Source organism: Mus musculus, chromosome 1 (assembly GCF_000001635.26).
Source record: "Mus musculus strain C57BL/6J chromosome 1, GRCm38.p6 C57BL/6J".
NCBI lineage: Eukaryota > Metazoa > Chordata > Mammalia > Rodentia > Muridae > Mus > Mus musculus.
Genome location: NC_000067.6, coordinates 15,798,842 through 15,853,204, shown reverse-complemented (window position 1 = coordinate 15,853,204; position 54,363 = coordinate 15,798,842). Strand labels below are relative to the sequence as shown.

At 40.0% G+C, this 54,363-nt stretch overlaps 1 protein-coding gene across 4 annotated transcripts; it reads right to left on the bottom strand.

Moving 5' to 3' along the window:
- Window positions 1-9,152: 9,152 nt before the first annotated feature.
- Window positions 9,153-47,659, bottom strand: Terf1 (telomeric repeat binding factor 1). 4 transcript variants are annotated; one of them, NM_009352.3, is made up of 10 exons: window positions 47,248-47,559; window positions 45,469-45,564; window positions 40,043-40,164; window positions 37,233-37,319; window positions 34,122-34,271; window positions 33,442-33,554; window positions 21,639-21,698; window positions 19,716-19,804; window positions 14,917-15,023; window positions 9,153-10,284 (listed from the first exon to the last, which is right to left on the bottom strand). In NM_009352.3, exons 1-10 carry the CDS (start codon window positions 47,525-47,527, stop codon window positions 10,123-10,125), a joined length of 1,266 nt encoding a protein of 421 aa, NP_033378.1. In that variant the 5' UTR covers window positions 47,528-47,559; the 3' UTR covers window positions 9,153-10,122. The 4 variants fall into 4 exon arrangements, 3 of the variants coding, with proteins under 3 accessions (NP_033378.1, NP_001273557.1, XP_030108826.1); NR_152944.1 differs by lacking the exon at window positions 19,716-19,804; NM_001286628.1 differs by lacking the exon at window positions 37,233-37,319.
- Between the last annotated feature and the right edge of the window lie 6,704 nt (window positions 47,660-54,363).

The following is a 54,363-nucleotide window of genomic DNA, read 5'->3' as shown; positions in this document are numbered from 1 at the left end:
GTTTTCTTCAAGGAAATCATTACAGCAGACATATAACTGACGAAGTCCAGAATATCAAAACAAAGAAGAATACAAAATATTCTTGACAGAAAAAAACTGGTTCATATGTAATTAGAACGGTGCATGATAATTTAGAATGCAATATCTGGAGCTAAAAGACAACAGCAATACCTTTGGAATTCAAAAAGGAAATGCTTTTCAAACTAAAATTCTATATCTAATGACATTACTCACCACATACAAGAATAAGGCAAAGATGTGGTTTACACATGTAAAGTGTAGAAATCTCTACTCCATGCTCCCTTTCTGGGAGGGCATCAGGGTAGTGCTCACTAAGCAGGAAAGGAGTGTCAACCAGCCAAAACAAGCCAGAGAATAGGGAACACAAGGAGAGACAAATGGGGATTGCCAGGGTAGAGACAAGCCCAGACCAACCTAGCCCCAGGGGATGAGCCAGATTACCTGGGGGTGGAAGGAGGCTGGACAAGGTGGCGATGTAGTGACACAATACCCATCACCTGCTAACAGGCTTGGGGAGTTTCACTGTGCTTAGAGGAACTGGAGATGTGTAAATTACAGATACACAGAACCTACAAAGTCCAGGTGTAAATGACAGCCACATAACTATAATGATAGAAAGGTTACTTCTTTGAAAAATGTAAAAAGAATCTTGAATATTGTTTTAACATAACGATGACAAATTCTGAATTCTGGAGAGACTAGGTATGAAGAGTGGAGCTCTGTTAACTCAGTGTGTGTGTGTACAGACGAGTGTGGCATGCAAGAGGCCAATAAAACACAACAAAGGAGCATGAGCATATTTTTCAAGAGTAAATATTGAACTACCTGAGAAAAAGTGAAAGCTTCTGAGAAGATACCCCTCGCCCAGAGGGAACCCTGAAAGCTTGTGGATCTTCACTGTCAGGCACAGTGAGCAATTCTAATTTTAAAATTATGAAGATGTACTGCCAAGCTCCAGAAAGAAACTGCAAATAAAAATACTTAAATATGACATAGGCTCAAAAAGGCATGGTTTTGAGCTACCAAGAATGGGGTGACCATAGACAGAGAATGGGCAGTTTATCTTGCCAGTTGTATAGGTCATGTTTTCTATTCTGTCATAATACTGAAGACAACTGGTTAACAGAGGATTTTTGACTCCGAGCTTTGGAGCTCTCAGGCCCTTGAGTCTGTTGATCCTGGGCCTTTGGTAAGGCAGAGCATCATGCCAATGACAGCTTGTTTTGAGACAGGGTTTCTCTGTGTAGCCCTGGCTGTCCTTGAACTCCTCTGTAGACCAAGCTGGCCTCGAACTCAGAAATTCACTGGTCTCTGCCTCCCAAGTGCTGGGATTAAAGGTGTGCACCACCACTGCCTGGCCCCAATGACAGCTTGTGCCACAGGCTGCTCAACTCATGGACAAGGAGTAGAGAGGGAAGGAGGGACTAGGAATTAGCTATAACCTTTGCAGGCTTAGTCCCAAGAGCCTGCTTCCTCCAGTTATGCCCCACTTCCTAACATCATCACCACCTCCCTAACAGCCCTGTCTGCTGAAAACCTAATGTTGGGGACTGACTCTAATGCTTTTGAGTCAATCTGGGTCTCTGAAACCCAGAATCTTCGTGTCCAAACACCAAAGGTCCTTGTTCCTAATGGGTTTTTGATTGATCAATAAAGAGCCAACAGCCAATGGCTGGGCAGGTAGACTGAAATGGGACCTTTAGGTTTGTGAGGGCTAGGAACTGGGAGAAAGGAGGAGAATCACCATGATTTGGAGGGATCAGATTTATAGCTACAGAAGGAAAATCATCTGAAATGTAGGTGAGAAGGAATGTGGCCCCTAGAGATGTCTTGGCAGCAACGATAAAACATAGGTTTATAAAGTGTTGAGCCAGGAGTACTAGAGGAAAATGTATGATGGGCCGAGAATTGGAACTGCCAGCCTTTGAATGAATCAAGGCATATTAAAATTTACTGGCATGTGTGTATCTTTCATTTGTGAATCTAGATAGCTCCTGAGTGGGTGCTCTTTTGTGCAATGGTATAGCCAACTACCACTACACCTAAATTACTAGAACGTGAGCCTGTGGGATAAAGTCTTTAGTCAAAATATATTACTCTTCACTGTAACCAAATGCATTCCTGGAAGCAGGTTTAAGCGAGGAAAGGTTTATTTTGGCTATGGAGTATGAAGGGATGCCATCTGTGATGGTGTGGATGTGTGTGTGGTTTAAGCCAGGCTATAAAAACCTCAAAGCCTGCTTTTAGTGTCTCACTTCCTTTAGTGAGACTCCACCTCCTCACTGTTTCATAACCTCCCAAAACCATTGCCACCAAGTGAAGGCTCAAACACAAGAGTCTCCAGGGGCATTTCTCAAGGAAGCCACAGCAACATAATAATACTTTTTTTCTTTTTTAATTTTATCAATTTTGTGACATGGGCTGGGCATGGTGGCAGAGACCTGTAATTCCAGCTACTGGGAAATCTGAGGCAGAAGGCTCACAGGTTCAAGGCCTGTCTTGACTACAGATTCTTGTGTCCTTTATCCTGCATTACAGAATTACCTTTTTTTTTTTTTTAAAAGATTCATTTAATTATTTTATGTATGTCGGTATACTGTGGCTGTCTTCAGACACACCAGAAGAAGGCATCGGATGCCCATTACAGATGGTTGTGAGCCACCATGTGGTTGCTGGGAAATGAACTCAGGACCTCTGGAAGAGCAGTTAGTGCTCTTCACTTCGGAGCTGTCTCCAGCCCCACTGCATTACATTTTTATGACTTAACCATAACCCCAGGATCTACTGCAATTCACAATCGCAATGTGTTGGTTTTCTTTTTAAATGTTTTTTATTTTCAATTATGTGTCTGAGTTTATGTGTGTTGGTATGTGCATTTGAGTGCAGGTGCCAGCAGAAGCCAAAATCAACAGATCCCTTACAGTTGGAGTTACAGGACGTGGTAAACCACTGGAAGTTAGAAATTGAACTCAGGTCTTCTGCAAGGACCGTTATGTTCTTAACCACCGAGTCAGCTCTCCAGTCCTAGCTTTTAATTTTAAAAAATTATTCTATATGTATAGTTATTTTGCTTGCATGTTTGTCTTTACCATGTGCACACAGTGGCCACAAACGTCAGAAGATGGTCAGATACTCTAGAACTGAAGTTATAGACGGTTGTTAGACACCACGTGGATCCTGGGAATCAAGTATGGGTCCTCTGGGGGGAAACAAAGCTAGAGCTTTTAACTTCTGAGTCATCTCTCTATCACTGTTCTGAGACAGGCCTTACACTGCAGCACAAGCTGGCTCCCTTGCTTCAGATCTGGTTATAAGGAGAGAGCCACCATTTTGGTTTCTGGCTAGTTTTATTTTGTTCAGCATCAACCTATATGTAAAGAATCAAAAATACTCAAAAGATTGTTAGACTGAATGGTAAACTAAAACCAACTCAGTCAACCAATAAACTGTCAATGTCAACGAACCAATTAAAGGGACGGGCCTGCCTAGTGTGCTACTTACATTTGTAACCCTGGTACTCCAGAGTCTGAAGTTTGAGGCTAACTGGCCTGCAGAATAAACAAATACAGCAAGAATTAAATGGAATAAAGTCGAGGAGGAGAGGGAGTGAGGAGTCATGCAGGAGTAGGAGAGTTGTGATCACTTCAGCCAAGGTTAAGTGGCCACAGAATGGAGAAGACATAAGTAGGCTATTCAGAAGGAGGTGAGGAAGAAGGAAGACTCCCCAAACAGGTACCTAACAGCTGCGGAGTAAAACCTTGATGGAGGATGGCTGAGGAACACGGAATGAGCCCTTCATTAAGTGCCATTCAGGAGTCTTAAAAAAAATAATAAATAATTCATGTGAGGAATGATCTGGGAATACACAATGGGGCCAGTTCATGTTACACAGCCAGGCTAGCCATGAATTCATGGCGGTCCTCCTACTTCAGCTTCCCAAGAGCTGGGATTATAGACATGAAGCCGTGGGAGTTTTAAGAGGCTTGGGGACGTTGACCTACAACCTTACTTTTGATCTCCTGCTGTGCCTGCACACACACAGTATGTGATCTATAACAGTCTTAAGAGTTCAGTTCCCTGAGATTAAAGTGTTAAACATACTTGTAACCTCCTTCCTATTCAGAATTTCAAGTTCACAACACCTAAGTTCTCCACAAAACTATTCATCACAGGATTGCTATTCCCTATCGGCTTTTCAGAATACCTGGTAGCGGGAGAAAGGCTGACAACAGCCACTTGATGTCACTGCTCACTGGGATCTGAGAAGGGAAGAGGTGCTCCACATTGTGAAATAGACATCTGCAAAGAACACTGCACCAAGGGTGCCTCCCTGACTTCGTGCCGTAGCCAGACTCCCACTGGCACTGAGACCCTGAACTATGCTACTGACTTTGACATGCTGGAATAAAGGCAAGAGAGAGAACCTGCATGAATAATGAATTTTGTATTGTGGAATATCATTCTTTGATGTGCTTCCACAATTTCGGGGGAGTTAAATTAACTGTAGTTTGTGTTCACCTCTCCGGCATGCAACAGTTAATGCTGTCCTGTCCTGCCTACTTATCATAGATTTGCAAGAAATGAGATATTCCAGCCAGATATTGTGTATAGTACACACCTGTCTGCCTCAAAGACTCCAGAGGAAAGGGAAAAAAAAATTACCTTTAAGAGTAAATGTAAATAGCTAAGAAGAAAACACTATAATGTTCTTATCATTTGAGAAGTATAGATCATTTGAGCCATATTGTGTCACAATGTCTTCTATAATTCTTGGTCTTTTAACACATAATGACACACTGAAAGAAAAGATTCATCTCAACAGTTAAGTACCATGATGTACTTATGTATATGCATATGTATAGCGTGCAGACTACATGGGGAAAAAGGAGAGCGTTTTATGTACCAGTTATCATCTACTGGCTTTCAGTTCCAAGTTTACCCTTCTTTGCCAGACCTCGCGATCTCTAGAGCCTGAGATCAGACTCTACACTCTGTTAATCATCTCTTGACTTCTTATCTGTTAAGCTAAAATTGTGATTGTCTTCTGGTATTTTGATCTAGCATGGGTGATGTCATGAGGTGGAGATGTGTTCCATTTATTCCATATGGTCCACAAAAATGGATTGCCATCACACACTGGTACCACCTACACTCTGCAGGCAGTTTTATCACCACTTGTAGGCTGCTTTCTAGCCTTGGATAGCTCATCTTAGGGTTTGCTTAGTGTTGGAGGAAAGAAGGCCCCTCTCTACTGTCTTCTCTTCTTCAGCGAGAATGTCAGTCAAAATCCAATCCCAGTTTAGTGGGCCCAAGAAGCTGTGTCTAGTTAGCATCCTGTAGATTAGAAGCCCAAATTCTCATCAGATGGCTGCTCTTGGATATACAGTTTTCAGATTCAGAAATACCTTGTGGTCCTTAATCATCAGGGAAATGCAAATCAAAACAACCCTGAGATTCCACCTCACAGCAGTCAGAATGGCTAAGACCAAAAATTCAGGTGACAACAGATGTTGGTGAGGATGTGGAGAAAGATGAACACTCTTCCATTGTTGGTAGGATTGCAGGCTTGTACAACCACTCTGGAAATCAGTCTGGTGGTTTCTCAGAAAACTGGACATAGTACTACCGGAGGATCCCACAATACCTCTCCTGGGCGTATATCCAGAAGATGTTCTAACTGGTAATAAGAACACATGCTCCACTATGTTCATAGCACCCTTATTTATAATAGCCAGAAGCTGGAAAGAACCCAGATGTCCCTCATCAGAGGAATGGATACAGAAAATGTGGTACATTTACACAATGGAGTACTACTCAGCTATTAAAAACAATGAATTTATGAAATTTATGAAATCAAACGGATAGATCTGGAGGATATCGTCCTGAGTGAGGTAACCCAATCACAAAAGAACTCACATGATATGTACTCACTGATAAGTGGATATTAGCCCAGAAACTTAGAATACCCAAGATATAAGATACAATTTGCGAAACACATGAAACTCAAGAAGAACGAAGACCAACATGTGGACACTTTGCCCCTTCTTAGAATTGGGAACAAAACACCTGTAGAAGGAGTTACAGAGACAAAGTTTGGAGCTGAGACGAAACGATGGACCATCCAGAGACTGCCCCACCCAGGGATCCATCCCAAAATCAGCCACCAAACACAGACACTATTGCATACACCAGCAAGATTTTGCTGAAAGGACCCTGATATAGCTATCTCTTGTGAGGCTATGCCAGTGCCTGGCAAACACAGAAGTGGATGCTCACAATCATCTATAGGATGGAACACAGGGCCCCCAATGGAGGAGCTAGATAAAGTACCCAAGAGCTGAAGGGGTCTGCAACCCTATAGGTGGAACAACAATATGAACTAACCAGTACCCCCAGAGCTGTCTCTAGCTGCATATGTAGCAGAAGATGGCCTAGTCGGCCATCACTGGGAAGAGTGGCCCCTTGGTCTTGCAAACTTTATATGCCACATTACAGGGGAACACCAGGGCCAAGAAGTGGGAGTGGGTAGGTAGGGGAGCGGGGGGCTGGGGGAAGTGTAGAGGGGACTTTTGGGATAGCATTTGAAATGTAAATGAAGAAAATACCTAATAAAAAATTGGAAAAAAAAATACCTTGTGGCCAGAACAAAGTCAACACATCTGTAATGAAGAAAGTAAACCTAGAACTCAACATCAGGGGCAGGAGAGGGCAGGCTACAGGCGTGAATGCCACTCCTTCCTGTGAACAGTGTTAGGCTGCAGCCGTACCTATTCACCTGTGTGCTGTCTGTCTGGCTAGTTCTACTCGGGTGCATAGAGTTTAGGGCCTGGATGCCTACAGTATTTGCTGTCTGGACCTTTTAGACCCTGGTCTTCTAGAGCTGAGATCATTTAATATTGTTAATGAATAGTGCTCAATTACAGTTGCCCTTTTGCTGTTTTGTTTCTGCTTTTTAGCTTTTTGTTAAAGAATAAATACTTTTGAGTATGACATTTTAGTGCCTATGATTACAACTGCACTCTTTCAATGGCTGCTCTAGAAATTATATTTAGCTCTAACCTCTTTCATGGTTCAAGAGTTATTCTTCCTAAGGATGGCTCAGATGATAGTGTTTGCTATGCATGTCAAGGACCCCTGTTGGATCCTCATCATGTACCTAAAACAAAACCAAACAAACCCAGGTGAGGCAGCACTCACTTGTAATCCTAGTGCCAAGGAGATAAAGAACAGAGGGTCCCTGGGACTCAATGGCTAACAGGAGGACTAAATTGGATAGGCCAAGGTTCAGTGAGATACTTGGTTTCAAAAAGGAAACAAACAAAAACAAAAACAAAATGAAAAACCAAGAATGACTGAAGAAGACACTTGGCACCAAACTCTGGTTTCCCTCCACAGTATACCTGCAGAGGAGACAAACAGAAAGGCAGACAGATGCGCATGCACACTTATGCTAATATTATGTTTCCAGTGAAATACAGCAGCCAGACTGGAAGCAACTCCAACTGACTGACTATTTGGGCAGAATCTATATGACAAGATAAAGTCTGACCACACTTCTTTGGCAACCAATCCTAGAAGCCAAACTTCTGTAATCACCTGCTTAGAATGGCTGGGGCCTGTCAATGTTCTAATGCCCTGCTTCCACATTTAAACAAAAAAAAAGCCAAAGTTATACCCAAATGCTGCCTGGTCACCTTCCAGTTTCTTACTTAAGTTTTTGTTTTTCTTCTTTTTTTCTCTTCTAATTGAAAGGTGATCTAATTTATGCCAGTTCTTGCCAAACAGCAATCACACCTGACTGCCTTGTAGCAAGCTTCAAACATACTATTCGTTCTCATTTTTGGACGTTTTTATTTTCACAGCTCAAATGCACGTTAAGAGCATAATAAATGTAACAAGCATATAATGGATTATAATTTAAAAAAAATTAGATATAGATACAATTTGGATCCTGCAGATATCTCAAGTGATAGAGATACAAGCAAAAAGTACTTGGGAATATTTAATTTTCTTAATCATCACCATCACCACAAACAAGTCCAGGGGAATAAAACCAAAAACTCTCATATGTTTTGAGGTTGGATCAGGGCTAGGGCTTTTCAACACCTGCCCAAAGTACCGATGTCTAACCCCTAATTGTTCCACAGAACCTGAAGACCAGTCAGAAGTGCAGGTTGAATCCTCCTGAGTCTTCAGAAAACAGATATAGCAGGGCGTGGTGGCACATGCCTTTAATCCCAGCACTTGGGAGGCAGAGGCAGGCGGATTTCTGAGTTCGAGGCCAGCCTGGTCTACAAAGTGAGCTCCAGGACAGCCAGGGATACACAGAGAAACCCTGTCTCGAAAAACCAAAAAAAAAAAAAAAAAAACAAAAAAACAGAAAACAGATATATTACTTGGCCTGGTATAAAGGGATCTCTAACCCTCGTTCCACTCCATCTTCTAACTTCCCTTCCCAAGCCTTTTGCTCTGTTTGCTGCTTGTTCAAGTGCTTTATAAAAATATATTTCCATGTTAGCATAAAAGTGACCTTCACGTGGCATTTCTATACATGTTGCAATAATTTTGTTCTGTTCAATCCGTCTTCCAACCACTCAGAATGATCCCCATCCTCTAACTCATACCTTTATTTCAATGAAAAGTCCCAATAACCATTTCCCCTCACAGGATCCCTTTCTGTCTTATGTATGTATGTATGTATGTATGTGTGTGTGTGCATGTATGTATGTGTGTATGTGTGTGTGTGTGTGTGTGTACACACACACACACATACATACACATGGATATATGCAAACCTTAATCTAGATTCTGCCTATATAGCCATGTTTTTCTGAGTCTTGGTTGTTTTGCTTCACTGGAACTCCAGCTCTATCTTCTTGAACAAACCTGAAACTGCCCATTTGAAGTTGTTCCAGTCTAGATGAGGTAAAACAAAGACACATCTGAGATGAAACTCAAGAAACAAACACACTGAAACACACAGCCACATTTTTGTGAAGACCTGCACTGCATTGCATTGTTTGACACCAAGTTGGCCCCTGTTATAGAGCAACTACAGACAGAGGTGGGCAGTTGTGGACAGAGTGAGCTTGACAAAGATCCTATTCTGATTCAAGATGCCAGCTTTGGTCTACAGCAACCACTAATGCTTCTGTTTATTATATATATAAGGCAGCAAATTCAAGAGAACAGGAAAGCAATGCACAACACTTTGAAGGAAATACACAATGCTGACTTTCTCATAAATATTTCAATAGGTTGAGACTTTTTTTTTTTTTGGTTTTTGAGACAAGGTTTCTCTGTGTAGCCCTGGCTGTCCTGGAACTCACTCTGAAGACCAGGCTGGCCTCAAACTCAGAAATCTACCTGCCTCTGCCTCCCGAGTGCTGGGATTAAAGGCCTGCGCCACCACACCCGGCCGAGACTTATTTTTTACTTGTTAAATATGGCACATAAAACTCAAATGCTAATTATTAATTAGTCTTTGATTAAATATTGCAATGAATACATTTTTGGTGAAAACTCAACTTCCTTTAAATGAAACTTTTGAGAGAAGCCAAGCTAGGCTTGTTAGAACTCATGAGTTGTTTTGAATACCTCTCTAGTAATAGATCTTTAGTAAGTAGTACATTAGCCATAGATCCAGCAGTAAAGTCACATCAAGGATTATTCCAATTAAGTTCTTCAGAAAACTCAATGCTAGGTGGCATTTTGTGAGGTTAGTTTATAGACATGGAATAGAACAAACCGTAAATAGTCATATATTCATTTAATCTTATTAGACTCTTTTGTATTAAAACAGAATATGGGATGGGGTACTGAATTTGGTAGGGTTCAACATATCTATATTTTACAAAAATAAAGATTCAGAAAATAATGATGACATAGATTTAAAGCACAAATCTCCTCTAAAAAACAAACAAACAAACAAACAAACAAAAACCAAAAAAACAAAAACTCTCTTTCTCTTCCCCCTCCTCACTGCCCCACCACCACCATAATGCTTTATCATTACTGACCAGGAAATTGTAAACAAAGTGTAGTGATCCAAGTATTTATCCTTGTATTAAGCTGAATCAAACCCATCCAGCCTCCAGTGTCTCAGCTAATCAGTTTCAGTCTCTTCATTGTTCTCCATCTATCTTTTAACATGACACTTGTTCGGTTGTTGAACTTATAATGGGATAGTATTTTAGCCCAATTTCCCTCTCCATATTTCTTTACACCACACTTCAAAATTCTGTCTTCTTCCCAAAGCCATGTCTGTTGAAAGAACATAAAAGTTATTCAAAGAAACATTCTTTAAAGAAAGTACATCTTTTAAAAATCAGAGCAATGATTATTAGTTTCTTAAAATTGAAATGATTTTTTAAAATATATTTTTGTATATATGAACACATACACATATATATGGTTTTGCAAGATCATATTTACCATTACCATGTATATATTTTAGGGTAGTTTTACAGAATCTCAGCCATCTACAATGGGATATCTATAAAGTCACAGCCTGACTTTAGGCTCATTACAATATCTTAAGAAGCTTTCAGGTAACTCTTAACAGATCATATTTCTAAATAGAACTCATAACTGTACACTCCCTCACTCATGAACTCAGTGAAAATGCTGTGTACCTGTGATGGGTGAGGTGTACACACGCACAGAAGTTCTGTAAGACAGACTTTCATGAAAAACAACTATTATTAATTAAAATGTACAATTAAGTTGGGAGAAAATGCTGAAAAAAAAAAACAAACCTTAAATGAAATCTCATGCTTTGCACAGAGAAAGTATTAACATTTCTATTTGGTATAGGTGACCAACTATAGGGGTTTGAGTGTAACACACTACTTATCCTCTAGCACTCCCAGCTGTATTATCCACAGCACTAAAGTGAGAAAAGAAGTCTGGCACCCATCAATCAATGAATGAATTTGCAGCATATAGTATATAGAAAATATTATTTATCCTTAAAGGGGAAATTCTGACAACATACTTAAGAATACTACGCTAAGTGAAATGACAGATTTGAAAGGACAAGACAAGAACTGGGGCCAGGGTGGTTACAAGCACTTGTTGCCCTTCCAGAAGACCTGGGTTCAGCTCCCAGCATCCTCATGGTAATTTACAACTATCTGTAACTCAAGTTCTAGGGGATCCAATGCTCTCTTTTGATCTTTTGGGCACCAGGTACGTTTGTAGTAAACACTCACTAAATAAATAAATCAGATAAAAAAATAACATAAGAACTGTATAATTTCATCAATGAGGTTCCTAGAATTGTCAAATTCTGAGACAGGCAGTAAAAATGGCAGTTACCAAGCACGGAAGAGAAAAGGGAAAGGAAGGATTATTTTAATGGGTCTTGAGTTTGTTTTGAAAAATGTGGACAAACAGTGGTGATGATATGAAAATACGAATATATTTAATGCTACTACACGGTACACTTAAAAACGATGGAAAGAAAGTTCATCAGCTAAGAGCACATTCTGCTCTTGCAAAGGAAAAGGATCCGAGTTTGGTTCCCAGAACTGTGAAGGCTGGCTCACAAATGCCTGTAACTCCAGCTCCCAGGAACCCAACACTTTGAGCACCTTACTCACATAGCCCCAAATCCAGAAGTAGATATCCAAATAGGAAGTCTTAAAAATCTCAAGAAGATAAAGTTCACTGTGGGGCACTGGGCTATGCACAAACAGCCTGGTTTCCAGTTTAGGCTAGATGTTAAACCCTGGGACCCGATGATGATAATTCACCTACATGGGGCTGAAGGAGTTCTCTCATGGCTCCTGGAACTCTGGCTCCGGTCGAAGTTACCACTCCCACAGCCCCCCACAGGAGAAGCATGGCTTTTAATCTCATAGGCAATGTACCAAGCTTCTGACCTTCAGGCTAGACTCCTCCCAGTTACCTAGCAACGGTAAAGATAACAGCACACCAGAAGAAGGGCTGCTTGGCCCCTCCTCACTCTCTTATTCCTCTTACTCCCCTTACTCTCTTCTCTCCTCTCCTCTCCCTTTCTCTCCCTCTTACTCTCTAGCCTTTCTCCTCTCTCTCTCTCTCTTCAACCTTTCTTCTCTCTCTCCTTTCCTCCTTCTCTCCTCTTGGCCATGGCTGGCCTCTCTTTCTCTTTCTACCTTTTCTCTTTCCCCCTGCCTTTCTATAATAAAGCTCTAAAACCATAGACTGTCATCAAGGCCCACTGGGCTTACTCTCACCTGCATGGGAACCTCTCTCCCATAACCCTGGGGCTATAGGGTGTCGCCTCAGGGGTCCTGGGCAAGGGCTGCCCGTTGTCCACCCCCCCCCCCATCAAGTGGACATGGGGTCAGTGGCTTAGATGCCCACCCAGAGGCCAAGTGGAAAGCGTCTGGCAGCCCTCCCATATCTGCCTGCCCAGAGCATAGGAGGAACTCTGGCTGGATGTGGGCTATCCTCCCTTCCCCACCCCTTTTAGTTCCCACAGTTCACATTATGTATATTTTAATACAATTGAAAAAAAAAGTAAGACTCATGTTAGAAAATCCTAGTGTTAAAAAAGAACTCAGAGCAGCATGAAGATAAATAGGATATTGTTTTACAGATGACTAAATGCCAGAGAAACCAGCATTGACCATAGCTGCAATCTTTGGAGGTTTGTATGAGCTATCATTAGCCTGTTTCTTCTGCTTTATACCTTCAAAATGACCTAATTTATAGTAAGAGAAAAGCTTGTTCACATTTGTAATCTTTGTGTGTGTGAAGGAGAAAAGCTTGTTCACATTTGTAATCTTTGTGTATGTGAAGGGTTTACTTCTGAAAGGCATTTACTTTTTCCCTCAATGGAGTAAGTTTATAAAAGGCTCTACAAATTTGAATGAGACAGGCTCAAATACTTTTGTTTAAGATATATAAAAAAAGAAAAAAAAAAAGAAAAAAAGAAAAGAAAGCTATCCAAGTAGGCACTGAGTAATTAAAAAAAAAAATTAAACTGAAAGTTCCAATACAACATAAAATTAAATGTGTCAGCCACCTTCTGAGACAAATTTTCTTCTCAGAGTCAATAGTGGACAGTTGAAAACATAAAACCAAATGTTGAAAGTGTCCATATTAACTTTTTTTGGTAAGGAAACAATGGCATCATCATACCCACATATCCTATAGATTATATGGTTGATACCTTCCCTACAAGAGAAGATAACTCTTCTAGTTATCTACAAATGACACCTATGATCTATACTCAAATCCTAGTGGGAGAGCATTGTGTGCGGCAGAGATTTCTGGGTTCTGGTCTCAAAAGCAAAGCACTCCCATCCCTAAAGAGAAAATGGAACAACCTGCAAACTAGACTTCTTACATCCACTAGAGAGAGAATAAGTCATGGGCAAACAGAGGAGGAGAATCAAAGGATTTACTGAAAGCTGGCTGTGAATGTCTGTAATCCCAGCACTAGAAAAGCAAAGAAAGGAGGAGCAAGAATTCAAGGAAAGCCCTGGCTACATAAAGACTTTGAGGCCAACCTATGCTACATAATAGAATATTTAAAATAATAATAATAAAAATTCCTGGGAGCAGAGTGCAGGAAGAGAGTTCACAGTTAGAGTCATTCCTGGCAGGGACAATGAACTAAAACTAAGCTAATGGCACTCACTGTTTATGAACCTCACAGTGAAAAACTCTAGGTGTACAATACATGGAAATCTGACTTCCATGATCTCAAAACCACTTTCAGGGTAAAGATTATACAAAGTCCATTGCTACTTCTCTCAGGGGAAGGGAAAAATAGTATTTCAAAATACTCCCAAGTTCAAAATACTCCTAGAGCATTCCATTTGACGAATTGATGCCTGTTTTCAAATAATCTAATTTTACAAAACCCTAACTAACTGCCCTAACTAACCTAACTAACCTGCCCCCCCTGCCCCACCCCACCCCGATTTTCTGTCTCACTCAGGGAGTAGTGGTAGTAAGCAGACTAAGAAGCATTCACAAAGGCCACAACCCAGGACAAATGATCACAAAAAAATGAGGCTTAGAGATAAGACTACATAACAACCTGCATGGAAGTGGTCTTATATAACACAGCATAAGAACAACAAACAAAACCAATTAACTAAACCAACAATTAAACAAAACAAGACAAGGGAATAATGGACTAGTGAAGTAGCTCACTGGTACAGCGGCACTTGTGCAGGAGGTACAGGTCCCATCCTTACCAGAGTGACGCAGGAAGCACATCAAGATACATGTTGATTGTATTGACTATGTTAATAAGACAGACATCTATGCAAAACAACTTTGAGCCATAGGAAGTAATCCTATTGGCCTAATTCTCAAAGCTCCTACACTTGAAATGATCTAAGTGCAAACAGGTTGGGAAAAAAACATAACAAAACAAAAAAGCCACCAACACATCTTAAATTGAGTAAGAAAAATATCCCAGATACAGTAAAATAGTAACTAGATTTATTGGTCTGTTGCTGAGAGTTAGGAATTCAGGTAAAGTACATCAACAGTTTCAGATACTAGAAAAATAACATTCTGATTACATTTAAGTAAGCGAAATGATGTAAACACTGAGGCTTACCAGACTTTAATTAAAGCCACACCTTTAATGGCACACACCTTTAATCCCAGCACTTGGGAGGAAGAAACATGAATCTTTGAGTTCAAGGCCAGCCTGGTCTACATGGTAAATTCCACGACAGCCAGGGTTACAAAGAGAATCCCTGTCTCAAAACAATGACAACAACAAAACTCCAAAACAACAACAAAAATGGTCAATGTATTATTTTCTACTTTGTATGTAGTTTTCAAGTGCTTAAAAATCTTATTTAAGTTAGACCTACTAGGAGAATTTGCGTATAAAGGCTTACTTAGTGTTCATACATGCTATTCACATGTAGTGAACAGTACCTGTCTTTTCCTGCGTCCACTTTTGTCATCAGTGTCTGGCTGATTCTCTGAGACACACAATCTATTCCTTCCACTGGTTCTTCGGTTCCTTTCCATCGTTGTTTCACCTATGAATGAAACCACTAACGTTAAGTACTGGTTCATGCTAGGGAAAAGTTGCTATAAAATTGTACTTTAGCTATTCTAAGAAAATGAACTCTTTTTTTTTTTTCTTCCGAGACAGGGTTTCTCTGTTTAGCCCTGGCTGTCCTGGAACTTACTCTGTAGACGAGGCTGGCCTTGAACTCAGAAATCCGCCTGCCTCTGCCTGCCAAATACTAGGATTAAAGGCGTGCACTACCACCGCCTGGCCTGAAAATGAACTCTTTTTTTTTTTTTTTTTTTTTTTAATTAGGTATTTTCTTCATTTACATTTCCAGTGCTATCCCAAAAGTCCCCCACCTCCCCATCCCCCGCACTTCCACTTCTTGGCCCTGGCGGTCCCCTGTACTGGGGCATATAAAGTTTGCACAACCAATGGGCCTCTCTTTCCACTGATGGCCGACTAGGCCATCTTCTGATACATATGCAGCTAGAGATACCAGCTCTGGGGGTACTGGCTAGTTCCTGTTGTTGTTCCACCTATAGGGTTGCAGATCCCTTCAGCTCCTTGGTTACTTTCTCTAGCTCCTCCATTGGGGGCCCTGTGTTCCATTCAGTAGCTGACTGTGAGCATCCACTTCTGTGTTTGCTAGGCCCCGGCATAGTCTCACAAGAGACAGCTCTATCAGGGTCCTTTCAGCAAAATCTTGCTAACGTATGCAATGGTGTCAGCGTTTGGAGGCTGATTATGGGATGGATCCGCAGATATGTGGACATAGTACTACCGGAGGATCCAGCAATAACTCTCCTGGGCGTATATCCAGAAGATGTTCCAACTGGTAAGAAGGACACATGCTCCACTATGTTCATAGCAGCCTTATTTATAATAGCCAGAAGCTGGAAAGAACCCAGATGCCCCTCAACAGAGGAATGGATACAGAAAATGTGGTACATTTACACAATGGAGTACTACTCAGCTATTAAAAAGAATGAATTTATGAAATTCCTAGGCAAATGGATAGACCTGGAGGGCGTCATCCTGAGTGAGGTAACACATTCACAAAGGAACTCACACAATATGTACTCACTGATAAGTGGATATTAGCCCAAAAACTTAGAAAATGAACTCTTTTCCCTTCAAATCGGTAAGCAGTGTAACTTTAGGAATCCACCTGACTACCAGAGAAGCGTAAGAAAGCAGAAGTACTTTTGTATAGAATCACTGACATATTTTATGACAGTGCTGGGGGTATTGATCCAATCGTAACCCTTACCTTACTCTTTTACTTTGTTTTTGGTTTTTTGTGGGTTTTTTTTTTTTTTTTTTTTTTTTTTGGTTTTTCGAGACAGGGTTTCTCTGTATAGCCCTGGCTGTCCTAGAGTTCACTTTGTAGACCAGGCTGGCCTCGAACTCAGAAATCCGCCTGTCTCTGCCTCCGAAGTGCTGGGATTAAAGGCGTGCGCCACCCTGCCCGGCTTTACTTTGTTTTTAATTGAGACAGCACCTCACTATGTAGTTTACGATGACCTGGAACTCACTTTGTAGACCAGGCTGACCTCAAACTCATAGAACTCTTCCTGTTTCTGCTTTCCAAGTACTGGACTAACAGTGTGTACCACCATGCCTGCCTAGTGATAACTCCAACACTGAATTCATCAACATGAAATGGAAATTAAAAACATGTATTTATAAGCAAATGTTACATGCTAAAGAGATAACTTTTTATTTATAGGAAGACATAATTGCCCCTTTTCATCTTAATGATCTATAGTTCTAATTTATAGTAAAACTTTCAGTCAGATTTTTTGTATAACTGGACAAGATTCTAGCAGTCTACATGGTCCCTATAATTCTTACAAAGCTCGGGCTGGCTCAGTGGGTATGAACAGACTGCAATTCTGAAGGTCCTGAGTTCAAATCCCAGCAACTACATGGTGGCTCACAACCACCAGTAATGAGATCTAATCTTCTGGTGAGTCTGAAGACAGCAACAGTGTACCTATTTATAATAATAAATAAATCTTTGGGCCGGAACAAACAGGGACTGACCGATCAGGGCTGACAGGAGCAAACAGAGGTCCTAAAATTCAATTCTCAACAACCACATGAAGGCTCACAACCATCTGTACAACTACAGTGTACTCACATACATCAAATAAATAAATCTTTAAAAAAATTCTTACAAAGCTCATTCATCTCCTCACACTGTAGTTTCCAGAGCTAGTCATAGATAGGCAAGTAAATAGATGGATGAAGTCACAGGAGGACCCCACTGACCTGCTCCTGGGAGTGTGCTGGCTTATTTGCTATTATAATGTTTTATAGCTTTTCCAGAAAGTACTGAACACCAGGCTAAGGGCTGTAATAAAGCTTGATGCCTTGAAAGCATTTACATGGGCCCACTGGATTGGCCTTGGGATTTAAAAACCAATGCAACTACACTTAGACCATACAAACATATAGTAACTAAGATCTAACAGCAATGTTGTAGGAATGCACCCAGACCCAAACACTAGAAATCTCATAATTATACTCACTAGACTTCAGTCAGGAAAATGGAAACATACTACCTATAAACAAAAATCTTAGTACTGGAAAAAAGTGTTTAAATAGGGCTAGAACTGGAAAGGGAGCTAATATAGACAAACTTGTCATTATAGCTTGAGATTTTAACACTTTTTTTTCCTCAGTAACTTTTAGAACATATAGGTAGGAAACAAGAAGAACTAGAACACCAGAAAGGCATTATTAACAACTTGACCTGTGACCACTTTAAAAAACCCCATTTAATAAAAGAATACATTCTTCCCAGGCATACATCAACAACAATTACCATGACAGACCAACAGTAGGATAAGCCATTAAAACAATCCTTTAAGGCGCTGGTAAGATGACTCAGCAAGTAAAAGTTCTTAGTGGGCAGCCTGGTTATCTCCATTCAATTTTTGGTGGAAGGAGAGAATAGACTCCTGAAAGTTGTCCTCTGACAACTGGCACTTTGGAGAATAGACTATTGCAAGTTCATGGCCAGACAACCCTTTTGTCTCAGACCACAACAGAATTAAGGTAGAAATCAGTAACAGAAAAAATTTTTGAATACCCTTCAATTATTTGGAAATTAAATATGCAAGTACAAATAGTCCATAAGTCCAGGAAAGTCTGAAAAGAAGTGAAAAATCACTTTAATTAAATGGAAAACCAAAACCAAAGCAGTAATTAGGAGGGATTTCCTGCATGAAGTGCATAGCCTAGGAAACCCTGGTCATGTGAGAGAGAAAATTAACTCATACGAAAAGAGGGGTGTCATGTTAATGTCAGACTTCTCCAACTGTAAATTGCAAAACTGTGATCAAAAAGAATTTCTAAAGAGTATTACACTTAGATAAAAAGTTTTGTTTTTTTTTTTTTAAGATTTATTTATTTATTATATGTAAGTACACTGTAGCTGTCCTCAGATACTCCAGAAGAGGGCATCAGATTGCATTATGGAGCCACCATGTGGTTGCTGGGATTTGAACTCGGGACCTTTGGAAGAGCAGTCGGCGCTCCTAACCACTGAGCCATCTCGCCAGCCCCCTAGATAAAAAGTTTTACAGAAAAAAAGAAAAAGACAATAGTCTTTCGTGTTGAAGAAATTTAGAAATTATAGACTTAAAAAAATCCAGACAAAATAGTAAGGAAAATGGAGATGCAAGGAAACAGGAAGCCTGATGGAAGGGTTCGTAGAGAATAAATCTAACTCAGCAAGGTAGATTCTGTATCAAGAAAAGCATGCTACAAGCCCTGACTACATACAACCTAAGAACTAGGCATGAAGCCATGCACAAGTAACTCCAGAACTCGGGAAGCTAAATAAGAGAATCAAAAGTCTGAGACAAGACTAGACTCCAGCCAGGCAGTGGTGGCACACGCACGCCCTTAATCCCAGCACTCGTGAGGCAGAGGCAGGTGGATTTCTGAGTTCAAGACCAGTCTGGCCTACTGAGTGAGTTCCAGGACAGCCAGGGCTACACAGAGAAAGAAACCCTGTCTCAAAAAAACAAAAATAAATAATAATAATGATAAAAGACTAGACTACACTGCTAGATTTCAAACTGAACAAAATTATTCTAATTTATGTTGGTAAGCCATTAACAGGTAACTAGGAGAAACAGAAGACTGGCTTTTGAGGACAGATTTTTTTGCCTAAGTCATCTCTAAAGTTTAAATGTATATTTGCAGACACAAGTATAGCCAATTTTCAAAGCACTTCATATTCTTTATTCAAATTTTAAAAATTATATTCATTTATTTATGTGTGGGCATATGCATGTGTACCTGTGGAGATCAGAGGGCAATATTAAAGAGTTACATATTATTTTATTCAGACACATATTATACTGGTGCTGGCAACAAGACAATATTAATGAGCCAACACCACAGTATCTTTAAACAGAAACAAACATAAAATCAGACTCTGTATTGATTAGTTGATAAAAACCTAACCTTTTGTATTTTCCCTTCAAGTACTAACTCAGAATTCACTTAGTCAATGTGAATAATGAGCTTTGATTACACTTATCACTCCAAAGTCTAAAGTTGCTGAATACAGCTGAGCAGAAAAACAGTGCCAAAGACATGACAACAAATTAGAGTGGACTATGGAAACCAGCTAGCTTTCTAAGGCAGCCTTTTGTGCTGCAGTGGAAGGGCGGACAGCTCCAGTAACAGTACTCACACTGAAGAGTTCCTGTTCTTGCTTCGTTCCTACTGAAATCTGATGGAGCACGTCTGTGTTTTAACTGCGATAAGGCGTTCTTGTGAGACCTAGATGAAACACGAGAGCTTGTGACTGACTCTGGAGACTAGTGAAGGGACAGTGGGAACTGTCTTCATCTTTGCTACAGAATCTGCTACACTGGCCCGTCTCTCTTATTGCTCTCCTTAGTGACCCATGTTAATGTTTAATAATTCTATTGTGAAATTTCCATTTGTTTTATCTTTCTACAGCTTATCTACTTAGAGATGAAGATTGTATCAGTTTTCCAAACCACATACATTTATTTTTCTTTTTTTCTGTGGCTTCTAAATCATTTTCTACAGAAAAATTTTCAAAATTTCTTTATCTAATGTTAGCGCCCTTACTTTATAGATTTGAAGACATTTTTTCTTTTTTTTGAAGTTAAGGTTATATGCTGGAAATAATGAATGTGGCATGTTTTTTAACAGTCCTGCAAAGCTAACATTATTCTAATTTTCTTTTATAATTTATTTTTATTTTGTGTTCATTTGTGTTTTGTCAGAATGATGTATGAGGATGTCAGATGCCCTGGAACTGAAGTTAGACAGGTGTGAGCTGCCATGTGGTTGCTGGGAATTGAATCTGGGTTCTCTGAAAAAGCAGCCAGTGTTTTCTCTCTCAACCGTTCAATTTTCTCTTCAGCCTTGCATCATTCTAATTTTATACAGAAGCAAAATAGAACCTAAAAAAATCAATGTGCTTGAACTTAGGTAGGTATGTTACCCTCACCTAATATATTTACATTTTAGCTATGCTTTTAGCCACAAAAATACTCTACAACTAGCAAATCCTTTCTTACCTTTCCTCTCTCCTAAAATACTCTATTGTAGTGTCTTCATCTCTGTCTATTGACCCTATGCAGGTTCTACCTTAGGACAATATTCCTCTCCTTCTGACCTTATCCAAAAGGAAAGCTAAATTTCCAAGCCCCATAAGTCACAGGGTTCCAATGATGGGTCTTCACTACAGGGTTTGTTTTTACAGTGCTGGACACTGAACCCAGGTCCTCCTCACACAAGCAAGGGCTCTATCACTAAGCTCTAGCACCAACTCCAATAGTTTTTACTTCCCAAATGACTTCCACTCCTACTTCCACAGAAATCTTAGCTATATCTCCTTCTACCATTCTTCATTGACAATTGTCTTTCCAAGAACTTCCCATCACTCATTATCTTTCTTATGGTGGTACATGCTTATAATCTTAGCAGGTTAAGGCAGGATGATCAATGCAAGTTTGAAGCCAGCATGGCCTACACGGTAAGTTCCAGATAGCCAGGGCTACATACTGAGACCCTGTTCCCCCTTCTGCCCAGGTATATATACAGAGACTTTTGTGAACAAATCATATAACATCTTGGATTCTAAAGTCCTATCCAGTAATCTCTTCCACATACCCATACCCAGCCTGCAACCCAACTGATCTATTTCTGCAGTCATTTACAAAGACTTTCTGGGTTTTGGACATGTTAAAGTTGTTTCTTACTGCATTTATAGTAGATCAGAAAATTTTCTGATCTACTGTATAATTGGAAAGTGGGACACTCATCAAAAATTGTAGCTTCGAATCCTTTCCTGTTCTAGCAGTGAATCTTTGTTTTTTTGACAGAATACCTGAACAAGCTCATGTGTTTCTTATTTGTTAGTCTGATCACCTATTAGACACAATGTAATGATCCTAGATCCCATATCAAAGTCTTTATAGATAAAAATTTCAAGAAATTTCAGGGTCTAGAATACCTATTGATCTAAACAGGACAGCGCTACTTCTAAATCGTAGTATTTACATGCTAATTATATTTAAATATACATAAATTGCTTTTATCAGTGATTTTAAGGACAAAGACAAGTATCATATTTTACCTTATTGAGGATACTGTATCCACTAAGGGTTCAGTTTCTGTAGACTGCTGGCCATTAACACTGTGAAAGGAAGAAAAAAAAAAATCTAAGAATACATACAAATGGAATTTTATATATATAGGGGAAGTACAATCAAGACATCTTTCAATCCACCAAAAACCTCTCTGGAATGGAAGCATGATTGGATTAAGACCTATATAGCCCATTAACAGGTAGGCAATTTTTGCTCAGATGAGTTTATGAGGTACAAGTCAAGCTTCCCCAAACACACTACAGGTCCCCCAAACACATAGTTAACACTACAATCAAGCATTTACCATGTTTTTCTTTAGAAAGCTCCTATTCCATGAAGTGGCATTTGCCAGCTTTAGTAGAGTACAACTGATACATGAAAAACACATGTGCTTCATGTACATAATTTAATGGTTCAATTTGATTTTCTTCTCTTTCTAACCAGTCTCAAATTGAACTTTTGGGAGATTGTGGTGGTAGGTGGGAAGTGAGATGAGGTCTTATATAATCCAGGCAAAAATTAAACTCATGCCCCCCCTTCTTTAGTCTCCCAGGTCCTGGTATAAAAGCTATGAACTACTACATTTCCAACTGAACTAAAACAAACAAACAAACAAACCCAAAAACTCCTTTGCTGGCACTAAAATACCATCTAGAAACACAGCACGGCCATGTTCAATTCCATCCTCCAATGGGCTGTTTCACTTTTCTGAAATCATATTTGCTCTTGAATCTGCTGATATCTTTTTTCATTTTTTATTTATTTTTTTTTATTTTTGAGACAGGACCAAGGGTGAAGCCATGCTGGCTTCAAGCTTGCTATATAGCCAAAACAGACGTTACACTTTTGATAGTGTTCCCACATGCAAAGTGCCAGGGTTTTAGGTGTATGTTGCCATTTCAGGTTTTATGTTATGTTGGGAATCAAATCCAGGGCATTATTCCTAAGATAGTTTAGTACTTTACCAAGTGAGCCACACCCCATATATAAAGCTCTTAATCAGCTGGGCACATATATCCTTTAATCCCAGCACTCAGGATCTCTAAGAGTTTGAGGCCAGGCTGGTCTATATAGCAAATTCCAAGCCAACTAGGGCTACCTAGTGAAAATGTATTTTAAAACAAAACTACTAAAACCTCTGCCTATCTTAACCTTATCTATAGTCTAGCAATAAGTTATGGGTTTTGTGCTGTAGCTTGTACTATAGGTAGCTAGGTTAGCTCTGACTCAAGACTCTTCCAAGTGCTGGGATTACAGGTATGGACCATCATGCTTCCCTTGGAAATGCTTCCTTTCCATACAACTTCACAGACAGACTACTGTTCTGACGAGCTGAGTAAAGTAGTGTATGCCTGGAATTCTGGAACCTGAGAGGTCAAAGTGGGCACACTGAACTCCAAGGACACCCTCTGATACAATACCATTTTTGCTTGTGGTCATTAAGTAAAATAAGAACTACATGAATCCAAGCACTGCAATAATGCAAATGTCAGCTCATAACTGGGATGGCTCTGAAATGAGGGTTGGGAAGGTTGCAACCACAGCAGACAGGCTTTCAAAAATAAAACAAAACAAAACAACCAAAAAACCAGAATTCTGAAACTCTCAGGTAAATAGATGGAGCTAGGGAAAAAAAAAAAAAGAAAAGAAAGAAAAAAGCATCCTGAATGAGGTAATTCATTCAGACAAATATCATATGTTTTCATGTGGATGACACCTGTTCAGCTGTTGATAAGCAAGCTACAATTCATATTACCACAAAGGTTAGGTAGACAGTAAGGGACTAGTGGGAAAGGATTTTCTCCCTACGAAATGGAAATAGAATACACAGTTATGAATGGACAAGGCAGGAGGACTGGAAGGGATGAAGGAGGGGGAGAGGGAGGTAGGTGAGGGAAAGCTAAAACTAAGAGCCATTTTGAGGAGTCATACGGAAACCTCGTACAGTACTAGCTTTCTATTCATACATTCATGAAGATATCTAAATGAAATAGTCAAATAACAGGGCAGTCAAAGCCCCAAGTGAACATCTCGTCACCAAACGAAACTTCCAATACTGGGAATGGGTTATGTCTAATTGAGCTGTTCACAAAGAACTGACAATAAGGTCCTAATCCTGAACACAATACCTACACATCTCATTGAACATGGAGAAGTCATGTTGATGCCTTCCTAAAGTCTTCACCTCTATTGCTAAGTGTTTATGGTACTAGAATGTATTCTGCATGCCACCAATAAGAAAGGTAAAGTAAAGACCAACCCAGCTACAAACCCTTCAGGCTATAAGAGTGAGTTCCTGCAAGATTCACTGCTGTAATAGTGGCTCAAAATCTGTGGGAGTGACTAATCAATTGCTTTGAGTTAAGGCCCACTCCATGAGACAGAAACCATACCAAGTGCTGCTTAGGTGGCAAATTAGAATAGTCCAGTGCTGAGTCTGGCTTAGGCATGCAAGGGCCAGAATGACATGGTTTCTGCCCAGGGAATAGAGCCAGCAGGACATGGGCTTCCATTGCTGTTGTGGGCATAGGTTTGTTTGTATTTTCATGTTCCTCCTTTGAGGAGTGTCCTCTCTGCCAAGGTTAATGACTCCATGATAATCAGAGACAGAGTCTGGGAGGCCAGGGTATGGCCAATGTCTCAGCAAACTGGTAAAAGCAGTGACATTCAGGACTTAAGGCTGGGGAAGAACTATAAAAATATAAGTTCAAGAATATAGAATTTCTCAACTATGCAAAATATGAGGATGCAGTATGAATTGTCTAAGGAGCTTCACAGACCTAAAAGACCAAAGGCAGATATATTGTGAGCCAGCTTGCTAGAGAGATACAAAGCAGATTCTTTAGTTCAAGGTCAGCCTGGGACAGAGCTAAGTTAGGCCTACGACTGGTAGAAAAGGCTAGTTATCTCAGAGCAAGATCCCATCCAGTTAGCTTATTGCCTGTGCTTACAAAGGCAAGCAGATTTCTGAATTCACTTACAATCTTTTTAAAAAAAATGTGCTTGCTTTTTTTTTCCCCCTAAGAATCAGGGGGCTGGGGTCATGGAATGCTGATTGGTGGGATAATCTAAAAGGCAACTGGAGTAAATTACTGAATTGAAATGTAAATAAAAAACTGGGCCTTGTCTGAGCTATGTGGAAATCTCCAGAGAAAGTTGTCTTAAGCAGAACACAAGCCATCAGCATGTACCCTGTGATTTGACTTCAAGTTGTTCTTTCAATGCTCCTAGATACCCCTTTCCTAGAACTGCCTTCAAGCTGAGGCTGTCCTTGGAAAATCAGGGACCTTGAAGGGAGGGGAGGAAAATCAATACTACTGTTCACCTAAAGGAATGTAGCAACAAAATGACAATAACATTCTGCTATACTTGTCGATCTGTGTCCCTCTTAGCCAGCATGAGAAGCTTCCTCCTGTAGCAGATGAGAACAAATACAGAGATTCACAGGCAGACATTATACAGACATACAACACTCATCCTTATAAGGGATGTCTCTATCAAATCCCTCTCATTGGGGCTAAGAGAACTATGTAGAAGAGAGGGTAAAAAGAGAAAACCATCTTGTCTCCCTGATCTCTCGGAGACCAGTCTGTGCGGACTGCAGAGGGTGAGCAAGCTAACTGCAGAAGCAACACAGCTTCTGGGACAGATCACATTTCAGGATCCAGACATCCGGGCACCTTCCCTGCCAGAGTAGAGGTATCCACCTGAGAGGGCTCTGACTGCCTGAGCAGGTGAGGGAGCCATCTTGTGTCCTGGGTCCCTCTGATATCAGTCTGCGCAGGTGAGAGTGCAGACTGCAGAGGCAACACATCTTCTGAGACAGGCCCTGTTTTGGGCCTTCACCTTCAGCAGGAGACAGGTCTGAAGGCCAGACCTCTGTGCACCTTCCCTGCAAGAGGAGAGCTTACCTGCAGAGAGTGCTCTGACCACTGTGACTCAGAAGAGAGCTGGACTCCCAGGACTGTTGACAGAGGCTAACAGAATCACAGGAGGAACAAGCTCCAACCAGAAACAGCTATAACAATTAACGCCAGAGATTACCAGATGGCGAAAGGCAAACGTAAGAATCTTACTAAGAGAAACCAAGACCACTCACCATCATCAAAACCACCTAAGCCAATCCTGGATACCCTAACACACCCGAAAAGCAAGACTCAGAATCAAAATCGTATCTCATGATGCTGGTAGAGGACTTTAAGAAGGGCATTAATAACTCATTTAAAGAATTACAGGAGAACACTGCTAAACAGGTAGGAGTCCTTAAAAAGGAAACACAAAAATCCTTTAAAGAATTGCAGGAAAACACAACCAAACAGGTGATGGAATTGAACAAAATCATCCAAGACTTAAAAATGGAAGTAGAAACAATAAAGGAAACCCAAAGTGAGACAACGCTGGAAATAGAAACCCTAGGAAAGAAATCAGGAACCATAGATTCGAGCATCAGCAACAGAATACAAGATATGGAAGAGAGAATCTCAGGTGCAGAAGATTCCATAGAGAACATCGGCACAACAATCATAGAAAATACAAAATGCAAAAAGATCCTAACTCAAAACATCCAGGAAATCCAGGACACAATGAGAAGACCAAACCTACAGATAATAGGAGTAGATGAGAATGAAGGTTTTTCAAATTAAAGGGCCAGCAAATATCTTCAACAAAATTATAGAAGAAAACTTCCCATACCTAAAGAAAGAGATGCCCATGAACATGGAAGAAGCCTACAGAACTCCAAATAGACTGGACCAGAAAAGAAATTCTTCCCGACACATAATAATCAGAACAACAAATGCACTAAATAAAGATAGAATATTAAAAGCAATAAGGGAAAAAAGACAAGTAACATATAAAGGCAGACCTATTAGAATTACACCAGACTTCTCACTAGAGACTATGAAAGTCAGAAGATCCTGGAGAGATATTATACAGACCCTAAGAGAACACAAATGCCAGCCCAGGCTACTATACCCAGCAAAACTCTCAATTACCATAGATGAAGAAACCAAAGTATTCCATGATAAAACCAAATTCACACAATTTCTTTCCATGAATCCAGCCCTTCAAAGGATAATAAAGGGAAAACACCAATATTACACCCTAGAAAAAGCAAGAAAGTAATCCTTCAACAAGCCTAAAAGAACACAGAGGCAAGAACAGAATCCCAACTTTAACAGCAAAAATAACAGGAAGCAACAATTACTTTTCTTTAATTTCTCTTAACATCAATGGATTTAATTCCCCAATAAAAAGACATAGACTAACAGACTGGCTACACAAACAGGACCCAACATTTTGCTGCATACAGGAGACCCACCTCAGGGAAAAGAACAGACACTACCTCAGAGTGAAAGGCTAGAAAACAATTTTCCAAGCAAATGGTCCGAAGAAACAAGCTGGAGGAGCCATTCTAATATCGAATAAAATTGACTTCCAACCCAAAGTTATCAAAAAAAAGACAAGAAAGGGCACTTGATACTCATCAAAGGTAAAATCTGCCAAGATGAACTGAACTCTCAATTTTGAATATCTATGCTCCAAATGCAAGGGCAGCCACATTCATTAAGGAAACTTTAGTAAAGTTCAAAGCACACATTGCACTTCACACAATAATAGTGGGAGACTTCAACACTCCACTCTCATCACTGGACAGATTCTGGAAACAAAAAGTAAACAGAGATACATTGAAACTAACAGAGGTTATGAAAGAAATGGATTTAACAAATATCTACAGAACATTTTATCCTAAAGAACTAGAAGCAGTCATTAATAGTCTCCCAACCAAAAAGAGCCCAGGACCAGATGGGTTTAGTGCTGAGTTCTATCAGACCTTCAAAGAAGACCTAATACCAACTCTTCTCAAACAATTCCACAAAATAGGAACAGAAGGTACTGTACCCAATTCATTCTATGAAGCCACAATTACTCTGATTGCTAAAACACACAAAGATCCAATTAAGAAAGAGAACTTCAGACCAATTTCCCTTATGAATTTCCCTTATGAATATCGATGCAAAAATACTCAATAAAACCCTCGCAAACTGAATGAAGAATACATCAAACAATCATCCATCATGACCAAGTAGGCTTCATCCCAGGAATGCTGGGATGGTTTAATATATGTAAATCCATCAACGTAATTCACTATATAAACAAACTCAAAGACAAAAAACACATGGTCATCTCGTTAGAAGCTGAGAAAGCATTTGACAAAATCCAACACCCCTTCATGATAAAAGTCTTGAAAAGATCAGGAATTCAAGGCCCATACCTAAACATGATAAAAGCAATCTACAGCAAACCAGTAGCCAACATCAAACTAAATGGAGAGAAACTCGAAGAATTCCCAGTAATATCAGGGTCTAGACAAGGCTGCCCACTTTCTCTCTACCTATTCAATATAGTACTTGAAGTTCTAGCCGGAGCAATTAGAAAACAAAAGGAGATCAAGGGGATGCAAATTGGAAAGGAAGAAGTCAAAACATCACTATTTGCAGATGATATGATAGTATATATAAGTGACCCCAAAAATTCCACCAGAGAACTCCTAAACCTGGTAAACAGCTTCAGTGCAGTAGCTGCATATAAAATTAACTAAAAAAATTAAAAATTAAAAAAAAAATGAATGACCTTTCTCTACACAAAGGATAAACGGACTGAGAAAGAAATTATGAAAACACCCTTCACAACAGTCACAAACAATATAAAATACCTTGGTGTGACTAAGGAAGTAAAAGATCTGTATGATAAGAACTTCAAGTCTCTGACAAAGAAATTGAAGAAGATGTGAGAAGATAGAAAGATCTCCAATGCTCGTGCACTGGCAGGATTAATATAGTAAAAATAGCTATCCTGCCGAAAGCAATCTACAGATTCAATGCAATCCCCATTAAAATTCCAACACAATTCATCAGAGTTAGAAGGGGCAATTTGCAAATTCATCTGGAATAGTAAAAGACCTAGGATAGCAAAAACTATTCTCAACAATAAAAGAACCTCTGGTGGAATCACCATGCCTGACCTCAAGCTGTACTACAGAGCAACTGTGATAAAAACTGCATGGTACTGGTACAGCAACAGTCAGGTAGATCAATGGAATAGAATTGAAGACCCAGAAATGAATCCACACACCTATGGTCACTTGATCTTTGACAAGGGAGCTAGAACTATCCAGTGAAAAAAACCCAGCATTTTCAACAAATGGTGCTAGCACAACTGGTGGTTATCAGGTAGAAGAATGGGAATTGATCCATTCTTATCTCCTTGTACAAAGCTAAATTCTAAGTGGATCAAAGACCTCCACATAAAACCAGAGACAGTGAAATGTACAGAGGAAAAAGTAAGGAAAACATTCGAAAATATGGGCACAGGGGAAAATTCCTAAACAGAACAGCAATGGCTTGTGCTGTAAGATCAAGAATTGACAAATGGGACCTCATGAAATTGCAAAGCTTCTGTAAGGCAAAAGATACTGTCAATAAGACAAAAAGGCCACCAACAGATTGGGAAAGGATCTTTACCAATCCTAAATCCGATAGGAGACGAATATCCAATGTATACAAAGAGCTCAAGAAGCTGTACTCCAGAAATTCAAATACCCCATTAAAAAAAATGGGGTACAGAGCTAAACAAGGAATTCTCAAGTGAGGAATATGGAAGGACTGAGAAGCACCTGAAAAAATTTCCAACATCCTTAATCATCAGGGAAATGCAAATCAAACAACCTTGAGATTCCACCTCACTCTAGTCAGAATGGCTAAGATCAAAAATTCAAGTGACAGCAGATGCTGGTGAGGATATGGAAAAAGAGGAACACTCCTCCATTGTTGGTGGGATTGCAAGCTTGTACAACCACTCTGGAAAACAGTCTGGCGGTTTCTCAGAAAAATGGACATAGTACTACCAGAGGATCCAGCAATACCTCTCCTGGGCATATACCCAGAAGATGTTCCAACTGGTAGTAAGAGCACATGCTCCACTATGTTCATAGCAGCCTTATTTATAATAGCCAGAAGCTGGAAAGAACTCAGATGTCCCTCAACAGAGGAATGGATTCAGATAATATGGTACATTTACACAATGGAGTACTACTCAGCTATTAAAAACAATGAATTTATGAAATTCTTGGGCAAATGGATATATCTGGAGGATATCATTCTTAGTGAGGTAACCCAATCACAAAAGAAGTCTCTAGATATGTACTCACTGATAAGTGGATATTAGCCCAGAAACTTAGAATACCCAAGATACAATTTGCAAAACACAAGAAAATCATGAAGAAGGAAGACCAACGTGTGGATACTTCATTCCTCCTTAGAATAGGGAACAAAACACCCATGGAAGGATTTACAGAGACAGTTTGGAGCTGAGAAGGAAGAAAGGACCATCCAGAGGCCGCCCCACCTGGGGATCCATCCCATAATCAGCCACCAAATCCAGAAAATATTGCATAAGCCAGCAAGATTTTACTGAAAGGACCCTGATATAGCTGTCTCTTGTGAGGCTATACCAGTGCCTGGAAAATACAGAAGTGGATGCTCATAGTCATTTATTGGATGGAACACAGGGTCCCCAATGGAGAAGTTAGAGAAAGTACCCAAGGAGCTGAAGGGGTCTGCAAGGCTATAGGTGGAACAACAATATGAACTAACCAGTACCCTCAGAGCTCGTGTCTCTAGCTGCATATGTAGCAGAAGATGGTCTAGTCGGCCATTATTGGGAAGAGAGACCCCTTAGTCTTGCAAACTTTATATGCCCCAGTACAGGGGAACACCAGGGTCAGGAAGTGGGAGTGGGTGGGTAGGGGAGCATAGGGGAGGGGGAGGGTATAGGGGACTTTCAGGATAGCATTTCAAATGTAAATAAAGAAAATATCTTTAAAAAAACAACAACAACAAAAAAAAAAAGCCGGGCGGTGGTGGCGCACACCTTTAATTCCAGCACTTGGGAGCCAGAGGCAGGGGTATTTCTGAGTTCGAGGTTAGCTTGGTCTACAAAGTGAGTTCCAGGACAGCCACCACTGTACAGAGAAACCCTGTCTCGAAAAACCAAAATAAAAAAAACAAAAAACAATATCAAGATCCAGTAGGGATGAAGGACATCAAGAAATCAAGGCCTTCTAGACAAAACCAGAGTGGTGCACATATAAACTCACAGACACTGTGGCAGCATGCATAGAGTCTGTACCACATGAGGTTCTGGTATTGGGAGGAGTAGTAGACACATGGCCCATCACTAAGCCACTTAGAAGGGTAGACCCCAGGCCTAGTAGTAGATAGCCCAACACAAAATGAATTCAACAGCATCTTTGGATGTTCTTTATCTCATAATATTAAATCAACGTTCTCTTGCCTTTTGTATCTTACAGGTCCTTTGGGCATAAATCTTGACTTCTTGCTTTGTTTGTTTGTTTGTTTGGTTGGTTGGGGTTTTTTTTTTTTTTTTTTTGATTCTTTAGTATGGGAACATGTGCCTGTGCACCTATATATATTTCCTGTACTTTTTTTGTTTGGTTTTGTCATATTTTTTTGTTTTTGATTCATCTCATTGTATTATTATTCCATAGATGCCAGTTTGTTTTCTAATGTGATAATCACAAGATGTGGATCCATATGGAAGGGAAGGTGCGAAAGACCTAAGAGAAGTAGGGATAGGGAAAACCATAATCAGAACATATTGTATTAAAAAACAATCTATTTTCAATAACAGAAAAAAAGTATGATTCATGTCCTGTCCTGTGTTCAATCTCTTTACTATTCTGAACTAAAAGTTTTAAGTTGGGAAGAAATCTAAACATTTACTTTTGCAAAAGTCAATCCTAGACCTTACTTTAAGAATGTATTTGTGTGGTACAAAGCATATTATAATCTTGGATATAAATCATCAGAAGCATTTCAGAAATGGAAAGACAGTTGGATGTATAAAGACAAGGAGAGTCACAGTATAAAGAAGCAGATGGGAACTTGAGGGTTCTACTTTACACTCTGCACTGTATCTGTACCTAGGAGAGCCTCTTAAACACATGAGTGGTGCTCTATAAGGAGAGACCACAGGAAATATTATCTCTAAGAATCATGATCCAAGTTTTAATTCTATTATATAGCACTATTACATTGAGCAAGATGGCTTCAAACAAAAAATACCAAAGCCAAAATAAGATACTTAATTCTCAAAATGAGATGTTTGTCAATAACAAAACAAGACTTCAATATACCTTTGAGATGACTGAGGAGCAAACTGTCCTTGGATACAAAGGAACAAAAGGAGGGAAGATTCTAAAACAATTGAGCCCGAGTCCTAAGGGGTTACAATCAAGTGTGTTTATCTAACTAGGGGGTCCAACTACTACCTTTAAATATAGTTAAGATAGCATCCTTGGAACTTTAAGTATTATGTGGGCCACCAAATCCATCCATCCAGAGAACACAAGGTTCTAACCACCTAGTCTTCGTTAAGTGCATAACAACAAAAAGATTCTATCACGGGTTAAACAGAAGAAATCTTGAGTTGAGAAGATGGCTCTGAAACCTGATGATTTCTTTTCACTTCCCAGAATCCATCCTTGAAGGAAGCACCAACTACTTAGCATCTTCTAACCTTTACATGTGCACTATGGTCACAGAAGCATGCACTCACGTACACACCAGTTAATAAATAGGATTTAAAACAATAACCAATTTTCATGGTCAAATTTTATTATCTTCTTCAATAGGGTTAGCTTATGAGACAGAAGTAAACATTTTACCCTTGGTGAACTGAGAGATGGCTGAGTGGGTAAAGGTTTCTGTTTGCTGCCAAGTTTGACTACCAAAATTCCATCTCTGATAGAAAAGGCAGCCAACGCCCACAGGTTGTTCTCGGACACTCCTCTTCCCTCTACGCCTCAGCTAGGTGTGGTGACATATACTTATGAATGTAGCACTAAGATGGTGGAGGCAGGGGGATCAAGATCTCTTTAAAGTCTGCCGCAGTGGCAGTGAATGTTTGATTAAGGCCAGATGAAGTTACATAAAAAGCTGTTCAAAAGAATAAAACAAAACCAAACAAGCTCAACTCCCAGCTAAGGATGCTGTTCAAGCAAAATCCAAAAGTAAAAGCCAGCCTTGAAAATGTGTGACATTTTCAGACAACCTGAGATTAACTAAGCCTTACAACAGATAGGACCAACTAGTGCACTTCCTGCAGCATTGGGGCCAATGGGTTTTGGTTTTTTGAGTGGTGCATAATATGATTGAAAATATGGAGAACAATATCTTAAAATACCAAAATAACTTAGTGAAATCTGAGCTCAAATAAGAGGCAAATGAACCAGGCTTCCAATTTCAACCTCATTTCTTATGCACACCTTCACTAAAATTAGTAAATAAATTTATACACATTAAACTAACAGTTTCTCACTCCCTACATTAACATCTAATTCGTATAAGTCATAAAAACTCTATAGCAGGGCTGGTGAGATGGCTCAGTGGTTAAGAGCGCTGACTGCTCTTCCAAAGGTCCTGAGTTCAAATCCCAGCAACCACATGGTGGCTCACAACCATCTGTAACGAAATCTGATGCCCTCTTCTGGAGTGTCTGAAGACAGCTACAGTGTACTTACATATAATAAATAAATAAATAAATAAATATTTAAAAAAAACAAAACTACATAGCATTTCAAATATTCAAACGATCAATTAGAGATCACATCAGTTACTCAATTATTACTTTTAATAATGGCTTACTAGCATCACTTATGTTAAACACATAATATTCCTAAAACAAGCCAAACATCAAGAGCATACAAACCTTTTCTCTTTATTCAAACCAACTTCAGTGTCCATTCCAGTGTTGGTGGCATCTGGCCTATCCTTAGACGCTTGTGTCCTCGCTTTCTCATTTTCCACTACTTTTGTTGCTGCCTTAAAAAGGTTGATTATGAAGTGGGTGGGGGAAAAAAGAACGAATTAGGCATTTTAAACAAGTAGCACACAGTCTAGCTGCAGCAGAATCATCTGTTCACGGGTCAACAGAAGGTACCAAATTATTTTCATGATTTTGACAATACTTGGAACGCCATTACTATTGCTTGGTTTATAAGCATTATGGAGGTTTTATTCTCTTGTAAATATATTTGATAGATACAATGCTCTCTAGGCAATTTAAAATAAAATTTTAGTGGCTGGATTCAGGGCTTAGTGGTGAAGAGCTTTTTTTGTTGAGGATCAGAGTTTAGTTCCCAGGTCCCGTCATCAGGTGGCTCACAACTGGTGCAAGGAATGTGATGCCCCCTCCTGGCACACACCCACATGTGTACTTATTCATGTACACACCTAATTATTTTGAAGTAAAATCACCTCAAATTAATGAAAATAGCCTCTTTAACAACCCATTAATTTAAAATTTGGATTAGATTTTAAGACTTTCTCTTAAAAACACTTAAGTACTGTTTGTTATAACAATTACTGTCCTTGAGATAACACGTGTACCTTCATTAGAAAAGTTGATGATTTTTCACTTAACACATCACCCACATAACTCTGAATTTTCTCCATCATGCAGCTATAGCTGAAGTGTTGGAAAAGGGAGTGGAACACATCCTTCTGAGAGATTATCTTAAGTAACTTCCTTTCTAAAGGCTAAAAAACAACAGAAATGTATTGATATAAAACACAAATCTCATTTCCTATAAATATATATTTAATTGAAAAACAATTATTTTGTAAAAATAAACTAATAGAGATACAATTAAGAATTGTAATTATGCTTTAAAAGACACACGTATTGTCTTCTTTAATGCCCCGACATTTTGTTTCAGACACATAGGAAGAAACAGATTATAAACATAATTGTCCACTACCCAGCTTAAAAGCAAAACATTATCAATATGGCTAAAGTCTCTTTATGCCTGTAATCTGATCCTACTCTTTGCCCTCACTTATAAGTATTATTCAAAATTCAGAATTTACTATCTTTACAAACTCTTCAGGGCTGAAGGGATGTATATAGTTTGTCAGAAACAGTGCTTGTCAAGTCTAAACAATGCCTTGGGCTCCACTTCCAGTCTTGCCACCTCCCCAAAAATAAATCTCTCTATACTTGTATATTTATGTCTATAAGCAATAGATAGTACTGTTTACCACAGTTTTCATTGTACTTAGCTATTTTGGGTGTATGTGTGCTGATCTCTGCATGCATCACTAACCCTGGGATTATAGGTTTCTGCCACCGTGTCTGTATGTTGGGAACCTAAATTCATGTCCTCATGCTTTTGCATGGCAAGAACTTTACTTTGCGGCACCGTCCCTGAAGTCTTGTAGCTTTGGTTTTATACAAATGGTATCATTTGTGTGAGTGGTCTCCCCCCACCCCCTAAAACTTGCTATGTTTTCCTCATTTCTATATTCTTGGCAATTCTTTATGTTAACATATACAAAAAGTTATTCGTACCACTGTCTAGTATACTGATCAATCATCATTTGTTTATTTAGCTGCTTGAAAAACTTAGTTGCTATTACTGCAATTCTCAAACATTTTCTCTTAATATTTTTTTGCTCAATATAGGTTTTTCTTCACTAGTAGTTGTCTGAATGCTGGATATGCAGTAAATACTATAGAACTTGAACAGAACCTGTAAGTTTGATCTTAAACTAATTGTCTCAATAAGATCTGTGTTTTCTCTTGTCTTCTACCTAGAAATGAGACTTGCTGGGATGTGTGCATGCATATTTCACTAGTCTCTCTAACCTATCAATTTACACCCCAGAGAGGAAGATATGCAGGTGTCTAAGCTGTCTAAGCACTCTGCCAGCTTTTGAGCCAATTGTTGATGTCCCAATCAATAGAAATTGGTGCTGGTCTGAGAATATGGCAAATAGCTCAATGAGTGGGTTGGTAAAGTCCCACTGATTATGCCAATATTAGGGAATTTGAATACTGTCTCCTAAGTGTTTAATGTTTATTGGCCATAAGTTTTCCTCTTATGAGACAGAAGTGGAGTAGAGTTTTCATTAATCTACTAATACTAAGAAGAAAATATATGGGTAGAAAACTCAACAAAATCATCTGGCTCTCAGCTGAAATTTCGGGGGTCGGGGAGAATTATACCCTTAGAGAAGGGTCAAATCGGATAATGCTTTACCTACTCAATTAGGCTAAGTCAGTTATTCATTAAGCCAAATACCCCCTCAACTGTATTTACTAACATATCAAATGACATTCTACCTTCAATAGTTTTCAGGTAAACCAAGTATGATAGAACTAAGTATCTGCCAGGAAAGCTGAAATGAAAACCACAAGTAAAGTCTACAGAACAAGTGCTGTTAACTCTTTTGGAAAAGTCCTGGCAGTGCCTGCTAAAACTCAATGAATGTTACCTGAAAAGTGAACAGCAAATAAGTACCACAAATGGTTAGGTCTAGTCAATCACCCAGGAATTCTATTCCAAAGTACACCTGGCATGATACCATTATAAACAAATCTTTAGTGGTGGAAGCTGCTTAGTAGTTACCCTGGAGAAGACAACCATTTCCTCAAGTGATAGGAAGATTTGATGAGGTTCAGGTTTTGAAAAAAGATTTTACTATAGCCAAGCTAGTCTTTAACTAAGGATATTACCTTCCAACATTCCCCGACCACCATGCTTCAGTGCTGGATTATGGGCATGTACTGGCTGATCTTGATCATGATACCATGCCTGGCTGATCTTTGTATATGTTAGACAAATCCTATAGAGCTATATTCTGAGTTCAGTTATTTCCTGATGTAGGGGCTGCTTACACAACTGTGTTCCCTGGTGCAAACATATCTACTTACATACTTTGGACATACTATATTCATTTAGATAGATAGATAGATAGATAGATAGATAGATAGATAGATAGATAGATAGATAGATAGATACTCAGTAAAAAAATTAACTACAAATATTTTTTTCTTTCCTTGAAGATGTTTAATTTACTCCAATAACACTATTTTTAACAGTGTTTTAACTATTTTAACAACGTGAGGCCTGTTGATTATATTAATATACACAGACACAAACTGGAAATGATCATATCACAAACTCCAGCTGGGTATGGTGACACAGTCTCAAGATCCCTATCTCAAAGAAAGAAAAGGAAAGGGAAAGAAAAAGGGGAAACGTATACAAAATGGGGACAGGCCCAGTAGTACATGTCTACAATCCTAGTACTACAGTGGTTAAGGCAAAATAATCTTGAGTTCTGAGGTTAGCACTGGCTACTGAACCAGATTTTATCTCAACAATACAGTAATAATATAAACAAACACACAAATAGGAAATACAGAAGTTAGGCCACTCTATATTTACGCTGTCTAATGTGGCAGTCGCCAGCCCTCTATGTAGCTTCTGAGCCCTCAAAATGTGTTGACTATCAAGTTGGACATACTGTAAATATAAAGACTTGGTTTTTAAAAGGGTAGCTAAAATACTAAATTTTTGTATTGATTACAGTGTTAAAATGGATCTTTTTAATATACTGTTAGGTCAAGCTTTCCTCTCCTCCTTCCATTTTCTGTTTTCTTCACCCCATATCGAGTCATAAAATTAATTCTATTGTTTTAGTACAAATAATTACCGTGTAAAATTCTGGATCACCAAATATTCTTTCAAATACTTCTTCTGCTTCCTTAAAGCTGCCAATTTCCATACAAACAGCTACAGCCTTAAAGACGATATAGACAAACCTTAGGTTGCTTTTTAAAATATTCAATCATTATTTGACTAAGTGCATAAAGTTAAGTCTAAACGACTTCATTTAAAACATTTTATGCATCACTTGATAAAAACATAGTCATTTTTCAATGATGAAATAATTATGTCTTAAAAATATTCACTAGCTCTGTGCACATATACAACATGTTCAACATCCCAAAGCAGGAGTTAATAAATTATAAGTCAATTTATTATCGGGAAAGACTATTGATCCTGCTGTTCATTTCCCTATTTCTCTGATAGAAACAGTACACCCACATGCCACAGAACTGATGTGAAACTTGTACAATAGTGTGGCAAAACCAGAAATATACTAAATGCTAGTGTCACCTTCTGAACTGTCAGCAAGTGTAGTAAACAAAGTTGCCACGCCCTCTGGTCGGGTCTGCTTGACAGGCTGAAAAAGTCTGTAAGCACTCAACGAGGAAGTTTCAAGGAAGCTCACCTCCTGGAGTTTTGACATTCTCATACTCATACTCTATTCCCGAGTTAGTCTGGTGTATGGATCTACGAGTTCTCTTTAAATATTTTATTATAAATGCCTTTTAAGATTAAATTCTGTTATAGTGTTCCAAGGTCCCAGTAGCCTGCAAGCTTGAAATCCGAGCTTAAAATCCGGCAGGAATGCAGAAAGGAAGTTACCTATTCAGTTACTAATTAAGCATTACAATAGACAGAGCCAGTGGCTCAACAGGTCTGCTCAAAGAGCCAGGGAATCTCACTGAGATAGAAATCTTCAGTACAGGCTACATTGCATATTAAAAGCAAGCTGGTATATTCTCCAGACAAATGGAGATTCTCCAGATACTTAAAAGTTACACTCATATAAGAATTTAGCAAGGCCTAGGAAATTAGGGGGGTTGTGATATTGCATTATTCCTAAGGTCTGCCAAGAGCAGAACCCCCTGGTGCTAGCCTTCACAGGTTCAAAGCTATAGCACTAGAGTGTGAAATCCTTGCCTGTCACTGAGCTGACCCTAGGCAGGACTGCTTTATCTTTAAACATTTACCTGGTTCCTGAAAATCCTTTGGAAGTCATTCCTTTGTTTTGTACCTGGTAACTTCAATGTACCTTGCCTGCTGTGACTTCCTACCCTTGTATTTTCTGTACTATAAAAAGTTTGAAGGCAGGCGGATTTCTGAGTTCGAGGCCAGCCTGGTCTACAAAGTGAGTTCCAGGACAGCCAGGACTATACAGAGAAACCCTGTCTCGAAAAACAAAAAAAAAAAAAAAAAAAAAAAGTTTGATGCTCGACCTGACAGATTACATTCAGATTCTACACAATCTCTCGGGTTGCTCTGTCTGTCATTTCCTCCGACACTTTGCCCACCTGCCCCAGAGACCCGTTCTACGCAGACAAAGGGATCCAGAGGGTCTGCGGCACAAAGTCAGGTTTCTTAGAGACCCATAGATTGTGAAAACATGAAAAAATCTTTGTCCTAAGTTGAATTTTTACAAGCAGCAGTCATTTTTCTACCCAATGTGTCTTATCTCCAGGTCCTAATTCACCACAGGGCCACCTAAACCACCACAGTAGGGAAAGTAGACATGACCTTGGGTCTCTCTCTCTCTCTCTTGTGCAACTTAACAATAACAAAAATCTAAAGCTGAGGAAACATTTATTGCACTAAGTACATATTTGCTTTGACTACAATTACCTGCCCGTTTTGTCTCTTCTTAAGCAGACTACTAAAACTGTCTTAGCATTGTTAAAATTCTGCACACTCTTATTCACAAAAATCCATGCACTGCATGTGTGAGGCCTTGGGTCTAATCCCTAGAACCAGAGTCAAAACCCCACAATAAACAAGCAGGCCAAAGCACCTCCACCCCCACCCCATCTTTACAGTCTTTAGGTAAAAGAGAAGAACATGAGTCCTTCATTTTAAAATTTGCTTGGTAATCTTTAAATAGCTGTAGTGTTTCCTGTACCATGGAAGTGGCATATACCTAAATATAAACATTAAGTTCTCGGCCTGGTGCTCACATGAAGACTATAAACCGTGGGGCAATGCTCTAAAAGAAAAGATTTTAAGATTTTCATAAGGTTTACAGCACAACTCTAACCGGTTACTTTTTTTGGGTGTTAGATGTTGTGACAGTTAATATTAATTTTCAAGTTTACCTGACTTAGCTTATTTCCAGAATGGTTTAACTGAGAAGTGAGAACCAGCCTGAACATCGGCACACCATTCCATTGGCAAGGGTTCTGTTATGGGCTGAATACAAAGGAGTAAGTGGACACTCCCATTCGTGTCCTCCTCCTGACTGAGGACATCTCAATCACTTCATCCTCCTACAGCTATGCCTTCCCCACAAACGCAGACTGCACCTTCCCAAACTACAGGCTACAACAAACTCTTCTTCTCATTACTTTTTTCATTTCTTTCTTCAGAATTCTGTTATGTACATAAATCTCTGTGTTATATGTATACCTGGGTGCAGCTGCCTGCAGAGACCAGAACAGAGAGCTGAGTTACAGGTGGTTGTGAACTCATAATGTGGATGCTGAACTGAACTTTGGCCCTCTGAAAGAGCAGAAATGCTCTTAAGCACTAAGCCATCCCTTCAACCTCCCTAGTTGCTTCTTGTTCAGTATTTTGTCTCATCAATGAGAAAAGTCATTGATACAATATTCTAGCAAAGCAATAAACACAAAATAATACTCATACCTGAATTTTAATTAAATTCTTTATTTCGTCATGCAGTTTGTCATGTTCCTTTTCAATTGAGTTCCAAATCATCAGGGCTGATTCCAAGGGTGTAATACGCTCATCAACTTCAAACTGTGCATCTTTTAAAACAGAAAAGTAAGTTAACTGAGCATTAAGTAGAACCTTAAAGTTTATTCTGTCTCCATTTTACCCAGCATATGCTGCATTCCATACACAACCGTTTAGGGAAATGATTTTTTTTGTTTTTTGAGACAGGGTTTCTCTGTATAGCCCTGGCTGTCCTGGAACTCACTTTGTAGACCAGGCTGGCCTCGAACTCAGAAATCCGCCTGCCTCTGCCTCCCTAGTGCTGGGATTAAAGGCGTGCGCCACCACGCCCGGCTCCGGAAATGATTTTTCTAAGTTATTTTTTTCACTAAAATAAAACAAACAAAAAAACCCACTGAAATTATAAAAGTCAGAAATTTCTTTTTCCTTGGAGACAGGGTTTCTCTTCATAGTCCTGGCCATCTTGGAACTCTTCCTATATAGTTTATGCTGGGCTTGAATGCAGAGATTCACCTGCCGCCCTCTGGGTGCTGGCATTAGAGGCATGAGCCCCTACTGCCAGGCAAACAAACAAACAAACAAACCATTTTATCTTTTATTTATTTATATCTTTTTAAGACAAGGTCTTGGCCTCCAGAGTACTGGGAACACAGTTATGTACTACCATGTCTAGCTATCATTTTAGGTAACCTAAAGGCAAAAATATTCTTATTGTATTTTACATTTTTTGGGCAGGAACTACTAACTACTTATATTCCTCTAAAACTCTAGTTTCAGAGCTGTTTTGGTTCATTTCAATGCAACTACACAATAAATAAATATATTCAAGAGAAATAACAAGCTGGGTATAATTCCATACACTAAATAGCACATTACAGTTTTATTTTCTGTTGGCCTCTTTGGGCATTTTCAATCTTTCAAATTAAAAAAAAAATTACTCATTTATAATCTGAGCTGCTCTAAGTAAGTACTTAGGATACAAACACAAAGAGAAACCACTATACATGGTGACTCCAGTCTATAATCCCAGCACTTCAGAGGCTGAGGCAGGAGCATCACCAACAATTCAAGCCTAGCCTGGGTGAGACCTTGTCTCAAAACAAACAAAAAATAAATAAAAGCAATTCCTATCCATGTGGAATTTGAATATCCATAAATGATGCAATTCAGACAATATAACCGGTACTTTCTTAGAAATATGTTATTATGCCAGTGAGTCTCTATGCTTATTCTACTTCAGAATTATTCTGAAATTTTCAAACATATGGATAACTAGATACATCTGGAAACTGTTTAAGCTTTAGAATATGGCCAAAGGGATGCAGTTCAGAAGTAGAACACTCAGTGTGCATACATGAAGCAAAGAGCTGTTAAAAAAAAATAACAAAACGGATAATGAGAAAATAGCCAAGAAAACCACACAGGATAGAAAGACAATGTGTGGGAAAGCTGAGGTATATTATTACAGTACCTTTATTAGCCTGATGTCATCCCAGATGGCTTGCTGCTGAATACACTCAACTTTTCTAGTTCTTTCTGAACTCTTGGCTTGTTGAACTCAGCTGTTCTGGCTCAAGCTCTCCAAGTGATTGACTGCAGTCTAGCTTCTGACTGAATTTCTCTGCTTGGCCTCAAACTAACATTGGCAGTATGCTCTACTCTTCTTGGCTTTCTCATTCTCTGGCTCATTTTGTCTTCACCTGTGTCTAGCTTGTTCTCTATGCAATCTGTTTCTGTAAAACTGTCCAAGTAAAACTGCTTCTCCTCCCCTCCCGTCTCTCCTTCTCCCTCCCTCCCTCCCATTCTTTCTTTCAAGTTGCCTCTCTTTCCTGTCCTCGTGAGAGTTGGATGTATCCTATCCCTGACTCATTCTGTCAAATCTTTCTCTGATTCATCCCTTTGTCTATCCCCCAATTAGATTTCACTTTCAAACACGGCTGCTTCCTTCTACAAACTAACTTACTTTCATTGGGAATAGAGGTGTGCACAAAGAATATATCTGTATTTCACTCAAATTATACTGTAATTCAGAATGTGTCGCCATTCTAATTCTATGGCTCAATCATACAGACCTAAAACATCTTTGGATGTGATCTCTTGTCAGAGCAGCTATGTTGCTGAATTAAAATTTCTCTACAATTTACAAAAGATATTCTTACAGCCGGGTGGTGGTGGCACACGTCTTTAATCCCAGCACTCGAGAGGCAGATGGATTTCTGAGTTCAAGGCCAGCCTGGTCTACAAAGTGAGTTCTAGGACAGCCAGGGCTACACAGAGAAACCCTGTCTTAAAAAACAAAACAAAACAAAAATTCTTACTAATAGGTAAAGGTCATCAGGCTATCATCCTTGCTCTAAAGCAGGCCCAGAAACCTAGAAAAGGGCACAGCTAGAAAGTGGGAGAGGTAGATGCCAGGACCGTTAAAAACCACTTACTGATTGTCTCAAAGAAAAGTTCATCTCAGTAGACAGCATGATCCTGTACACAAAGACCCTAATAACTCACCATGAAACACTTAAGATTTGATAAATACATTTAGTGAAATAGCAGGATATAAAATTGAAGTGCAAAATTTAGTAACTTTCCCTTATATCAATAAGTTTGTTGAGAAAGACACAAGGAACAAAAATCTTTTCATGATAAAATAAAGTACCTAGGAATAAACTTAACTCAGAGGAAAGATCTATAAAATAAAAAATTTAAGATGCAAAAGAGGTTGAAAAGTTGAAGACACTAGAAGATGAAAAGATTTCCTATACTTAGGGATTGACAGAATACTGTAAAAATTGTTATTTTTATCAAAGTGATCTACAGAATCGCTGCAATCAATCAAAATACCACTTAGATTTTTCATAGAACTGGGGAAAAATTTATGTGTAAAAGCCAAAGCCCTCAAATAGCAAAAGCAAAAGGAAAGCAATAGTAAACAGAAGGAGCAATGTGCTAGAGATCAGTCACACAAACATCTTCCCTCCAATTAAGAAAACAGGTGGCAAATCACATTGTGTAGGACAAGGAGCAAGCATGAAACAAAGGCAAGGCAAGGGGAAACAAAATTCTGAAGAGAGCCTCCTTGGAGGCAAACTGCTAATTTGTACCTGACTCCTTTCCTGTTCTTATTTTGGATGGCGTCTCAAGATCTGGTAAAGCAGGCGGTATTTTCAGGGGAATGGAAAAATAAGAAAAGCTGATGTTTCTTTATCATTAAGTTAGTGGACTGGAAAACTAAAGAAATTCAAAACACTCACTCGCCTTTCCCTACAGGCCATCAACTAAGTTCTGTAGGAGGCATGGACATTCCTAGTCTCAGATCTTACAAAATTAAGAGTCGGGCATGGTGGCACACACCTGTAAACCCCCTGTGCTTCGGGGCTGTGGCAGAAGGACTATCAGATTCTGGGCAGCTTGGGGCACATAAAAGTAAGTCTTTTGAGATGAGAAACCTGTTATAAACATATTTTTCCCTTGAGTCACTGTTGCATTTTATAGCTCTGTGGGGCTGGAGACTGAAGTCAATATGGCACCCACTAGCTTACGTATAAGCACTTAGAAGTCACAATGCAACTAATCCAAACAGATATGCTTTATCATAAACTTACTACAAAAATATCTCAACCTTTTCTATATTACTTGGTATATTTTAAAAATATTGGATTACTGAGTTAGTAAATAAGATATCATTACAATGAATTGTATTTCCTTTTAGTTGTCTTAATTTAACAACTAAAACATTGTAAATTTCAAACATAGACCGAATTTCTAGTGGAAATACTACTATAAACCAATCACAGAAAGATTATATATTCTGAAATTCTATGGGGCTATAGCTGGATGATAGCACATTTACCTGGCAAGTCAAAGCCCAAGATACATAACACTGTAAAACAAACAAAACAACAAACCAAACCCCCCCTAAACTTTAACTACTATCTTTTTCAAGTCAATCACGTGAAAACATTGATTCTTTCTAGCTGATCCTAGGGATTTTCCTAAGATACATATTTAAAACAGAATCTTAGTACATTTAAAGATTAAGCCATGAGTTTAGGATAGATATGTGTGTAACAAGACCCTGTGTTCAATCCCTGTCTCTGCACAAACAAACAAAACAAAACAAATCAACCATAGGGTTACTCATAATCTGTTTTTATCCTTGTTTTGAAGGGAAGATTTCCTGGAAAGAAATTAAGACATAAGGAGTAACTATGTAAAGCATTGCTAGGTAGTTAGAATGTTCCCATTTACAAAACCACCCCATAAACTATAATACTGTAAGTTATGGCTTCAATTTTCTAATGATGTACATACCAGCCTATTATCTTTTTCAGCCAAAGGCCCTAACCTACATAGCCCTGTTGTGCAACAGCTTTTTCTTAATTCCAACATTCTATCCTAGAAGGAAGTGTATAAAGACTCAGGAAATAAACAACTCAGAAGACTCAAGTTATCCAGAAAGCTCCAAGGTTCCAGCTTTGCTGAGTTGCCATTCATGCTGGTGTGAGCTTTTGGTCATGCAGCTGCCTTGGAGTTACCCACGACCCTGTAGATAACTACACCAACTCAGAGTCTGGTGGCAGTAGTGCTTTGGTTTGTCATGGGTTCCCATATTGTGAGGAGAGTGTTAATTTTTCCAGGAATAATGTCAGACAAGCTCCTAATTTCAGTCTCCAAATAAAACAGGCTACATGACCAGGGTATGGTTTAGTATGGTACTAATATTCTGGGAGTTTAAATAACTAAGCAGTTTCATGTCAGTACTGCTCACCAGCAAGAATTGTTGGGAAAGTATTTTGCAAATTATAAAAAACAATGGAATTATTTTTACAAAACGGCCCATTAAATGACCATGTTGTAAACATGAGTCATGATTGATAAAATAAACAAAGTTGCTCATTACAATCTAAAATGAACCATGGAAATAAGGGAGACAGATTACAGCTACAAACCATGTTCTTTTGTATAAGGACCAGCATCAAGTTTAAATAGCTGCCAGTAAACATTGTATATGTAATTGCTGTCATTACTAAGCTATATAAGAAAACTTCACCCCCGAGTGTCCAGCAGTCTATAAAATGTAGTCCTCCCGCTACATCTGAATCACCTGGGAGCTAAATTCATAGTGAGGCAGAATGACCCTACTGTTTTAAGACACTCTTTAAAACATAATCTGAGGCAGGCTAAAGTTTGAGAGTCACTGTTCTAGAAAGATAAAATTATATTTGCTTGCTTTAGATATGCTTATGTGTATGACAGATGCAGGTAAGCAAACTTTCTCAACGCCTAAAACAGGAAAATATGATTATCAGTTTCCCATGTGTTATATTTATAAATAAGTTAAAAGATTTCTAAATATAAAATAAAAAATTTATACTTACCAAGGGCCTTTCCAGATGCAACTCTTGTCAAAAACTGACATATATACACAGTTTTCAATTGGTAAGCTGTAAGTCTGTGTAGTCCATGAATAATAGCTAAAAAAAAAAAAATTTAAAAACCTTTTATTAAAATATTATCACAAACTAGTACACCTACTGTGTAGACACAATACAGTGTTAAATATTAGTTTATAAACAGGAATGGTTATTCTTAGTTCTCGACTACATATAGATTTAACTAAAACCTAAAAATGGCTGGGTACATCTGAGAGTTATTTTTTGCTTACCTGGATCACCTGAAGTGGGAATTCTGCTTCTAATTGGGACTTTGGAGTGGGAGACAAATGTTTAATCCAGATCTTTTGAGGAGGAACAACTCACCTCCAATCTGGGCCTCGCCTTCTGGTGGAAGCCTTTATAGAGGACATGGAAGAGGGACGCTCTCCCTCTCCCCACTTACTCCCACTCTCAGGAGCAAGTCCATTCCTTCACTGACAGTGGAGTCGACTTTGGGATTCTGGCATATACTGGCGATATCAAGCATCATAGACCGAACATTACTGGATTCTTAAAAAGTTGTTACTCAAGAGAACCCTAATATAATACTCAACAAAAACTGATCATAAATTTAGAACTGTAGATTCGAATTAATTTTTTAAAAATCTTTAAAAAGTTGTAATATTACTGTTCTAACAAACCATAACTCAAATGTGAAACAGATACTCAAAATTGTTTTTACCAAGATTCACATCTAAATTATAAAATGTATCAAATCACTACTTTGCAATTTATACCATGAAGTTCTTTGTATTTTAGGAAGTAGTATACATATGTAAAGGTTTCCATTGAACTTGTTCAATTCATAATCAACTTTATAACATTTATTTCTTTTTTGTTTGGTTGGTTGGCTTTTCGGGACAGGGTTTCTCTGTATAGACCTGGCTGTCCTGGAACTCACTTTGTAGACCAGGCTGGCCTGGAACTCAGAAATCCGCCTGCCTCTGCCTCCCAAGTGCTGGGATTAAAGGCGTGTTTGAACAAACACAAAGATACACTTGGCAGTGAATATGTACACTGGTAAGCCAACCATATTCCTGGATGTCTCTCACCAACACACAGGCCAGAAGACAAACTTGGGTCTGAGTTTTCAGGCACTGTCAAACTTTTTAAACATTTAAACAAAAGATTCATTTATTTTTATTTTATGAATATGGGTATTTTACCTGCACGTCTGTCTGTGTAACATGTGTATACAGTGCCCGTTGAGGCCAAAAGACGGAAATTTGATCCCCTGGAGTTTAAAAATCCTTCCTCCCCAGGCCTTTGTTTTTGGCCTTCCACTGGCCTAAAGCTTGCCAAATTGGGTTGGGCCAGGGGTCAGTGAGCCCTAGTCACCGGTCTTCCCAGCGCTGTAAGTATATGTGTATGGCATAGGCTCTGGGGATCAAACGCAGGTTCCCTGGCTTGCAAGATAAGCATTGACAAGCTGTACTACCTCCCTTGGCAGCCGCATCCCGGCCCTTCTTAAATGTTTCTATATTCATCTGTTAGAGTTTGGCTCCAGAAGCAGCGGTAGCAACTGGGCTGGCTCCCTTTAAAACAAACAAACAAACATTCTGTCCAGGGGACGCGGAAGGCGTGGGGGCGGGAGCCAGGACTTCCAGCAAACAGGAAGCGGCCGGTTTCGCGCCGTCTCCCGCCTGGGATCCCGCCCCGGTGTGTGCGGGGCAAGCAGGTCTCGGCCGCGACGCAGCCTCCGGCCCGGGAGCCCGCACTCACCCTCGGCGCTGTCACGAGTACGACGAAAGTCCTCGGAGCGGCCGTCACGGAAGGCTCGGCACAGAGACAGGCAGAGGAAGTCGAGCATCCAGCCCGCAGCCACGGCCTCCACCTCAGCCACAAGCTCCGCGTTCTCCATCTCTCTCGGGGTCCCCAGCTGAAGCTGGCACTGGAGCAGCTCCGCGTCGTCTCCCACCTCCTCCTGCTCTGGAGAATCCGAATCTGTCCAGCCCTCACGGCTCGGCGCGTCCCGGGCCGCTGAGGAGACCGTCTCCGCCATGTTAAACCGAAAGCGCTCGCCGTGCCTCAGCTGGCGCCGTGCGCTGATTTGCTCGCGGTGGGCGTGGAAGTCAGCCAATCGCATCGCTAGGGTGGGCTAGTGGCTGGAGCTTGGCTTCCGATTGGCTGAGAACTGCTAAATTCCTTGTCGATCCGAGCCCAGGCGTTTTGGATAGTGTAGCTTCTGGATGATAGGCTAAGATACATTTTAAAAAATGCAATCTGCGCTGGAAACAGGGTAGTTAAAACCGAGAGGTTTTTGACTGCAGATTTTGACTGCATGGCACTGCGCGTCTATAATCCCAGCAGCACTCAGGAGGTGGAGACAGGAAGATTAGGAATTAGGGCCATCTTCAACTACAAAGTCTAGGCCAGCCTGGAGCACTTGAGCGTTATGGCAGCAGCAGCACCAGAAATTTTAACTTGTCGCCATAAACATGAGCATTTAACCCTGTTACACTGTAATCACACTGTCTTTCTACCCTATGTGTTCATTTTATTGAAATCCGGGGTTATTAAAGCTGAAATTGCTGGGCTCTGATTTTTCACTAAAGTTCTGCCTGGGGTGAGCGGGTAGGATGGTGCTGACCCTGGAATTCGCAAGTCTAGTCAGTTCCCCATGAATGCTGAGACTGTTAGTCCCAGGACCACATTTTGATCACTATTACTGTACAATGTTTGCATTGAATGAAAGTATAACAACGTAAAAACAGAATTCTAGGCCTTTAGGCCCAGGCTTGGGAATGTGGCCTTTGTAAAGGTATGCTAATCATAAAAGAGATAGCGACATTCCTCTACCCACCCGCTTCCTGGGTTCAAAGAGTGCTCATTCAAAGAAAGTCACCCTGGCCATTACCAGAACCTGCAATGCAAATGTGCTATTGTTAGGGGCTCTTAGAAGCTGTCTTGAGAGTTAACAATTACCAGGTATTCCTTGTGACTCTATTAACTTTACACTTCCTTGTGACTCTTAACTGGTATCTTTGGTATCTTCCAACAACGCCCTCCCCACTTCCTTGAGTTTCGGTTTCTTCCTTTAAATACCCCCTTACCCAGCTACTGGGGCGCCACGGTCCTCTACCCCTGCGTGGTGTATGACCATGGGCCCGAGAGCGCTCTTGAATAAAAAATCCTCTTGCAATTTGCAGCAAGACCCGTTTCTTGTGGGTGATTTTGGGGTGTCGCCTCTCCTGAGTCAGAACGTGGGGGAGCCCTCACATTGTGGGTCTTTCATGACCATGAGGGCATATTACCCCCAGGCTCTAGAGATGGTGTTGCAGTAAATATTATTTGGGGGTTCTACCCTGTGGGGAATTGCAGGTTGGTCTCCAGTTGAGCTGAGGTCTTAACCCCGATGGTCATAATGCACCTTCATGACACAGTAGGCGTTCCCTCATGCTCCTGGAACTCTGGCTCCTGCCTAAGTTACCGCCCCCCCCCCCACACACACACACACAGCCCCCACAAGAGAAGCATGTTCAGTAGTCACGTAGGCAATGGCCCTAGCTTTTGACCTTCAGGCTCAACTCCTCCCCAGTTACCTAACAACAGTAAAGAACATAAAAAGGGCTGTTACGCTCTTACTGCTTACTCTTGTCTCCCTCTTACCCCTCACTCTCACCATCTCTCCTCTCTTTGTCTTCTCTCCTCTCTCCTCTCTGTTTTCTCGTCTCGTCTCCTCTCCTCTCTCCCTCTTACTCTCTTTCTCTCTAGCCCGCCCCCCCCCCTCTCTCTTCTCTCTTTCTCCTGCATTTCTATAATAAAGCTCTTAAACCATAGAGAGTCTCTGCTCATCAAGGCTGCGTGCACTCTTGCAGGTGTTGGGAACCTCTTCCCTCATCCCTCTCTCCTATAACCCCGGGGCTTTAGCAAGGTAGCTCCGGGAATCCCAGGTAGGGCTGCCCCTGAGCTATGCCCTGAAGAGTGGGATAGAGGAATGTTCACCCAGGGATGAGTGGAAGGTAGTTAGCAGCCCTACCACACCTGACTGACCAGAGACTAGATGGAACTCCGACGGGGTGTGGGCCTTTTCCCTTCCCCTTCTTCCCCAGGGCCCCCTTTTAGTTCCCAACAGTACCCCACATTTGATCATTTAGTTCCCAAATAAATTACTCAAAACCTATATATTTATAATAAGCCTTTAAGCACTAGAGCTACGCAGATATCGACTTTCTATGTGATATGTCTACTTTCCTGTCAATAACCCCAGAGATATCATTGGCCACGTTCTGTTCTGCCTGCTCTGTTCCTACTTCATCACTCTGGCCTTCATGGCCATGCAATCACGATCCACTTTCCACTTACCCCATGGCGACTTCTTCTGTCTTTCCCTCCTCTCCTCATGGTCTCTCTAGAGACTCCAAGTCCAGGACCTTCAGCCCCACTACCTCTCTTCTGCCCAGCTACAAATCCTCATGTATACCAGCTTTTGTTGTGTAAACCTTGTGTGGTGGTTTGATTATTCTTGGCCCAGGGAAGTGGCACTATTAGGAGGTATGGCCTTGTTGGAGTAGGTGTGGCTTTCTTGGAGGAAGTGTGTCATTGGCGGGGTGGGCAATGAGACACTCTTCCTAACCACGTGGGAGCCAGTATTCTAGAGGCCTTCAGGTGAAGATGTAGAACTCTTAGTATCTCCTGCACCATGCCTGTTTGGGTGTTGTCATGCTCTCACCTTGATCATACTGGACTGAACCTCTGAACCTGTAAGCCAGCCCCAATTATAAATGTTGTCCTTAAAAGAGTTGCCTTGGTCATGGTGTCCGTTCACAGCAGTAAAACACTAAGACCCCTTGCCCTTCATACCTAATTGATTAATAAAGGTGTATAATCCAGTGGAGTTGCCTGACCTTCTGGCTATTCCTCACATGGTCCAAGGTTGTTCCTGAGACAGCTACTTTATGCTTGTCACTTGCTCTGATTGATGGTTCTTCAATCATGGATTTCTATCCAAATTTACTTTATTCTGATGACATCTTGAACACTCCATTTGGATCTCATCTGAATTAGTTATATTGTACTTATCGCTAAGTGCTAACATAGGTGTGTTTATTTAGGTGCTGGGATCAAGACTGACAGTATTGATACTTTCTTGTTTTCTTTGCCAGTATTTTATTAGAAAGATCCATGAAAGATGGTACATTTCACACACATGATGGCCATTCTTGGTGTACATTACGCACACATGTGGGTTATTCTTGGTTGTCAACTTGACTCCATCTGGAGGATACACATGTCAGGGATTTCTGCTTTAATTGAAGTAGGTAGATCCATTTCTAGTCTAGATCTTTAAAGTAGGACTATACATGCCTTTATTCCTGATCTTGATGGAGAAGTCACAATTTAATCTGGGCCATACATTGTGTTGGAGTCCTGTCATGGAAGAAAGAAGCCTTCACTCTTTTTCTGTTTGCCCTCACTTTGCTAGCAAGTCCATTCCTTCATTGGCATTAGAGACTACTGCAAGTGTATATTGAAGGCCAACTGGCACATTTATCCATCTGTGCCTCAGACTCTCTTGGTTCCTTGTCTTCGTGGAATGAGTCTTTGGTGCAGGTGGGCGGAGACGGCAGGAATTGACAGACAGACTCGACACAAGGGAGTGTGGATCTGAATGTAATTTGTCAAATCAAGCATCAAACTTTTTATACAGAAGAAAATAGGGAAGTTGGATGACACATTGGTAAGGTACAAGGAGGTTACTGGATTATTACACAAAACAGAGGAATACAAACACGGAAGAACTGGCAGGAACCAACTGTGGTAAAACTCAATGTTAACAATTGGAATAAAAAACAGCTCCACCTAAGGTTCACTTAATCTTAGAATCCAGGGGCAAGGGCTGGTGAGATGGCTCAGTGGGTAAGAGCACCCGATTGCTCTTCTGAAGGTCCAGAGTTCAAATCCCAGCAACCACATGGTGGCTCACAACCATCCATAACAAGATCTGACTCCCTCTTCTGGTGTGTCTGAAGACAGCTACAGTGTACTTACATATAATAATAAATAAATCTTAAAAAGGAAAAAAAAAAAGAATCCAGGGGCAAGGGCTTCGTGCCCTTGCCATAGTTCCTACTCTAGTGTATTGTATAGTCCACCTTCCCCCTAGGCCATTGTAAATACTTGTTTGTGTATGGGTGTAACTCAGCTACCTATAGTTCTAAGTATCTACTCTGGTTCCTCTTTAGGTCACAAACTTGCTTCTTCCTAGATAATGGTAAATTTCTGTGTAGGGTAGTGACTTAGCTATCCATGCCCAAGGTTGGATCAAGACTGCCAAGAATCTAAGTTAGCTACATGTCAAAATATCAATCCTTAGGAGCACTTATAATAAAGCAATATTAAGGGAAAGCTCACAGATCCGTTTACCAACTAAAGCAAGGACATTGGAGTATTCTTTATGCAGGATGCCACGATTCCAGGAGACTAAGTTCCCATGAACTTTTCGCCTCGGGACAGCGCCCAGGTTTTTGGGGCCTGTCGTGCTTGTCACTACTGGAGTGGGCGTAGCACATGTGGACTGAGCAGCTACTGGATTCTTGGACTTTCCATTCACAACCAGCCACTGTTGAACTAGCTAGACCACAGCCTGAAGCCATTCTAATAAATCATATATACATATATATACACACATATATGTACATATATACATACTTACTAACTGAGCAATAATAATAAGGTAAGCAGTTAGTCTTTTTCTGGCCCTTATAGTGTGAATAGATCCATTGCAAAGGTTTATCCTTTTGTGCTATAATATCCATAGGAGACAATTTAGTGGGGAAAATCAGTGAACAATCCACACGATACACAAATGCCTCATTTAACCTGGATTCAGAAAGCTGCAGTTACATTTTCTTGACTCTCAAGATAATATGGGAGGATTGTCCAACATTGTCTTTCCTTCTAGAATTTTAAATAGATTGGTTAGTACATAATAAGGTAAGCATTTTGATTTTGCTGAAATTGCACTGGAAATGCCAAGTGCAGCTCCTTGAGGCCTGGCAGGAATTTGTAAACATTTCCTTTCCCCTGCCATGCCCTAGCTTGCCGAGGTTATAAAGTTAATATTTTCATAGGCTGACCTAAATCCTCCTCAGAATATGGAGAGAATTCAAGATTAGACTGATGGTCAAATTCCTCATCTCATGCTTCAGGGTCATTATCAGGCAGTGGAAGATGTGTATTGAAAGGAGGCTCCAGTAACAGAACTGAGGGAGTCTAACACTGGCAGGGTTATTGGTGGTGCTATTTTTACTTTCATTTTTGCCTCTTTTACCAATTTTTAGGTTTGATTATACAGTGTATATTCATGTAAGGAATTGGCCATCTCTTCCTCATGATTAATATCCTCCTCGTCTTCCTTAAGTATTTTATTAACAGTTTAAACGAATGCCCAAGTAACTCAACCTTGAACAGATGTCAGTGGCAGGTGTCCCAAGGCTTGAGCTGCATTGACAGGACACAGTGCTCCATAGCCACCGTCAGCAAATGCACAGTGTACTCAGAGCTTCAGCATCTTTCATACAGAAGGCAGAATAAAGATTTCCCCACCAGTTCCAGTTTACACGAGGTGCTGGTTACCTGGCAATAGCTTATCCTGGCTCAAAGTGACCCAAACCTCTTTGCAGACTTCGGAACTCTGTCTGCAGCCCAACTCTTAGATGGGTTGCTTCTTATAATAAAAACAAAATTACTTTCTTAAGAGAGAGGGATGTGAAGACCACTCCCTCAGGTTTGCAGCTGAGTGGGAGAACACCAGGATCCTTTGCTTGAGAAAGTGTATCTCCTTGGTTTCAGTCAGCTGAGAATGACGAACACCCTCGGTTGGCTCAAAGCTAGCAAGCTGAGAACAGTATCCTTATGCTATTTCTCTACAAACAGGATCCTTGTTTATAGGTCTTTTCAATATTCTTATGAATCCTTTCCCATACTTCCTTTTCTTAAAGTTCCTTCTTCTGGAAACCAAGAATTATAATCATAAACAACTTGCAAGTAACATAATAGTTGTGATAATACTTGTGATCCTTCTTTCTTTAAAAAATTATGCATGAGCTTGACATGAGGCAAGCCTTGTCTGTTTTCTACCCCATTCTTCTCACTCACTCCTGAGAGTCTCTTCACTCTCTTAACAGGACTTCAGGATTCATGGCTCCACTTACTTTCCACTCGAGAATGACGGTGGGACCCAGAGAATGAGCTAATACATGAGACAGACCAATAGCCAGCCTTATTCAGAGCATCAGACATGTTATACCCTGAGGCTTGAGAAGAGTCACCCAGGTAAACTAGGCAATCACAAAGACAAGCTGCTTGTGGTAAAAACATGTTTTCTCATACAGACATACAAACAAATAACAAATAACAATAGCCAGCTATAATGAATAATTTGTGGTAAATTCTCTCCTACCTGCTATACCTGGCCAGGGCATAAAAACACATTTCAAGAATAGTTTCATGTTTTTGAAGAACTGAGGTCACAAGACTTGTTTTCTTGGGGTTTTCTCACAGGAAATTATACAACTACTCACACAACTGTATTCTTAGACCAGACCATATTTGGGCAGCAGTCCTCCTGTTTCTGTTTCAAAAGTTCTGAGATTGTTGCCTTGGGCCAAAGGTCAACCTTGCCTTCTTTAGTTCCCCACTGCCGTGTTTTTTGCTTTGATTGCGGCCTCATTGACTCACCTATGGCAGCTGGGCAGTGAGCATCAAGGCTCTGCCCGGCTCTGCCTGGCTCTACCTCCGCAGTCACAAGACCCTACTATACCTGGCTTTCCTACATGGGTGTTGGGAATTTCGCTCAGATCCTCTGCTTGTGCTGCAAGCATTGTATCGAATGAG

Bases quoted from the DNA above. Each gene is read 5' to 3' on its own strand.
- Terf1 (NM_009352.3), bottom strand. From the start codon at position 47,527: ATGGCGGAGACGGTCTCCTCAGCGGCCCGGGACGCGCCGAGCCGTGAG. The intron at 33,555-34,121 runs GTACACGTGTTA...AACCTTTTTAAG, and splicing joins CATCAACTTTTCTAATGAAG to GCAGCAACAAAAGTAGTGGA. The intron at 21,699-33,441 runs GTTTGTATGCTC...TTCCTTTCACAG, and splicing joins GGTTTGAATAAAGAGAAAAG to TGTTAATGGCCAGCAGTCTA.